Source organism: Aedes aegypti, chromosome 2, assembly GCF_002204515.2.
Source record: "Aedes aegypti strain LVP_AGWG chromosome 2, AaegL5.0 Primary Assembly, whole genome shotgun sequence".
Classification (NCBI taxonomy): Eukaryota; Metazoa; Arthropoda; class Insecta; order Diptera; family Culicidae; genus Aedes; species Aedes aegypti.
This window is the reverse complement of record NC_035108.1, coordinates 141,110,046-141,182,134: the sequence shown is the minus strand read 5'-3', so window position 1 is coordinate 141,182,134 and position 72,089 is coordinate 141,110,046. Positions and strand designations below refer to the sequence as shown.

Genomic DNA, 72,089 nt, shown 5'->3' with positions numbered 1-72,089 from the left:
AATTTGCTAACTTAGCACACACGCGGCGAAATGGCAGACTACAGCGGACTTCAAAACAGGACAAACTGCAGTATCGTTCATCATGGTTCATCGGTTGAAAGTCGACCCTTTCAACGGGGGCCGGCATATGTTAAGGCATTATCGAATTGTAAAATGTATCAAATTATGCGCAATTATTAGTTCCCACCCTGTAACCCACATGTACGTAAGATAGATAGATAGATTTTGCTTCTCTATCACTAGCCTTCGGCTAGTGAGTGAAACAACCGACCGAACAAAGACAAAGTTTCGATTTTCGAGTAAACAGATTTTTACTTTTAAGTATCATTATTATTGTATATACTAAAAATAAATAAATTTGAGAATATTATATAGTTTGGAAGCAATTGGGAGAAAACCATTCGTGTACGTATGAAGTAAATATGTGCAAACAACAACAACTTGAAAAATCCTGGCAATAAAACCAAACACAAAACACTTGTGAATTCTACATTTACATGAGCTCAAATGATTGAAAAGCTTCGTGTAAAGTAAAAATAGGTCAATTTTCAAAATTAACTGCTTTGCAGTTTAAAAAAACTTCAAAGAATATAAAATTCGAGCACTAAATTATTTTGAGATCATGAATCAAAATATGCTTGAAAAAAAACAAGCGAGTTCCTTTCTCTTCATATTCATACTAGGCTATTTCACCTTTGTTTTAAGTCTCAATTCTGAAAAAAAAAATACAAACTGTTTTGTAATCTATTAAAGATGACAAGCATAATAAACCTTTACGATTTAACAGAGAACATGTAACTATTCTAACAATAATGTATGTAGGAAAATTTAAATGTTTTAATTTTACAATCCAATCTTCATGCCAAAAACTGTTCAATGATTCTTCTTAGTCTAAAAAAGCAAAACTTGCGGATTCGTTGAAACGAATCAAATTATTACGTAAAAGTTAATGAATTATAGGATGTCAGATATGGCAAAAAATGATTTTTCGTTAATGAATCGTCATTTTGTTTACTAATAGAGGAAGCAATATGATTTGACGATAGCTAGAAGCTTCAGCAGGATTTCATTCCGGTTTGTACAACCTTGGCATTTTTCGTCCTGTAGGAAAATATACCAACTGAAAACATGTTAGGGTGCCGGTAGCACCGGCCCGGTACCAATGGTTGTTTTTTTTTGGTGGATAGATCGCTTCTAGTTTAGTCGATTTGCCAAATTTAGGCTTTTTATTCTATCAAAAAGTCATATAAATAACCAGTAGTTGCCGTCATGTTCCAGTAGTAAAAATGAAAAAATGTCCCTTAGATGATCTTTATGCTTCATTCAAAAGAAGCATGCTGCTACGAGGGAAAAATGTTGAATCTGTGTAAAAATCAACTATTTTGTTTAAAACTCCTTATATTATTCCCCAACGTCTACTACTAGAGCACTGACGCAGCTACTGGCACACGTGTACTAATAGTGGCTCAAGCGATTTTATGCTTCAAAATTTAGTTTCAGAAATTTTGTTTCTTATCTTTATTAACGAGATGTTCAACCCTGGGCAACTAGCCCGGAGAAGTTCTGTGATTTGTATCAACAAATTTATTTCCAATCAGTTTTCCTAACGCACTCGTTGCTACAAGAATCGCAACTATTTAAAAATAAATTAAATTGCAAAACCTATTGCCTACGGATGACTGAAAATTAGAATTCGAATCGTAAACAACTCATAATTTATGTAACACATGGCCTATTTCAGACACTACCGCAGCTGCTGTTGTCGTTGGGTAATATAGTCCAAAAGGGAAGCTCGTTCGCTCCTTCGCTCGAAACCCTCGAAACCGATCACACGGATGGTAGGTATTCTTACAGGATAGTCACAATCGTTCCTACCATAACACGATACGCATGAGTAATTTTCCAACCTCTTTTTTCCGAGTTCACATAGAGTCGCATATCTCTCCTTTTCTGGACAGCCTCTTTTCTGTTGGTTTATCCGTACATTGTCGCACAAAACCGCACCCGCACCGCACCCGATACCGATAGGACATCCTATAAGTACAAATCCCGATCATGAAGGCATAACAAAATTGAAACATAATTATATCAACTATTGATATTTACAACACTCCTTTAAGTTTGGGCCCCTCATCTAAATATAACTACTTACATATCTGCTACTTAATTCAAATATTTTTCTTATTGATTCCTAGTTTTGTAAATGAATATTTTGAGCTCATGCAATTCAAATAAAAACATTTTGAAACTGTCAGCTGAGTATTCGGTACTTTTCAATACCGATTCTTGGTACTCATTTTACAAAGATTTTGGCATTCTAAATTTTTACCGAGATCTCGGCAAACGCTACCGAGATTCAGAAAGCGCGTATCGAGATCTCTTTAAAAATTTTACCAAGGTTCGGCAAATAGTTTCCTAGATATCCGAATCCGTTTTACAAGGCCGATTTCCGAATTTAAGTGTGAAGCACACAATTTTTTGAGAAAATCGAGCTGAAGTGTCTTAAGTCTGATATATCCTGTTTTGGCGTTTCTGTAACTTGTCAAACTTGATAGAGAAGTTTAGTTTTTCAATACCCCATGTGTCCTTAACACCCCATTTTACGGTTCACCAAAAAAGAGTTAAAAGTTACATACATAAGTTACATACATAAGTTACATACATAAGTTAGATACATACATAAGTAAGTAACTCAAAATTCTACTTGTAATTTTGAAATAATCGTGCCAATATTTTTTTTTTATTTTGTTACAGTCAGCGGTGCGGATTTTTTTTCAAAAGTTCTCAAAACGAAAAATTTGTGTGCTCTTCTGAATTTAAAAAGAGAAATCTCAAGTTTTGAGTCAAAAATATAAGATTTAGAGGTGGCGCTAGCATCTTGAAAGTGAATTTTCAAGTTGTATAAATGACCTTCAGTAAAATCACCATTACGTCGTTATTTTCCAAACTTGAATGCTTTTGAAGCTAATATAGTTGTTTTTAACTTTGTGCACAACACATTTAACTAAAAAATGGTTTTGACTCAGTTATTAAAATAACTACCCAGAAACATGGTTTTTAGTCAAAAATATCAAATCTTGTTTATGTTTTTTCACCGAATATTACATTTTTACCATAAAACTTAAGTTTATAAAGCATTTTTGAAACAAGAGTTTCAAAATGCATATATTTTTTAACACATACAAATATATGTTTATAATAAAATTATTTTAAAATTGTTTCAAAGACCTTTCAGAAGGTTAAACAAATTCAAAAAAATAGTTTCGGCTTAAGAGACAACGCTAGCAATTTTAGCTGACAACAATTTGATAATTTTTTTTCGTTAAAAAATCATGTTTTCGTGCAGTTGTTTTTTAAATTTATTTTGAAGTTATTTAGTTAACATCTAAACAGATAACACTGAATCAACAATTTCATGCCACAATACTCGGTTCGTGGCCGCATCTCTCCATCCTCGGTTCTGCCACACGCTCGCCAAATCGATACGCACACGCAAAGAAAACAATTTTGTTTTCAAATATATTCTAAATCATTACAACAAAATTCCTGTATGATTTTCCGGCTTATAATTGCTTTTTATTATTTCAATAACTAATTATTATTAATTATTATTAGTCATTTGATATAACAAATTTTATTGTTGAGTTTGACAGTTGGGTGTGATGCGGTTAAAAATAATAATTTTTGTTTTCATAATGTATTTTATTGAAACAACAATATTGTTGCATTAAAATGAAACTTTTCGTTTTTGAAACAAAGTCGTGTTGTTTTTTGATTTTATAATATTTTTATTCGAAATAATAACACCTGTTTATTGACCTCATGATTCTCACATTTTATTCAACTTTCATTTGACATAAATGATAACAAAAAATATTTACAATTTTCATGTGTTATAATTACACATAACCCCTTTAGATGAAAAACAGCCATATGCCCCTGCGTCACTTTCCGAACATCTGATAATTTAATGAATCCCGCTTTGCAAGCGACTGGAAAGTACTCATCAGTACGATTGCCTTCTGATGAAAGATTCAGTGCTTTGTGTAGGTGTTTACTGCAATAATGAAAATAAATAATTGAAATCGAAATTCGAGAAAAGAGAAGTTTTAACTTACCGAGGATCATGGTTTTAGATATTCCTCCACATCCAGTACTACAAAAATTTCTGCGCGTCGAACATTTTCTCTTCTTCACCGTTTACAGCTTTAAGGTGATTATAAAACGAAGCCAAACTTTGAATTTTCGTTGCGTTGAAAACCAATGCTTGCTTGCTGGTGGTGACCAATGGGATAGATTTTCAACGCGGAGCGCTATTTGGTTCTCAAGTCTTGTGCTCTTGAAAATTTGAGGTGTGGCTTCGTTCTATAATCACCTTAAACAAAATGGCAGATGAGGTCTTTATCACACTGACTTGAACTTGTCAGAATCAAAAATATAAGAAACTGGAACTAACAAATCTTCAAATTAAAATGAAGTTTGTTTTTGCTGATTTAAAAATTAATCTAATTGAAATGCTGTCAGAAAATTCAAAAATATTTTATGAGAATCATTGCTATTTCAACACAATTTATTTAATTACACTACAACCTCTTTTTACGACGGTTCTTTTCACGACCACTTTTTTACGACCGAAATTCAGATTAACGATCGTTTTTATAAATGATCAATATCTTGATTCAAAAAATTTAGTTCAAGCACTATCATTATAAAAGCTATGAGAGTCAAAATTTTGCCACCAGGCAGCGCCAGTGAGCATAAATCTTTTGTTTTTCGGATATCTCAAGATCCTGACTTAGAAAGAGGGTGTCTCCGGAAAACTTGTTGAGTAGCTCTACTTTGCCCAAGACCCCATGTTTCTACGTGGTCAGGATCCTGAGATATCCGCAAAACAAAAATTCTATGCGCTAAAATAATAGTTAGGCCTAAATGTTTTGTTTTGTTCTAATTTTGAGGTTTCTCTTTTAATGCGATATGAATCCAAAAGAGCATACGAATTTTTGATTTTGAGAACTTTTGAAAAATAAGCCGCACCCTAACATACATTGTTATATTTTTGTAATTTTAACAGCTAAGCAGCTTCTTTTATAACACACTCTGTTAACTACAAAAAAAAACTAAAATAGGTAAATATCATCAGTTCATATAATTCTGTGTTGCTCTTCTAATCGGGATGTTCCTTCAGTGGATATCGTGTATGCGTGACGGCACAGAGATACACCGCATGCACCGGCTGTGATACCAACATAAAAGCAAGCCAGGCAACAGCGAGACACACAACCTAAAAAGCGTGAACGATACACCCTGTTATCTCTTCTTGTTGTGTATTCATTATGGAAAATCGTTTATAGGATATCATGTTTTTCTAGGCCGCTTGATCGAAATTGGTCCTTGCCACGTAGCGTGTTCCAAACACTTACCCCCGAGTTACAGATTATCTGCACCAAACAGCCCTCCCATGTCGCAAGAAAAACGCCAAATACGCTTAGCCAGCACTACTGGGGTCATGCACAAATTGCGTTATGGGTGGCGAAGGGAACGGTGAATACTTTTGCAAACTATTCGCAAACCTCATACACGGAGACATATGTTTACCTAATTTTTGAGTTTACTTTACCCAAAATTAAGTACCGTAAAACGGGGTAACTTTGATAATGCGGGTAACTTTGATAGTGCGAGACCCACAACATATTAAACGAAATAACGAAGTTTCTGTTAATCAGTTAAGCAAAACGAATGTAAAAGTAAAGAGTATTAGTATGACACTTCATGTCAAAGCTATTTTCATTGGAATCAAGTGCATTTGAGGCTTTTTATACGAATATTAAAAATTGACACAATTTTAGCATTTTCGAAACGCTTACAAACAATCTGTTCTACGATAACTATTTGATGTAGTTTTGAATAGTTAGCCACTTATCTTTGACAGCCTAGTTATCATAGAACTTGAATACGGTCATAAATCTCTTAGCGAATAGCATTTTCACAAACTGGGACCATTTTTGTAATCTAAGTCAGAAATTTCCATATAACGTTAAACGCCTAGAGGTATGCAATGCCCTACAAATGTTCGTTATTCATTCAATTTTGTTCGATTTATACTCCATTATCAAAGTTACCCCAAAACAGAAAACCAACTTTCGCTTATATGAAAAATTATATATCCATTCATAATAAATCTTTTGGAATTCTATCGACTGCAATCGATAGCTAGGATGCCAGTACTTGTTTTAAAAATATAAATTATTATTCTTTGAAACAGCTTTCATAAATATTCAAGTTTTCTTCGAAAAAAACTATCAAAGTTACCCCGTTTTACGGTATATCGATTAATCAAGTATATCGACTGTATACAAAAAGGAGACCAAATGGCGAGAAGAAATTCAAATCCTCAACCTTTGACGTGCCATAATTTGTGCATGGGCCCTACTAAAGGGGTTTCTTTTTCCTCTTCGGAAAATATCTAAATGATTCCCGGTACGAAACCGGCATTTCCGGCCTACAGCCTCTATTCTATGGAATGCGACACAATCGTGCATATATATCAAGCAGATAGTTATACGTTCCGTTACGTTTTGCCGTTGTCAGTAGGAAAGCCGGGGTCAGAATCTTGTCCTTGGTTCTCTGGGTGTCACTTGCGTTTGGAATACCAACGTCGCACCGCATCGCATAATCAACTCTCCATACCGAAAGCAATTGATTGGAACGAGTTTTACCTTATTCCGTTAAATTTTTCTTCATCCTCCGAGACTTTCCCCCTGTTTGGTTGTATCTGCCAGTGGAGCCAATAATAATCCTTATGCGGGCGGATTGGTTTGAACGGGTTGAACGCCACTTGATTGGCTAGAAAGCCCCCTTTTTTCCTTATCGGCTGCAAGTTTTATGAGAGCTTTCTGACACGCATTCCGATTCGTTCACCGTATAACGTAAAATTTAGACCAAACGCATACTAGGTATATCAGGGTCGTATAAAAGTCGACCAGTAAATGCCATCTTAAATTCTTAATTCAGAGAGAAAATCGGCACACTACTTATCAAAATATGACAAAATAAACGAAGATTAAAAATATCTTCTAGAAGAGATTTTAAATAAAATTTTTGACGTAAAACTCAACCGCCCTTTTCGATGCATCTTATGATAAGTATGAACATCAATAAACTAAACTATGACCACTCATTATTAAGGAAAGAGTTTTAAAAGGTAGTTGCTGTTTGAAATAATACTAATAAAGGAAATAATAAAAAGTGATAAGTACTTTTGAAAATAAAGAAAACAAATCTCTTGTAAGCTAGTGAAAACCTTACCTGTAAAAATTCTCAACTGCTACGGCAAATGAAATATTGTTAACAAAATGTAAATAAAAGCCCAATTTTACCAAATTAGGATCTAACACAGAACACCTAGATAGAAAAATGAATTTGTATAGATAGATAGAAAAATGTGATATGTATAGTTTGAAATGATACTAATGAAGGATAAAAAAAAAGAATGAGTAGTTTTTTTATGAAAAGATTAAATCGCCTAATCTGTAAAAAGCCTTTGTATTCCCCATCGCTGTTGACTGATTTCAACCCTGTCGGGATTATAGTCAGCTTCAGCATCAAGAATGGAAAAGGGTTGATTCCATGTTTATTCAATTTTGATTCCTAATCCTCGAGTAACGCTTCCCAGCGATCAAAACACGTTCCAATTCTGTTAGTACTACTTTCATGGTTGGATGGAAGAGCGAATTATGACAAATATGAATTTCTGATATGTTTGCATTTATGACGGCAAATAGAAATGAATAACCTTTTCCCGTGATAAACAGCCCCATCCCGGTAGGTAAAAGGTCAACCAAGAGGCAAAAATATTCAGCATAGAAACCGTTAATAGTGCGTGTGCATCAAGTGCTTTACGCTATAGAAAACGGTATTCTCAAACAAATCTAACCTTTGAACCGATAGCTTAAAGAATTCTGCAAGATTTTTAAATTTATTTATGAATGCTTTGTTGCTTTTGATGTTGAAATTAAGTTCTTAATTTAAAATGTTTTCTTAAGCTATTCATCGTCCCAAATCGACCATATGGATCTTTTATCAGATCCATAGTCAATTGGGATATCTGCGATAGTGCGTATAGTTACAAATATAAAATTACAAAGAAAATGTGATTTTTTATGAATTTTTACAATTAACAAGACATGTAAACCTGCTATAATATTCTGTAATAACCTATTAACGGTTCCGGTTGGAATTTAAAAACTGCATAACATAACCAAGTCAAGTAGTTGTCCAGTCAATTTTCGGTTGCACCATAACTTGAATTTGTAATGTCCAAAGTTATCGATGGTATGAGTGGTCAACCAAACTGGAAGCGGAATTCGAATTTATCATGATCTGTAAAGACCTATGGCCAATTCTGTCATAACTGCTAAGTAAGTCCACATCTCGAGATACACTAGGTACAGCACACGAAAAGTAAGCTGAGGATTGATTAAAATTAGGAATTTTCAATAGACAACAGGTGAATGCACCACTTGCACAGTTGTGTGAGATCTTTGCTCTGTTTTGCACCAAAAATGAACTTCAAATTTTGTATGTAATACCTATGGAAAAACTAGCAATTCGTCCAATCGGTCATAGTCTTTGATCATGTGCTTGAGGTTCAGTATTGTACTGATACTGATAGATACATTGTGCAAATGAGCTCCAACTTAGGGAGGACACTCAAAATTTGATCTAGAATCAGATGAGTGATGTGGAGCAAAAGCAATTTTTTTGAATCACCTTAGTATACAGTTGACTCTCCACATCTTGATATCGAAGGAACCATCAAAATAGAAAGAGCTCGTGCTAGAGTTACTGCGCACGTGCTTTAGCCTTAGGTGCAGGAGCCTCATTGCTTGCAAGCGCACGGGCGCGCTGTACATTGTGAGACCCTTTTTGGTGCGCCTCATTTTTCTTGAGATGTGTCTCACTGCGGTCTCATGCGCTCCGTCACATGTGCTGTTTAAAAGTCAAACAAAGTCAAACAAAAGTTTTCAAAGAGGATCGAAATTGGAACTCTTGGATCGTGATTCTAAGGCCATATCATGCAGGCCATCTAGACACCTGCATAATGAGGCGAAAATAGTTGTAGAGGCTCTTCGTTACTAAGCAGTTGTTTCACAACTTGGATACCGATGGCGAGCCGTAGCGCCGAGACGTATCTCCCCAAGAACACATCGCCTTGCGCGCGCTTTTAGAATTTTGGTGAGCCTCCGGATAGCGCAGCACACTAGGATTACGATGAGCTGAGAGACGGTTTGGTTGGAGGCTCGTCAGTACATTTATGTGCTCCTGAGAAATATGTAACTCTACTCGTGACATAGATTACCTTTTTAATGAACACTAGATTGAAAATCACTCCGTTACCAGGAAAATTAAAAACAAACAGAAGTCATTCCGCCTTCGCAATTTGTTTTGAATCAAGTCTAGTAACCATTGATAATGGGCATATCGACATTCAGAGAGAAAATTGGGAATGAAAATCACGCCGAGATAAAGAGAATATCGCGATATGCCCAAGAAACAAATTTGGACGATTAATAAACATGTCTGCTTAACTAATCGCATTCTCGGACAATCGCTCAACCAATACGGACGTAGATACTCGTTTGCTCCCGAAGAATATTGTTGAACAATAGTCCTCTTTGGCTATTGTTCTATTTTTTTGTGTTTTTTTTTTTTCATTAGCGGAATCTTTCCCTGAGGGAAGAGTTAATCGGAAACATGGCCAACAGTGTAAGGAAGAATACCGTAAAACTCGTTTTCGAACCAACGTTCTCTGCCTTCATCGCGGACTCAGAAGAAAATTACAGTTTTAGTTATGACGACGGTTCAGTGACCGAGGTACAAGTGGATCAAGCGTGCCGTATCTTCCGATACGTGCGAATCTTTAACCTGCCGCCCGAAATCGAGGACCGTGAAATCCAATATGTGTTAGGTCAATACGGTACAATACGGCAACACGTGCGCGAACGTTTCCCCAGTGAAGTGAATGTTAACATTTTTACGGGTGTGCGTGGCGTCCACATGGAGGTCTCTAGAGAGATTCCAGCTCACCTCTATGTCGGACATATCCGAGCTCGTATTTTTTATGACGGGCTTAAAAACAAGTGCTTCTACTGCAAAAGTGAAGGTCACGAAAAATCTAACTGTCCGAAGCTAGCTGCGGCGGCAACACGTGGCGGTGGTCCTGGAGGGTCAACCTCTAAAGCACCAGGTGCGTCGTTGCTGGGGAGGCCCACTCGGCCTGTCATCGATACAGCTGCACCAGATGTCGCTGTTATGACGACATTGACTCCAAAACCGAAATCCGAAAACAACAACAGCAACAATGGAACGCTACCACCACCGGCGGCGACAACCTCAGAAGCTTCCGTGAAAGACACCAGCAACAAGCAAGCCAACGTAAGTAAAGCTGTCCACGGGGCTGATCGAGTCGAGCACATGGCCGACGAGACCAGCGAGAGGGACAGAGCGATGTACAAACGCTCGATGAACACTTCTTCCGAAGGTTCAGATATGGATGAGACACACGTCACCAGTAAAAACAATGGAGCCCCATCAACGACAGAAATACAACCAAAAGCAGTCAGTTCTACTGGGAAGCACGGAGGTAAACCAAAACGTAACAAAAAGTGAAGCAGCATCAAGCGTGCTCACAGAAAGTTTTAAATTCTAGAGCATCCATGTTTTCAAGAAAGATAGCATCTATTAACATAAATGCAATCAGCAGCACACTGAAGAAAAATTTGCTGAGGGACTTCATTAAAAATAATGATGTTGACGTCATTTTCTTACAAGAAGTCGCCTTTGAAAATTTTAATTTCATTTCGAGCCACGTAGCATTTGTAAATATTAGCGATGATAATAAGGGAACAGCGGTTCTAGTGCGCAAAAATGTGGATTTCTCCAACATTTTGTTGAATCCGAACGGTAGAATTACTTCCATAAGCGTCGGAGGAATTAATTTTGTTAATATCTATGCCCATTCCGGATCTGGTTACCGTAAGGAACGAGATGTATTATTTACCCAAGATATAATCCCTCATTTGTCGAGCAACGAGAGTAATGTAGTTTTAGGTGATTTTAATTGTATTTTACTCAAAAAAGATTCAAACGGATCGGTAAAGAACATAAGTCAAGGTCTCAAACAGTTAGTTGAAAATCTCAATCTTAAAGATATCGGAAACACTACTCAAGGAAAAACCCATTACACTTTCTTTAGAGGTGGAACAATGTCCAGATTGGACAGGGTTTATGGTCCTGATTCCTTCTTGAAACAAGTTCGTAGCTTTGAAAGCTTAGCAACAGCGTTTTCTGATCATCATGCTTTGATTGTTAAGTATGAAATTCATTCAAACGATGATGTTACAGTATTCGGTAGAGGGTACTGGAAAATTAACCCCTCCTTGCTACGGGATGAAGACCTCAAAAATGAATTTACAAACGTTATCCGAGAAACTCGAAGGAGAGTAACGTACAATGAAAATTTTTGCGCATGGTGGAATAATCACTTGAAAACAAAGACAAAGTCTTTTTTTAAATCTAAAGCGTTTGAGTTGAACAATCAAGTGACTAGTTCGAAAAGTTTCCTGTATGGATGTTTAAGAGAAGTTACAGCTAAACAAAATGAAGGTAGCGATGTTGCAAAAGAATTAGGTTTTATTAAATCAAAACTTATGGCTATTGAACAGTCAAGGTTGGAAAATTTTAAACTAAAAGTTCAAAGTAACAATGTTCTAGAAGATGAAAAATTAAGCCTTTTTCAAATTTCGAAACACATAGCAAATAGGAAAAAGGGACCTTTGAAGTTAAATGTAAATGGAACTGTAACAACTGAAGCAAGAAAAGTGAAGTTAGCGCTAGAGAATCACTTCAAGTCACTATTCGAAAAGGATAACGTCTTCCATCCTGGATCAGGCAACTTTCTCAATGCCATTGATAAACATCTCACTGCAGACGACCGCGAACGTCTTAATGCTCCTATTACAATTAAAGAAATCGAAATAGTACTAAAACAAGCAACAAAAAAGAAAAGCCCAGGACCGGACGGTCTTACGTATGAATTCTATTCAGTTTTCTTTGATTTGGTCAAATTGTTCAACTGTTTTTTATCTGGAACAGAACCAGATCCTTCATTTACTGAAGGTATAATTACTTTAATACCAAAAAAAGAAGAATCATGCTCAATTAACGATAAACGACCAATTAGTATGTTGAATTGTGATTACAAAATATTTACAAAAGTTTTGTACAATCGCATGCAACCTACCATCGAATCTCTTATCGGCCCTGGTCAATCGGCTTGTATGCCCAATAAATCATGTACTACAAATCTAATGCAAATCAGAAACATAACTATCAAAGCTTCAAACTCAAAACGATTCAAAGGGTCCATAGTAAGTCTCGATCTTGAAAAAGCTTTCGATCGTGTAAATCACGATTTTCTTTGGTTGGTTTTGGAGAAATTTGGATTTCCAATAGAATTTATAACCTGCTTGAAGAACTTGTATGGAAAAGCCTCATCAAAAATTTTATTCAACGGATTTCTAACCAATGAAATTCCAATCAGATCATCAGTCCGACAAGGATGCCCTCTGAGTATGGCTCTGTTTATTTTGTACGTCGAACCACTGATTCTAAAAATAAGTATTAGTATTAGAGGTTGTCTCATAGGCAATATCTTTTACAAAGTTATCGCTTATGCAGATGACATCATCATCTTCGTCCGTGATGATGAAGAGTTTGACACAATTTTAGATATCATCAATCAATTTAGCGATTTCGCTAAAATTAAATTGAATGTCAAGAAATCTTTTTTCATGAGATTAAATAATTGTCGCACTGGACCGCATCTTTTGACAGAAGTCAAATCGCTCAATATCCTTGGAGTTGAATTTTTTCAAAATTTCGGAGAAACGGTAAATTTTAACTATTCAAAACTGATACAGACCATGAAATATTTAATTAATATCCATCAAAAAAGAAACCTCAACATTTTCCAAAAAACTTGGATTTTAAATTATTTGATTCTTTCAAAATTGTGGTACTTATCACAAGTTTTTCCTCCAAATAATTCTCATTTAGCAGAAATCAAAACGGCTTGTAGGAACTTTTTATTTAAAGGAATTGGAATATTTAGAGTAAGTCTTAATCAGCTGTATCTCGATGTAGATAAGGGTGGACTAGGGTTCATTGACGTTGAAAGCAAAACTAAATCGTTGTTTATAAAAAATCTATTGAATTCTGGCCAAAATAATGGAAAAGACTGTTTTATGATTTTACAAGAATTTAGTCAATCGATAACCAGAAACACGCGTGAATGGATTCGTGAGGCTCAAATTTTAGAGAATTAGATTAATATTACAACTTGTAGAACAATCTATAATTTCTGTCTAAGTAAACAGTGTATTACACCTAAAATTACAACGAAATTTCCAAATAGACCATGGGATCAATTATGGCAAAACTTAAACAAAAATTTTATCAGTTCTGAAGTTAAACACTTTGTATTTTTAGTTTTAAACGATATAGTTCCTACCAAAGAAAAACTATTAGATAAAAAAGTGAAAGGTACCAGTAATAATTTATGCAATATTTGCGGAAAAACAGATACCATTGAATATAGTAGCATTATTTGGAATTGGATATCAAATACCATAACAAATAAATTAAAAATAGTGATTAATGATCCTATAGACATGCTTGGTAGAATAATAGAAAATAATCAACTTCAGAGCAAAGTTGCATTATGGCTTACTACTCTAGGAATCGCATACAGTTTGAGAAAAACAAAACGGGATTTGTCAGATTTCATTGAAATGATTCGTGAACAACGATGGAATAAAAAAAAAAAAAAAAAAAAAAAAAAAAAAAAAAAAAAAAAAAAAAAAAAAAAAAAAAAAAACTAGTGGTTAACAACGAACACTAAAGAAATTTCCATCGACCATACTAAAAAAAAAAAAAAAAAAAAAAAACTAGTGGTTAACAACGAACACTAAAGAAATTTCCATCGACCATACATTTAACGAATATTTCAAATTTGCTATGTTTCAAAACTCACACCCAGAGGCGCGTGCATTGTTTTTCTTCGTGTTTGACGTTTCACACTACCTCCATCTGCAGGTCTTGTTGTACAAAACTGTGTTTTATGCAACATGCTCACCAGACGATGACGGTGTAAACTGGGCGATGGATATAAATGAAATTTGTTCTAATTGTTACGTCTGTTTGTCTGTGATTATAAGTAAACTCTACAATGATTATTCAACATTTAAATCACCAGTTATCCATCGAACAACCAGAAATGCTTGTTCAGAGTTGTTTTTGTAATAGGGTTTTATAACGAGTAATGACAAAATTGTGGAAGAAAAATTGTACAAGTCTTTATTACCTATTGTCACCGTCGTTCACAATAAAAGCCTTCGTACAGTATTAATTCAAACAACAGTTTTCATAACGTGATTATTCGTCTATTGTGAAACTGTAATAAAGCTGATAGCTCAGACAAACAGACGTAACACTGACGAAATTTTCATCGACCACTCATTTAACGATCATTTCAAATTCGGTACGTTTTAAACCTCACAACCAGAGGCGCGTGCATCGTTTTTCTTCGTGTTTTATGTTTACCAGCGGTTTTAATAACGTGCTCCACGAGGTTTATGCAGGTGCTCCGCGACCATTTTGAAAACATGTACGAATGCCTTGAAATATATCAACCAGGGTTGGGAAAAATCTTGAAATTCACTCTACAGTAGCCAAGCAAAGCCAATCACAGTCAGCGAAGCCAGTGAAACTCACGCCCATCGCTGCTGTAGGCAAAATCCTTGAAAATAGCAAAACACCCGTTGCTAAGGGCAACCCAGAATTACTGTAGAAAAATGTTCTATTTCCTGCTGCATTTCCCGCATTTAGAGCCTTCAATGACACTCATGATTTAGAAAATTCGTGCACCCAACATAGGCTACTTGATGAGATTCACGTTTTTGAACTACTGTACTGGAGAGCCACGTGATTTTCGCGAAAATTCAAGCCTACTACTATTACCATTCCCAGCACTGATATCAACCCTTTGCTTTAAAATACGCTTTTGATTAAACCAAATCAAGTCATACTTAAACACAGACAAACAGACGTAACACTCTAATTACTTTCATCGCACAGCAGAATAGCACCCAATTCTAATGTTTGGTAGTTGGCCGACGACCCACTCTGGCGCTCGCATCACTTTTGTTGTAGTTTGACGTTTGCTCACTACCGCCACCTAGTTCGTGGTTGGCCAAATGCATTAATTGTCGGGAGTGCTGATGGTTTATCGTGCAACAAGACCGGCAGATGGCGGTAGTGTGAAACGTCAAACGCGAAGAAAAACGATGCGCGCGCCTCTGGGTGTGAGATTTGTAACATAGTGAATTTGAAATGATTGTTAAATGAGTGGTCGATGGAAATTTCGTCAGTGTTACGTCTGTTTGTCTGTGGTTGTAAGTAATCTAATAAAACGATTTATCTTTTTATCATCAAATTTTTATGTGAGATAATAGAAAACCCCTTCTTTCTATCGTGATTTGTTTGAATTCAAAATTCAAGCGATGTTCACGGCGAAAAAATGTAAAAAATCATGTAACAGCAGTTTTAGCAAACAGGTAGTGATTTTATTTTAATTAATTTTCTCAAAAGAGTATGAAAGTTACTTATGTAACTACAAAATAACGTCGATTTGAAAAAGTAATCGAGAAATATTTCGCTACATAAATATCGTCGGTTGTTCGGTATAATAGCAAAAGTCTGGAAATTCAGTAACCGAAGCAATTATGCCGTTTTCAAATCACGAGTATTGAAATATTTGATGAAAACTCAAATATAGTTTCATTTAGATGTAAAATTATAACAGATTAAGCGGGAGATAAAATATCTCGACCAATAAATAAATATAATTCTTTTAAGATTAAAATTAAGAGAGGAGAACTAAACAACCGTTTGAAGTGAAAACTTGATCGACTACCAGCAATTGATCGATCGATCCAATGACTTTGATTTATCTTCACCGAAAGATTGATCAATATAAATCTCACTTCAAGAGGAACAGGTTCGTAGATAAATTCAGATTTCAAATGGAATGGTGATGAACAACAGGTGCTCCGCGCAACAACTTTATTTCAAAAGGTGCTCCGCGAAGCAAAAAGGCTGAAAACCCCTGGTTTATACTACCGCCATCTGCAGGTCTTGTTGCACACAACAGTGTTTCTTGCAATTTGCTCACCAGATGATGATAGTGTAAACTAGGCGATGGATTTTGAAGAAAATTGTTCTGAGTATTACGTCTGTTTGTCTGTGCTGATAGCTTTGATAAGTCTTGCTTGTGATTGTTCAGAAATGTGAGTGGTTTTCTTGAAAAATCGTTATAAAAAGTCTAGTGTTCGAAATATGGGACAAAATGGTGTTTTAAAAAAGTCTTCAATGACAGTAAACTAGTATCCCAAGTAGACATGCTGCTAAAGCAGCTGACTTAGGGTGAAGATGCATCGAAGCCAGAACTCGAATTTCCAAGAGAACAAATCTAGAGAACCTGGCGTTGAGCGGATCAATGATTGGTTTTGGAGATTAGGCCGCATAGATTGATGTGATATTAGATTTAAGCTTTTCTTTTCTGTCTTTTTCCTAAGTAAATTTGAAGCTTTTGTTTTTGTTCTTTTCCTTCCTTGTCCAAATATTTGCTTGTCGTTCATTAATACAAAATGTGCTCTTTGTTCTATGTAATTGATGTAAGGAATCCTATATATCGATAGTTATATAGTCTGTTTGTCTGTGGTTATACTAAGGATTACGGTTCTAATGTCACTTCTTCTTCTTCTTGGCTAAGGAAGACCCCATGCCTAATGTCACATTGTTTTGAAATTTAGGTCGATCCAAAGCTGAGAAAATAAATCATGTTATTTTAGTGTAATTTTTGTAAAATGTTACAATTTCAAGTAAAACTTTAGTGAACAATGTTCAAAAAATGTCTTCCTTAAAGTAACTACGAAGTAAGATTCACTCATTTCCATTCGAATAAGCCTTAACAGACAAACAGAAGTAACACTGAAAAAATTTCCATCGACCACTTGTTTAACGATCATTTTAAATTTGCTATGTTTCAAATCTCACACTCAGTGGCGAATGACGATGGATTTGAATGGAATTTCCATCGACCACTTGTTTAACGATCATTTTAAATTTGCTATGTTTCAAATCTCACACTCAGTGGCGAATGACGATGGATTTGAATGGAATTTGTTCTGAGTGTTACATCTATTTGTCTGTGGCCGTAATATAATCAGATATTGACCCAGGAGCAGGCTTGATAATTCTCCTCAACATCATCAGAGTTCGGTGACATACTCTAGAGCAGCGTGCTGCCAGTGCCTCTTTGCGAGGGAGCCAAAAAATGCTAAGCAGCAAGGCAACGAAAAATGAGCGAGGAAGATGCAGCACAAAAAAAAGGAGTTAAATTCCATCAAAAAAGGGTGCTCTCACAACTCCCCTCTGTTCGGGCGGCAGACTCGAGAGTTCGTTTGAAGTGTGAGTGATGGTGAGCATCACAACGAGAGAGAGAGAAAGTGTCTGAAAAAATCCTCGCATTTTTCTGCACTCTCCCTCGAATCGCTTGAGGATCTGTGTTGAAAATTTTGAGTTTATTTTTTTCTTCTCAGAAAAACGGCAAAATCGCCTCCTCTTAGCATCGCAGAGGAGTTTCTATCAAGCCTGCCCAGGAGAGGACCTTCCTTAGCCGAGTGGTTAGAGTCCGCGGCTGCAAAGCAAAGCCATGTTGAAGGCACAAAAAAAAGACGTAACACTTAGAACAAATTTATTGAAAATATATCGCCTAACTCACACCATCAACATCTGGTGAGCATGTTGCACGAAGCACTGTTTTGTGCAACAAGGCCACTAGGGTAAATTATGTATTTTGGACAGGCTAAGGATATGTCTGGAAACGGCGTTCGATTAACTGCATTAGATACTAATATTTTATTACGTTATGTTACTTATATGCTTGATGTCTCATTGTACTTTGAGTTTCTGAAGAGAAAAAGTTTACAAACTGTAGCATTAGCTTCCAAAATAGCGTTTTTAAGCGGCCTGTCTGTTATACATTTCGGACATCAAATATACATTTTGGACACCCTCATGCAAATATAATTTGGACAGGGGCGTATCTCAATATCCTTACAATTGTTTCTTAAAAAGACGGTCATATCATGAAGTTTTAAAAGTTTACATGTGACTTATGCATTTTTTCGCTTATTGGATGTGTTAATTAGAGATAATCAATAATTTCATTTAATGCAAGCGAATATCATCAGATCCACGAAAAACGCCTGCAAGTATGCATGCATGCGGCATTCCAGTGTGTTTCATCAGATGACCAAATTATATCAACTGAACAAAAACCGTAATCTATTTTGGACATCACCTAATTTATACCTTATATACTCATGTTAAGATTTTAGATGAACTTAGCTTCAATTTCAGACATATTTTATCATATTGCCACTTTTAAACTTTTTATGTATGCCTATTCTGAGCGCTATTATTGCATTTAATGTATGTTCATGAAATGTACATCCTCTTGCATTCGTAGGTTTCACAGATGTTCTGTTGGTACAATTTACAATTTTGATATTTTTGAATCCAATTTAGAATTGATATGAAAATGATCATCATTGATAAGTAGCATAGTGTATTGATAATGCAATGCATGACTTCCCATACATATATTCCTCACCATCTCAATGGAAATGAGCATAGAACAACCAGCCTGTGAAAATTATATGCATGTCCAAGTTATATACGTTCCCCTATGAGGCGCAAATGTAAAACGTCAATAGAAATAATAAACCATAGAAGAATAATGTCGCTGGTGTTCCCTTTGTTCGCGTTCAGAAACATGATGGGTACATAAGTGTCAAACTGCATATACATTTTCGCGTTGACATTTATAGCCCCGCCTATCTCCGCCAGCAAAATATGATTCTACTGCGACGCCAGCGACATTCTTCTTCTATGGTTTATTACTTCGCTTCGAAAGTCCAACCGGCGAACTCCAGATTGGTGCTACGAAGTCAATACACCACGCGCCTATCGACGCCTTGATGAGGAGTGATGCTAAAACGATACGTAAAGCGTTCGTATTGCAATAATCGTTCCACCTTTCATAAGGCAAAATGTATGAAATTCGATAGTCCAGTTCGCTGCGTGTATATAATTGTATTGTTACGATACTTAACCATACATAGATTATATTGCCAAAATCTAATATACAATACTGTTAAAAACTGTTAAAAACAATATAGTGTGTAATTGTATTGTCATTGTACAATATACTGTATTGTATTTCCAATATATTGAATGGTACTGTTACAATACGCTATATTGTTTTTGTATTGTATTTTTTATACTGGTGGGCATAAAGTATCATCGTACCAGCCACACGATATTGTGTATTTCTTTAACTACTGGACTGCGAAGTGCGGCTTCATAAGTGCGAAAATGCAAATAAAAGTGCGGGATTGCATCGAATCATGTTGGTGTCTTCAGAGCACTTATTCGTTGGACTGTGAGGAATAACCTCGCTGAAGACACCGACTCGATTTGATGCAATCGCGCACTTTTATTAGCATTTCCGCACTTGTAAAAACTTCTGCGATAGTCCAGTGGTGAAAGAAATGCGCAATATATGAATGAAAAAGAATGCCGCAGACCGCAGACAAACAGACGTAACACTGACGAAATTTCCATCGACCTCTCATTTAACGATCATTTCAAATTCACTGTGTTACAAATCTCACAACCAGAGGCGCGCGTATTGTTTTTCTTCTAATTTGACGTTTCACACTACAGCCATCTGCAGGTCTTGTTGCACGAAACAGTATTTCGTGCAACATGCTCAACAGATGATGATGGTGTAAACTGGGCGATGGATTTTGAAGAGTTCTAAGTGTTATGTCTGTTTGTCTGTGATGGAACTGTAGAAGTAGTGCTCATTGAACACTATGCTGAGAAGCAGGCTTTGTTCCAGTGAGGACGTATTGCCAAGAAAAAGAAGAGATTGTCCCTTGAATCGATTCCTCTAAAAACTAGATACATACAAGAAAAGCAGATATAATTCTTGAATTGTTAATTAATTTTCTTATTGAATTCTTTTCTGCAGACTATCTCTGCAGGGATCCCATTGGAAATTTCTGAGAGGTTCTGCTTTCTGATTCCACCACGATTTCTATAGCAGAAATTCCTTGAAAGATTGAAGTACTTCGGAGAGAGGTAATGATAAAAATATATCTGACCCTAAGTTACTAAAGTTGCTAAATAGTTTTTGATAGAATTTTCTTGAAAGTTTTCCTAGTGAAGCCCCATCTTTATCTCAAATCATGGAAACATTACAGTAAAGGCTGAAATTGAGCCTAAAGACAACTAACGATCGACTCAACCATGAACCACACAAACAAAACACGCGCGCAATCGCAAAAATAAGGGTGGCTCTTTAAATTATTTCTTCATTGTTTCGTTGATTTATTTTTAGTATTCAATCATAAACGTCCTTTATCATTACCTTAAGTAAATTTACCGTGAACTCTTGCAAATGCTGCCGTCATTAATAGTCCAATACCTGCAGTCTTATAAGAGGAAACAGATCAAGATATAGGCTGTGGTTAGGAAGCGAAATGCAAGCTAGAAGTAGAATTTAAATTTAATTAATTACTTGGAGACACCCTAACTCTAAGATAAACGTCAATCGTGTAGTCGAAGGAAAACAAAACAAAATTGCAAAACGTTGGGTGCTTTCGTTCGTGCGCGTTCCTTATTCAGCTTTACGCTACCGAAAATCTGAAATGGTTTGATTAGTAATTTGATTCTTCTACAAACTAAGCGGGATACATTTCCGAATAACAATGACTGACTCCTCCGCGCCGACATCGATGGATTTTTGTGCTTTCGTTAGGGATCTGAATCAATCGCCTCACATCGACTATGCCAGCAGCGGAAGTCGGAATCGCTGCCCGGCAGAATCGAGACTATCACAGGAGTTTGAGAACAAAATGCAGCAACTGCTGTCGAATTTCGATCTAGGCGAACAAAACCAGTGCGATTCGTTGGATCCAAACGACGTATCAATGACGGGAATCCCAGCCAACTCGACGGCTCATTGCGACATGGAATCGTTGAGTGCAGGTGGGTAATTAAAGCTAGAATAAAAGTAATAGGGCAAAAGGACCATTAGTGGTGCACTAAAGGAAAACAGCTCAAATATGCTGTTGAAATTATGAAATATGCGATTTTAACGTATTGGTCAATAGATTTCAAATTATTCTATGATTCAAATATATGAAAATCACGATTCATTCAAAATTTACCTGCAAAAATCCTTGCCCCATTCCAATAAAAGCAACACTATTGCTTTGGTGGAGGTATGTCTTAGCATGATTTCTTTAATAGCGCATTTTTAGACAAAGTAATTGTTATAAATTGTGTTATGATTAAACTTCATTCAATTTGCATCGTACATCGGGGGTCATGCACAAATTACTTCACGCTCCAATGAGGGGGGGTCAAGCCAAGCGTGACAAGTCTTACAACATTTTCGAAGGACTCATACAAAAAACGTAAATTCTTTATGCGAAACATTTCAAAACACAACATCTCCACTATGAAAGCTACCGCCACGTTTTCCCAAGCGAAAACCTTAAGCGATTTATTCTCTGGCTTTGTCCAAAGCTTATCAAACTCATCAATTTAGCATAATGATGCTAGTTTCCCTTCTTATCAAAAGCACTGTGGTATTTAAAATAAATATAAAGGAGTTTGGGCAAATCTACGCCCAAAATGTACATAAATGACTCATATATCATTGAATGATCAAATTTTGAAAGATCTAAATGAGGCAAGAAAATCAACTTTTTCTTGCCTTGTTTAGATCTTTCAAAATTTGATCATTCAATGATAATGATCAAATCAATATATCATATATGAGTCATTTATGTGCATTTTGGGCCCAGATTTGGGGTCAAAAATATCTGTCTTGAGAGAAAAAAGTTATTTCGCCTAAATAGAAATGGATTTTCGAAGTATTTGTTTTTTTTTTTGCTATATTTGTATTTGATTAACAATGAAAATATATATTTTGCTACACCTATATAATGATGAAAGCTCTATGCTTAAAGCAAGTGAATTAAGAATTTGATTTAAAGATGAAAAGGTGTTAGACGACAATACATTGAAGAATCGTAAAAAATACATATGTATATTCAATGAACCATTGAATATACATATGTATTATGTATATATATTATGTATTATGTATATATATATATATATTTTATGTATTAGGGGCCTTCCTTAGCCGAGTGGTTAGAGTCCGCGGCTACAAAGCAAAGCCATGCTGAAGGTGTCTGGGTTCGAATCCCGGTCGGTCCAGGATCTTTTCGTAAAGAAAATTTCCTTGACTTCCCTGGGCATAGAGTATAATCGTACCTGCCACACGATATATGAATGCGAAAATGGCAACTTTGGTAAAGAAAGCTCTCAGTTAATAACTGTGGAAGTGCTCATAAGAACACTACGCTGAGAAGCAGGCTCTGTCCCAGTGAGGACGTTAATGCCAAGAAGGAGATTCAATGAACCAAACCCTGCGACTCACATTGCACCAATTATAATTTCTCAACTGTTCTGTAACCGATTTATGGGATATTTTTTTTGTGGGCAATTAGCATATATTATGACTTAACTTCAAATAAAAAATATCAGCTTCATTCCATAAAAAAACAACTGGGAAACTGATTTGGGAGAAAAATGGGTGGTAAATATACGAGAACTGGCCGTTATTGATTTAAATAAAGTACAAATTACTACAGAGGAGATTTTGCAAACAGTTCAATAGAACCATCAGCTCAATCTCTATGAACAAAATTATAAATACCGTTAAAAACATAAAATGGAAATTAAAATGATCTTTTGAGCTTTTAAGTTACATATACTTTGTTTTAAGGTTTCATGTGTTTAAAGTGAAGATAAATCGAAGCCAAAGTTCAAATTTTCAAGAGCATGTAGCCTTTTTTCCATATTTGGTCGGCGTTAAGTCAGAGTGGACTAAGTGACATTTCTCGATTACTTTTTCAAATCGACGTAAGTAACTTTCATACGATTTTGAGAAAACTAATTGAGAAGAATCATAACCTGTCTTCTAAAACTGTTTTAAAATGAATCACCTTTTTAACATTTTTTCGCCGTGTACATCGCTCAAATTTTGCATACAATCAGATTGCGTTCAAAAACTAAGTAGTTTCTATTATTTTCAACAAAAATAATTATAACAAAATGATAAGCCGTTTCACACAGTTACTTTCGACGTTTTTCTACCAGTGTAAAATCGGCTCAAGTAGTGTTTTGTTTTGATTCGTGGTTAAGTCACTTTGTCTCTCCATACAGCGGGGCGGCGAAAGTAGTGGTTAGGTTGCGAAAGTTGAAAATCTTACTTTCGTCGTTTTGTAAATCCGAAAATTAAACGTTCTAAAAGAGAATAATCGAGTTATTTCAGAGCGAAACGTGTAGAATTTCGTCTGCGAAACACGTAGGATCGATAAAGTAAGTTTGTACACTTTTTTGACTTGAGTCTATATGAATAAGTTTTCGAGATTTGTCATATTTTAAGAAAAATGGGTTTAACGTCTAAAGCTCTGTAATTTTTAAATTCGTTTAAATTTTGGTTCAATATTTCTGCACATCTTTGAGTTACTTTCAAACACTATAATGTGAAGTGATAATCATGAAAAATCATAATCCAAACCTCTGATAGAACGATTATGTGTACTTGGTCCACTCTGACTGAACTAAAAATGATCGTTCAGTGAGTTGGTTCACTCTGACTGAACAATTTCTAGTAAAATAATAATCATTTAATGCTTTAATGGTCAAACTGGGTGCATATCTCTAAGATAAATTATTTTTGTTATGGCTATAGCGGTCATGCGGCTCAAAGGTAAAAGGGAGTCTATAGAAGTTTTTTTTTACAAATTATTGAAATGAATAGGTGGGTAGGCCTCGCCTCTTGTCGTTCCCTTATAAGATTAAAATTTTCTTAGGTGGTGAAAATTGAGCAAGCCATTTTAAAGTCAGTAAGCATCGAGGCGTCCTGTATTCTACCTAGCTTCTCTACTGGAGAAGGGTTGGCTTAAGGTGAAGATGAATCGAAGCCAAACCTCAAATATTCAAAAGCACGGATCTGGAGAACCAAACATCCGTTTAAGCTGAAAACTTAATCGATTGGTAACTCGCTGGTGGTGTGCTCTTGAAAATTTGAAGTTTGGCTTCGATTCATCTTCACTTTAAAGCTTACGCTTTGCTACCAACACAGGCCATATCGCCAATACGATAGCTTGAACATTAAGATATTGCAGGGGCATTACATTGAAGACCAGAAATATCCAAATATGTGTTCAGTCAGAGTGAACCAAGTGAAAATCTTGAATCGACCAAAATATACTGATTCAATAAGCGGGTTCTAGCACATTCCATACATACACCATAGAACTACCATAAACTTCTATCGAACTCTGAAATTGACTTAAAAAATGCAATAATCAATCAATTTAGTGCTTTTCAACACTTGGTCCGCTCTGTCTGCACAGAAATTTTTGCAATTTCTGACCACCCATCCAAATATTGTAAATAGTCGAAAATCAGAATCAAATGCATCGAATTAAGTAATATCTATAAATTTGTATTGATAGATAAGTAGAAGAATCATTCGATGTAGAAAAATCTGACAAATGTCTTGAAATGTTTTTCATTAGCTCGTATTTCTCAGCGCGCTGATCAATTGACTGCATACTTTTATCGATTTTTATTGATCATCCAAAGTAAATGTGTTACATATTTCTCGCAGTTTACAGCATTAATCAAATCTGGTCAAAGTGAAATGGAGGTAAGGTAATTTCGCATCTAATGAGAGAATCATCCAATTTTCCCAAGTTTAGTATTTGGTCCCCTCTGACTTAACGCCGACCATTTGTCCGGAAAGATCGAAGGTAACAAATGAAAACCTTTAGGGAGTGCGAATTAGATTTGACAGCAGCCTGTGTCAAGCCTAAATTTTCATCAAAACGATTCGAGTTTGACTAGCAGTGTGTGGTCATTACTTCGCCGCACTAAAATAATTATAGATTTTATGTGACCAAAAACTATCAACTGTTAAAAGTGTTGAAGGAACGTTCTATTTGGTCATATTGATGCGTATGTTTTTGTTCTCAGATTTGTTGTGAAATATATTCTGAATTAACATACGGTCAGAAACTAACCGAGTCAGCTGATTTATTGGATTTCTTGACTGCATCAAACTGTAAAAGCTTTGTGTGAAGTATTTCAAGTGTGCACATTGGAAATGGTTTTCTGCGAGACTAGCAAACAAACAACGGTTAGCACTGGTGGAAAAAATGTGTTCAAATTGAAAGACCAAAATGTTCGAGACCGCACCCCTTAGATGAAAACTAGCGATTTTCATCAAGTGTGTCTTGATTGTCGTTGGCAAACTTGAGTTACCGTAAAACGGGGTGAATAGAAAAAGTGGGGCGAATAGAAACAAAGCGACCTTTAGTTAAAAATGCGACTATTATGTAATGATAAACTTTAAAAACCTACTGAAATATATTTTTTTTCATTAGTTCAATATCAACAGAGTATCGCTAGATTACTTCAAATTAAAAATTTTGCTACATTTCTCATTAAAAAATATTGAAATCTCAATCATTTTTGATAGCTTAAAACATCCGCCATTTTGGCTGATTTAAAAAATGATCGAAAATTGAACTTAGTTTTAAAAATTTTAATTTTTTTTTTTTCATTAAGTAAATACATGTTGATATTTCTACAAGATGCACTTAAAAATGTGTTTATTTTTCCATTATAATGTAAAAAGTATTGATATTTACTGAACAGTGTTTCTATTCGCCCCATTTTAGGGTATCTTGCAGTTTGGAAAACCTTGTATAATATTTCGTGTGTGATATCTCTGTCTCCCTCCCAGACCGCTGCCAGTCTCGTGTTTCGCAAATAAAGGTGTGGAGATGTTATAATTTTATGGTGATTTTTTTTGTTCCTAAGAGTTCTTAAATCATAAAAACAAGCTGAAAAGCAAACCAATTATGACAAATTTACTCAAATGGGACAACTGCACTTAGGCCCTTTGCGCTACCTCATACCCAGACATCGCCCGCGTCGGACGTTCTTATTGCCTCATGCTTTCGTTCGCAGTTTGTGGAAAATGGCCGGTGCGCGGAAAAACACTTGAGACCGATTTTAGTGTTCTCCTAGTTCTCCCAAATGTGGCTAAAGTGCAGCAGTTCTTGGAGCATGAAATATAGCTCCAATATACGGACATTAAGGGCATACAGTTGCACCACTCACGTAACTGTGTGCTCATAGAGATGAAATCGAAAGAGATCGTCGCACGCTACCAATCTAACCATAATTCTCGCATAACCTGTGATCTCGCCCTAAAAGTCATTGGTAACTGAGTGTGTAGCTCCTTGTTTCTAAGCAACTGAATGGCCCAGGATAAAAACTATCACCACTGGGAGATAGAGAAGGATCTTCTTTTCATCGTAACATTGTTGAATAACGTGTAAATCCATTCGTTTGCTCGGTAACAACAAGTTACACACTCGTTTACCAATGGCTTTTAGGGCGAGATCACAGGTTATGCGAGAATTGGAAGCAGTGCTGTGTAATAACACAAAATTTAGGATTCCGGTCTATGCGGATTGTGACGCAGTGACGGTCCGGGTTCACGACCTCCCACCGTCGATGAGTCACGCAACCGTCGCCGACCGCATGCTTAAGTATGAAGAGGTTAGGAATGAGCAGGGAGTGAAATTATCGGTCACGGCGATAATCATAAGCCTATCGCTCAAGCCGATTTTCCGGAGGAAAGAGACGTGCGATAATATCCTACCCGTCTAGTACTGCGAGAGTGCAGCAGCGAATTTATATTATCCTCCGCTTCCGCATGTAGCTTTTATATACCAAGTTCCTCTCCCCCTTCGTTCAGCTGGCGTGGTCGATTGGTTATGGTGCGCGCTCGCTGTGTAAACGTTTTTGTTCATGGACATGGGTTCGAATACCGTCGGTGGCACCTTGTGATAATTATCGCGATAATTTTAGAGCCGATAAAGTTGGATCAGTGCATATGATCGGATCGATCTTGGCTTTTCGTCAGTACATTGATCAACAATTATAGCAGTTTCCGAAATCTGTTTCTCGCAGATCAAGGCGGCAACTAATTGTCGGGGAGCTTAAAAAATGCCTATTTTCGTCTCATTTCCGCGATAATTTTATTCACTGGGAATGAGAAGGGGAAGCACTACTTTCCGGGCATTTCTAACGGAGTGCGAGTCCTTAGAATGAATCTATTAAGGCAAATTCCATCGTTTATTACTATGGAAAATGAGATCACTATGATCTCGTATTCGACCAGCCTAAATCATGCAAAAATCTCTATCTCCCGTTCGTGAAGAAGCGGAGCAACAGAACAACGACGACGACTGGACTGATGACGACAATGCATCGAACTTTTCCACTGAGCACAATGGGGCTACAAACAAGCGACGGCGATCGAGGTAGGTTAACCAAAAGAGTGGAATAAAAAAGACTTGCTCTGATCAGCGATCCCCAAACACGGATCGCACGGAAATCTATGTATTAACAAATGATACAAAATGTATATCGAAAAATAAAATTGTAGAGGGGACGAATTGTTTTATGCATAATAGAAAATTAATATCGGCTCTGTAAAGCTTGATACGGCGTGTGAGCCTTTAAATAAACAATTTGATAAAAAAAGATGTCTATTTGGAACCGATGATTATTTTCCACTTTGTAAATTTAATTTTGACTACGATAGATTTTGGGAAATAAGCTCCATTCTAATCTATATAAATAAAAATGGAGTGGTGTTTGTATGTCACGAAATGGCTCACGAACGCAGCAACGGATTTAGATGATTATTTTTGCATTTTGTTCGACAAGGGTTCCGACGTGTTTGTGTGCATAAACAATCCAGGATGTTCACCGGGAAAGTCGGAAAAACGAGAGCGAACGGAACTGTCATTTTGTATGGGACGATTCATAGCGGTTTTCAACAGCCTACTTGATGGCAAGACGAAGTTTGCCGGGACCACTAGTGTACTATAAATTTGAAAAGGCTGTTTATAATTTATTTTATACTATGCTATGTAGAGTGTCCATTCCCCGGCCATTTTGTTCGTTCCGGGATTCGGGACAAAAATCTTAGCTTGTCCCGGGAAATCCCGGGATTTAAAAAAAATTTCAATAAAACAAGTATTTTGGTAGAAATGGAAGTACAAATTCAACAATGCAATGTTTTTAAATGAAATAAAAAGATAATATTTATTTATTTTATTTAGTTGGTGTTACATCAATTAATTTGATAAAACCTCGTTAACGATGTTACGCCAATTTACTCGGTCCATGGCTGTGTCTCTCCAACTTCGATTTTGGCCCACGTTCTCCAGATCTTGTTGCACCTGATCAAGCCACCTCGCTCGCTGTGCTCCTCGCCTTCTTGTGCCAACCGGATTCGACGCGAACGCCATCTTTGCAGGATTGTTGTCCGGTAGTCTTGCAACATGTCCTGCCCAGCGCACCCTTCCGGCTTTCGCAACCTTCTGGATACTGGGTTCGCCGTAGAGCCTAGCAAGCTCATGGTTCATTCTACGCCGCCACACACCGTTTTCCTGTACTCCGCCAAAGATCGTCCTAAGCACCCTTCGTTCGAACACTCCAAGTGCTTGCAGGTCCTCTTCCAGCATGGTCCATGCTTCATGTCCATAGAGGACCACCGGTCTTATAAGCGTTTTGTACATGGTACATTTGGTGCGAGGGTGAATCTTTCTCGACCGCAGCTTCTTCTGGAGCCCATAGTAGGCGCGACTTCCACTGATGATGCGTCTCCGTATTTCACGACTAACGTTGTTATCAGCCGTTAACAAGGATCCGAGGTAGACGAACTCATCAACCACCTCAAAAGTATCCCCGTCTATCGTAACACTGCTTCCCAGGCGGGCTCTGTCGCGCTCGGTTCCGCCTATCAGCATGTACTTTGTTTTTGACGCATTCACCACCAGGCCGACTTTTGTCGCTTCACGTTTCAGGCGGGTGTACAGGTCTGCCACCGTTCCAAATGTTCTGCCGACAATATCCATATCATCCGCGAAGCAAACAAATTGGCTGGATCTTGTGAAAATCGTACCTCGGTTATTGAACCCGGCTCTCCGCATGACACCTTCTAGCGCGATGTTGAACAGCAGGCACGAAAGTCCATCACCCTGTCGAAGTCCCCGGCGGGATTCGAACGAACTGGAATGTTCGCCCGAAATCTTTACGCTATTCTGCACACCGTCCATCGTTGCTCTTATTAGTCTTGTGAGCTTCCCGGGAAAGCTGTACTCGTCCATGATTTTCCATAGCTCTTCGGAAAAAAAAAGATAATATAGCTTTCCAATAATTATAACAAATCATATTTCATATATGGTTTTTGTATTCTGTAGAAGCAACTTAACAAAAATCAAAACTTAGCTTGACTAATTATGGATTTAATAGGGATTTTTTTCATGAATGGAAGTATGGTAATAAATAAAATCATAATATTAAAGCGAGTTGCTTCAGACATTTGAAAACTCATAAAAACTTTATAACAAAAGAAACAATTAAAGATAATTGAAGGTATTGTAGAATATCATGCTAAAAGTTAATAACTGAAATTGACTGAAGTTTAGATGTATGTACTTTCAAATTTGATTTCTCAGAATTAGCTTATAAAAATAGCTAATGTTGAAGAGAGAAGCATTAAGGCTAAGTAGCCCGCCATTCGTTTTGGCAGTCATGTTGATTTTGCAGCTCGTAATTTCAAAGGGATAAAACTCAGTCAACATAAGTAATATTGATTCGAAAAAGTAGGGGAACTTACGTATTCTTGGCAGTCTAAGCCAATGTCGCGCTTCTCTTGTAATTTTCTCGGACATCAGCAGCCAAATTACGTGCTTATTTGTTTACATTCATGCGCTGCTCTATCGATTCACACCGTCAGACTTGTGAAAATGCATTTGGAAACGCTTGAACAACGCTGCGAACATCTCTTATCAGTGAGACTATTGTCGGCAGCCTCATTCTCTTCGGCAACTTTCCCATAAGCGCTACAGGCGAATCTGTTCGGCAGCTCCAATTCAGTCGCATTTTGAGGCGTGGTCATTTGAATTGATTACATCTCTGGCAAAATTGTTTGTTCCGTCTCGGAAATCTCGTCAGCGGGAAGCTGACAGAGCAAAGAATCATCTGAATATTTTCATTGGTGTGTTTTGATAGAAATATACTGTGTATTTAGCTTTTGAAATTTGGTTGCCGATAATAGTCGAATGGTGCCGAAGCCGTAAGTCTCCCTATTACTAATTGCGCTTACATGCAGAAAGTATGCTGATACTGTTTCAGTTATGACAGTGCAAAACCAAGCTATTTTCTTTAATTCGCAATCGTGAGATGAATTAGCGACAATCGTTGATGTCCAGTAAGGTACAGTGGGGGAAGTGTATCAGTGGGGTAAGTGGATCATTTGTCCATATCAAGCTTAAATACTTAAATATGTTGAATGTTTTTGAACCATTGCTTCGTTTTAGGTTATATTCTTACGTCCACACTAATACTTTTGCAAAACTGTTGCTACACGTACACTAACACAAGCAAACTTGTTAGCCGCAAAAATTGATTTATTTTAAAATTGTTTTCTATCAATCAAAAATCCATTGTATCTCTGTCTAAAATCGAATACTATTAGTTTTTTCAACACATGGTGAGCATTTCAGTTCTAGTTGAATGAATCACAATGAAAAATATGAGATTTTTAAAAATAAATACAAATATATTGGACATGGTACACTTACCCCTAGTTTTGAATGGGGTAGGGTAAGTGGATCAAGTATTATTATCATTTATTGACACACTGTTTACAAGAATTTGAATAAGTTTTAATATCCGCAAATGTTGTTTTCCTTTAACTTTTCTCATTCCTAGCTTAAATTTGTCAAACTGACTATAAAAAAAATTGAATTAATCCATCTAACAGTTTATTTTTAATCTCTCTGGTATAAAACATATAAAAGAATGAATATTGCAATATTTAAACCAAAACTTTACGTGGTTTATCTAAGCTGAGTGGCAAAAGACCAAAATATTTGTTTCTTTCAATTGAATGCCTAATGTCGTACCTTATTTGACCATATAAATTGTTCTAGACATATGATACAATTATATTCATCAATAGAATAAAAAGATTTCAGTTTTTTAATAAAAAATAAATGTAACTTATGTTTTTAAACAAAAAGTGTTTTTCGAAAACATCATTTGGAATACCCCTGCAATACTTCTGTATAGTTTATGTGTATAAATGGATGAATTTCCTCCAAATTATACTAGCCACAATGTTTTTTTGTTCGAATTAGTGTGAACTAATGTAAAATATTTTTAATATTATTTTGATAAAATAAAGATATTTTTTTAATTTTTAAACTATCAAAATGTAATATTACTAGCACTATTAAAAAGAACGAAAGTAATATCATTCATACTATACATAATTATACCATACTAGTTTTGAGAATAGATTTTTTTGTTTGGTGATCCACTTACCCCTCCATGGTGGGGTAAGTGGATCATTTGGTGCAAATTTTCAAGTCGCTCATACTCAATACATAACAATCAGAAAAATCGAAACAAGAAACGATTTGAAGCACATTAGTCCCTCATTTGTTACCCACAGAAAAAAGTTTGATTTACATTATTCACGTTAGCTGTACATAACAATGAAGTTGACTGTTGATTTTTCTGTATCCACTTACCCCACGGTACCTTATTCCTTTGTAACTAGACAAAAAAAGACATAGATATTAAGAACACAATGTAATTTAGAATGGTCTACAAAATGCTTGACGTCAAATAAATAAATAAATAAATAAAAATATGTGTTTCTTGGTCTTATCTTGAAAATAACTACTCTTAGAAAAATGTCATTGTTTTTCATTGAAATTTAGTGAATATTTGAAAACGTAAAGCTATTTATATCATATTTTGTACGTTGTATTCAGAACTAGCAGGGAACATATTGTAAAACTAAAAGAGAAAATATATTTCTTTGGTGGTTTTAAAAATTAAGAATGTCTTACTTGTCTCAATGGTACACTTGCCCAAAATTCCGCTAATTTGTATTATTATCTTAATCAACTTTTCAGACCAATCAGAGAAAGATAGTGCCTTGCTAGTGGACAACATCAACCACAATGAATCTCTAGAAACTACGTTGGACAACGAAGACGATCCGTTGGAATTGACTGGTGATGACGATAGCGAAGACGCTGGCGACGGTGGAAGTTCCGATGAGCAGCAGCAGTCACGCTCGCTTTCCCTGTCCTATTCGCTGTCCATTTCACATGCCCAGGAAAACTTTTCCCAATACTCACAGAGCACCGATAAGGGTCTTTCAAAGCGGTATGATTCGCCTTGCTCCTACGAAGACGATCGAGAGTCAGAGTGTACCAATTTCGACAAGCTAGATGATTGGAATGATTTCATCGCCGATATACAGAACAACAATAATGGAGATGCTGCTAATCGAGAGTTTCGGGAGTACTACGACGAATATCTGTTATCGAAAACACTGAAAGGAAGCGAAGATGCAGAGGATTCATCGGAAGAGTACAATATCAAAGGCTCAACCTCGGAGACGACTGGCACTTCACTTGATTCCGCAAAGGATGATAAACTGGGTAAGTGAAAAAAAAAGGTTTTAGGCGAAAACCTAAAACACCAACTATGTGACGGACAAGAGCATTAACATTATTATTATTGATATTTATTAGAGTGATTTTTCGCTCTAATCGAGATTTTGATTCCGTTGCATTTTGTGCCATTTAGTATTACACATTGCATTGCTAACTGGACCCCCTTTAAGTGCCAAATCTTACACTTTTTTTTGCTGTGACGATGAAAATCAACGTGTGCACTCTCATCGGGAAACGCGCTGCCTTGTATCGTACACGCAATTCGGAATAATATAGGGGTGATCGGGGCAATATGGGCCGCCTAAGCAAAACGTCATGAAACGCATAGAAAAACAGCAAAAAATATGGTTTAGGGAGGTCCGTAGCCTTGAGGTAACGCTTTCGCTTCATAAGCGGAAGGTCATGGATTCAATTCCCAGCCCCTCCAAAAAATAACCCGTCCAGCCACCAGAAGACGCCGCACGGAGGACCGTGCTTAGGGGAACACATCTGATGGCAGCCCTGCGCCATTCAGCATCGCGCGCCAATCGAGTGTAAAAGGAGCTGACTGAATGAAGCTCAAAAGGGAATGGAAAGGAGGAAATGAATAAAGCTCATTCAAGTGTTTTGCCTCGACCTGTAAAGACGTGTTTTACTGTTCTCTCTGCTAATTTACCCCTCCAATAGGTTATGGGCCTGTGAAGTAGCCATTTTGTTTTTGTGCAAAGTGAACACGTTCAGACAAGTCGTGGCGCGTTTGTTGGAATTTTTCCGGAAGTGTTAAATTCAACAAAAATGGAGAAAATTGGTATCGCGAAGTTAACGAACGATAATTACGATTCGTGGAAATTGGAAGTCGAGTTTTTGTTAGTGAGAGAAGGACTTTGGAAGTATGTCTCGCCGGGAGTGAAGCCGGAAGTGGCTGCTTCGGGTTCGAACGTCGCGGAACTGGCTGCCTGGGACGAGGGAGACCAGAGAGCGCGCGCGACGATCGGTTTATTGCTGACAAAAAGTCAACACGGGCATATCCGGAATACGAATTCCGCGAAAGCAGTGTGGGACAATTTGGAAAAGCAGCACCAGAAGAAGACGCTTACGACCAAAGTGCATTTGCTCAAGCGAATCTGCGACATGGAGTACCACGACGGGGACAACATCGAAGAACACCTGATGGAGTTTGAGGATTTGTTCGAGAAGCTGGCTAATGCTGGCACAAAACTAGACGAAGATCTCCAGGTGGTTTTAGTGTTTCGAAGTTTGCCTGGTTCGTTCGATGCCTTGACGACGACGCTAGAAAACCGAGCCGATGATGAGCTAACGATGCATCTTGTGAAAGGGAAGATCATAAACGAAGTGCACAAGCGTCGTGATCCGTCGGTAGTGGATTCGGTTGTTCTCAAAGCGGAAGACAAGAAGAAAAACTCAGTGTGTTTTTTCTGCGAGAAGCCCGGTCATAAGAAAGCAAACTGCAGCTTGTGGCTGAGGCAGAAGAAAGAAGAAGGTGACAGTAGCTCAGCAGTGAGCAGGCACAGCGAAGTGAGAAAAGTGTCGAAAAAGCTCGCGAAGGCGAAGCTTGCGACGTCGCGATCGGAAGAATTTACTTTTCTTGCCAGAGAGTGTGTGACGAATGGTTGTGTCGTCAATTCCGATGTGAACGTAGAACCGAGAAATAATGCGTTTGTTGCCAGTGAGTGCGCGGCGAAAGACTGGATCGTCGATTCCGGTGCGAGTTCGCATATGTGCGCAAATCGGAAGTTTTTCGTGTCGTTCAATGAACCGCGGATGGACACTCCGAAATCGGTTACGGTTGCCGATGGTAAACACGCAGCGGTGAAAGGCGTCGGATTGTGCCAGATTTTTTGCATCGGAGGTGGTGGCGCAGAAACGCGAATTTTGTTGAGTGAAGTGCTTTTCGTTCCTGATCTCGACATGAATCTCGTGTCCGTTGGCAGGCTCGTTCAGAAGGGAGCGAGCGTAATCTTCGACAAGAACGGATGTAGGATTGCGAACGGTGATAAGATTGCTGCTATTGCGCCGTCAAGCAAGGGTCTGTTCCATCTTCAAATGGTTGAACGTGCTAGTGCAGTTTCGGATCAGTGTCATACGAAGAACTGCATACACGAGTGGCACAGGAAGCTGGGACATCGTGATACTCAAGCTATCCTGGATCTGGAGCGGAAAGCTTTGGCAACAGGCATCAAGGTACGTAACTGCTCTGTTCGTTATTCTTGTGAACCCTGTTTGGAGGGAAAGATGGCAAGGCGACCATTTCCTAAGAAAGTGAGGCGTAAGTCGAAAGCGGTGTTGGATTTGATCCACAGTGACTTGTGTGGGCCGATGAAAACGGCCACACCTGGAGGTCGTCGGTATTTTCTTTCGCTGATCGACGACTACAGCCGCTTTACCACTCTATACATTCTTAGGAAGAAGTCGGATACCGTGGACGTTATCCGAGATTTCGTAAGTTTGATGAAAACGCAGTTTGGTAGACCCCCGAAGATCATCAGATCGGATCAAGGAGGAGAGTACCGCAGCGCAGAGTTGGTCAAGTTTTTCATGCAGGAAGGAATTCAGCAGCAGTTTACGACAGCATACACGCCACAGCAGAACGGAGTTGCGGAGCGCAAAAAATCGTTCGCTGGTAGAGATGGCACGGTGTATGATCATCGATTCTGGGTTGCATTATCGTTACTGGGCTGAGGCGGTTAACACGGCCAATCATCTGCAGAATATGTTGCCAACGAAACCGGTGCAGCAGACGCCCTACGAGATTTGGCACGGTACGAAGCCAGACATGAGCATGATCCAGATTTTTGGTTCGGAAGCTTATGTGCACATCCCGAAGGAAAAACGGACGAAGCTGCAATCGAAGGCGACAAAATTGACGTTTGTTGGGTACTCCCAGCAGCATAAAGCGTGGCGTTTCATCGACTTGAAGACAAACGAAATCGTTTTCAGTCGTGATGCTCGTTTCTTGCCGTCAAGTGATCGAGAGATTCCGGATGCAGTCGATGACGAAATTTTCGTGGTGCCTCCGGTGAAACCGTCCAGCAACATGGAGCATGAAGAGTCGGACGAGTCCGATGAAGATTCCGAAGATGAGCCGTACGCAGATAGTGACGATGAGGAAGAATTCCGTGGTTTTGAAGAAGAATCTTGCGACAATTTGGATATTGGTTTTGAAAATCCAGCAGATCGGAGTGTATATGAAGATGCCAATGGCAGTGTTGTCTCTCGACAGGACGACGAACTAGTTTCGATCCAGAGGCATTTGCAGGAGGAGCAATTCGCCGTTACACCTCGTCGGTCTGGAAGGTCAACGAAAGGTATTCCACCTGAACGTTACGTGGCGGATGGTAAACTGGCTCGGAGTCAGCAGTGTGAACCCCGAAGCTACCAAGAGGCAGTGAGTGATCCTGAGAATGGCCATTGGAAGGCCGCCATGAACGACGAGCTGAAGTCATTGCGGGAGTGCAAGGCCTGGGACTTGACGTCGTTGCCGCCAGGAAGCAAGACCATCGGATGCCGCTGGATCTATAAGAAGAAGCAGGATGAGCAAGGTAAACTAATACGATATAAAGCGAGATTAGTAGCGCAAGGTTTCACGCAACGATATGGCCTGGACTACGACGAGGTATTCGCCCCAGTCGCGAAGCAAGTGACGCTTCGTACACTGCTGACCATCGCTGGACGAGATGAGATGCAGGTCAGGCACGTTGACGTGAAAACTGCATATTTGAATGGCGATCTCAAGGAGACCATTTATATGCGGGTACCACCCGGACTACGAGTGGAAAAAGGACAGGTGTGTCGTTTGCGCAAGAGCCTATATGGTTTGAAGCAATCAGCCAGGGTTTGGAACCAAAAGCTGAATGATGTTATGAAGCGACTGGGATTCCGGCAGGCGGATGCTGACCCGTGCTTATATGTGCGGAAGACGAGCGGCGGCACAGTGTATATCCTGGTGTATGTGGATGATATGCTAATCGCTACATCACGTGATGAAGACTACGAAGGAGTTGTGAAGGCTTTAGCTAGCGAGTTCCAGATTACAACACTTGGTGAAGTGAAACATTTTTTGGGAATAAGAGTGACGCGGAAGAACAACGCCTACTGCTTGGACCAAAAGGCTTATATCGACAAGTTGGTTGCACAGTTCGGACTTGCGGATGCTAAGGGATCAAGGATTCCTATGGACGTCGGATACCTACAGCAAAAGGAGGAGCTGGAGAGTCTACCGAACAATGAGAAGTTCCAGAGCCTCGTCGGTGGTTTGCTGTATCTATCAGTAAATACCCGGCCAGACATCGCTATTAGTACATCCATTCTTGGAAGGCAGGTAAGCAAGCCAACGAATGCGGATTGGACGGAAGCAAAACGGGTTCTGCGCTACCTGAAGTCTACGAGTGATTTGAAGTTGGAATTGGCTGTAAACAGACAAGAACTTCGAGGATACGCGGACGCAGACTGGGCCGGAAATGTTAAGGACCGAAAATCGAATTCGGGCTACCTGTTTCAACTGGGTGGTGGCCCGATTTCATGGTGTGCCAGAAAGCAATCGTGTGTGGCACTTTCATCGACGGAAGCGGAGTACATTTCGTTAGCTGAAAGTTGTCGGGAGCTGCTTTGGCTGAAAAAACTATTGAAGGACTTCGGGGAGCCTGTACAGGAACCAGTACAGATCTTCGAAGACAACCAAAGTTGCATCAAGATGTTGGAGCAGAATGCAGGACTGAAGCGTTCGAAGCACGTGGACACCAAATATCACTTCGTGAAGGATTTGGCTGAAAACGACAACGTAAATGTAACTTATTGCCCATCGGCGGATATGTTGGCGGACATTTTTACGAAACCGCTGAACAGGGTAAAATTGGAGGACATACGCGAGAGGATTGGATTGCGATCTCTGCGCGATGAGGAGGAGTGATGGCAGCCCTGCGCCATTCAGCATCGCGCGCCAATCGAGTGTAAAAGGAGCTGACTGAATGAAGCTCAAAAGGGAATGGAAAGGAGGAAATGAATAAAGCTCATTCAAGTGTTTTGCCTCGACCTGTAAAGACGTGTTTTACTGTTCTCTCTGCTAATTTACCCCTCCAATAACATCCATCCTCCGTCAGTATCAGATGGTGACTGAGACAAACTGACCCACTTCGCAGGCAGCTAGCCTCAAACGACTCAGGAACACGGCAAAACGAACCACCGCAAGAGCAATTGACTATGGCTTATGGAAATCGATTGGACCAACAGCAGAGCACTCTCCTACCTGCTCGGTGTGAGAGCAAAAGAGCAGAAGAGAGTGAAAGCAGATGTAAATATAGATTAGCTAAAAATAGAACTGTTATCGGTAAGGAAGATACAGATAAACTGATTCCGGCACAGCAGTGGCCACGAGCACGGAGTGCCCTTAAAAAAAAAAAAAAAAAAAAAAAAAAAAAAAAAAAAAAAAAAAAAAAAAAAATGGTTTGAATGCAAGTGACTTGTACTATAAAATATTATCTTCCATGTTCCATGGCAGTATGAGCCATCTCATTCAATCGAATGATATTTATTTAAAACTGTCAAGAGAAGAGTTAGTGGTGAAGAGTACATTATTGGAAAGGAAATTGTATTAGCTTTGCTTGAAATTATTGATTCTAGCGGCTTATTTTTTAAAGACACATAATACATAGTAAACAGACCATGTTCTACTAGTACTAAATTGCGATACTTAGTTCAACGTGTTTTCTAGCAAAGTGTTCCACTTGTAATGGGGCATAAAGATGACTATGCAGTAAAAAAATAATCTGGTATGTTTAGGCAATGCATTTTTATGTTCAAAACATCGTTTGTTTTGCTTAAATCTAGGTGGCTCATTTTGCCTCACCCCTTCATCTTGAAAATAATATATTGTTTTTCAATAATTTTGTTTACGAACAAATCTGATTTCGCTCAAAAACTGTTCGTTATGATCTGAAGTTTGAATGGATTGGTAAAATTTACCAGAATTATAAATATAATTGTCTTATAGGCTTTATTAAATACTGCCAAAATTATAAGCTTTTCATGACGAAGGATATTTTTTTTTGTATGGTGTTCAGTTGGAGCTGCCTGACAGCTTAACTTGTCAAGGCTGAACCCTCGGTCTGGCTATTGCCAAGTTTCCCCTCTACCAGGACCAATACTCAGACGGACTAGGCTATGGTGCCCACATGAACACTGTTTTTTATTAGTAGTGTGACGTGGTAGTTTTTAAAAAATACCCATAATCCCTTGCTTCTGAGGAAGCATTGTGAAAAACCGCAGCTTCATCAGAATTTTTTGAAATAGTAGTGTAGTAGTGTCATTACTAATACTGTCTAGTCGAAATGGTTTTGAATAATTTGTCATTTAAGTGCTATTCTGATTACTCCGGTCTTTTACGTAAGATTAGACTCTTAAATGTCAATTGTCGTCAAGTCTTAACAAAATTAGGCTGTTTAGTAGTAGTTCTAGTTAATTTCAGGTCTTTACGTTCATATATCCTTAAAGAAAAAAGTCACTTTCCTTGCCTGTTCAACAATTTCTCGAAACTAGCAAGTGTACCCCAGTGATCGATCTCAGCATCTTACTTTCCATAGTCATTTTATAGTGAATATTTAAGAATAAAGTTACCTTAGGCTTCTATTACAGTCTCCTACAAGATTCACTTTTCGGTGGCAAATGCAATGCTTCACAACGCCTACTTTCTACTTGTAAATTTTGCGAAAATGAAGCTGGAATCAGATTATTTATACCGTTGTTACAAAAGAGGTATTACTTATTATTGCAATGTAAAAACCATATTAAAATAAGATTGTCGCCACTTATTTCTACTCAGTGAATCTACTATTAATTTTCCTCAGAGTAATATTCCCTACTTCGAATATGATAACGATGTGTCTAGCTAGCTAATAGTAAGCGTGGCTACGGATCATTCAGGTTAGCAAAAGGCAAACTGATCGTCACCAATAGTATTAATGTCCACTTCGAATAGATTAATTCTCGCGTTGAGTATCATACAGGCGTATCTGCAGTGATCGATTTCTCTTCGTCGATTTTTTCTTTGGCTTAGTACACGAAACTCAATCAATTTTCGGAACATTTTATGAAGCTGCATGACGGAAGACAATGACTAATTTCTATGAAATCAAAAACAGCTGTCGAAACCATTCGTCCGAATAAGTAATTTCCAAAAGAGAAAATCGATGAAGAGAAATCGATCACTGCAGATACGCCCTTATGATACTGAACGCGAGAATTATTTAAAATGGGCATCAATTCTATCAATGACGCAGAATGTCCGTTGGATCACATCCGAGATATTATTGCGTCTATGCCATATGAATTATGACGCGGCTTTAAGCAAAAAATGCCAAAATGTGATACCACCACTACAGGTTACTCCTTTGGTTTCCATCATATGGGCTAATGGATTATGCCCTCCCATCGTGGCAAGGTCGCATAACCAAGGGGAGGGGATACTTTTCATGACGAAGGATAAATTTGTACATTTTTGTACATATCTTGAGTGTTCAAACGAATGTTCTTACGGTTTTTATTGTGGTGGCTATTTGCGGCCAATGTGATGGATTTAAAATCCATCACATTGATTTGAGGCATCCTTTAGTTTAGTTTAGCAGATTATGACACTAGACATTAAAACACCGTTTTTGAAATCAAAACCGGGGTGGCTCATATTGCCCCGTATGTTTATATTGCCCCCATTGCCTACCACATAGTATGTGATAGAAAGTATTTATAACTAGAAATGCCAGTACGTAAGTAGCCAAAGTGTCAACTCAAGCCGGTACACATTCATGCTAGGTACATCACCAATTTGATCAGTGCGATCGTGCAGATGAGAGAGGCTAGAGAGAAATTAATCAACGAGGGAGATCCATTTTCCTCGCTCTTTTTTGAAAACGTCCATTCACAAATTTCATAACGCTGAAGAGGGTGGGTAGGTGTCCTCGTAATGTTACGACGCATACAAAATTAAAAAAATATTCATACAACAAGCGTTACGCAGCGGTGGGTAGATGTCGAAAATTACCATTTTGGCGTTATGAAATTTGTGAATAAACCCAAAGTTGGCACTCAGTACTCGCACTGTTATTTTTTGTACAAGACAGGGGAGACATATTGAATGAATTTTATTAAAATATCGTTATACTCCGATAAATTGAAATTCATCCAACTACTATTCTTGATAAAAGTTATTAAAAATAACATAAACTTGAAAATATGAGTAAATTATCATAACTTATGAGAACATTGATTTTTCTTATAACAAATGACCAAAACAAAATAAGGCTTTTGTCGTCTAACAACATTTTGACCAAATTTAAATTCTTAGTCAACACATCAATCCTTTTGGAGAGACTTTTAAAAAATAATCAACAAATTTACTGTACTTTGCTTCATTTATCATTTTTTACAATTCGGGGCAAGATGAGCACCCCTTATGGAAATGAGATTTTTTTCTCGAAATCATTCAAGCACGCTTAGCAATGCTTGTATTTACTAGATGCTTTAGCTTCATTACATCTGTTGTTTAGATTGCATCGTTAGGGTGCTCATCTTGCCCCGTCCTACCCTACAGTATTGGCGCGGTGGAACTTGCAACGGTCAATCGTATGACAACCAGAAATTTCACTCAAAAGCGGTAGCGCTCTCCATCATCTCCAGCATCTTCACGCTTGTGGTGGTTTAAAAGTGAGCATTTGTTTGTTGTGCGTGCACTAAGTACACGATGCGACCGATCTTGTATTAATTATATGTAAAGATGTGTGAGCATGATCACAGCCCTGTAGTGCAATATTAGCTAGAATCCAGTATTATATAAATCGTCTCTAAAGACCCGCATAATTAGATTTTTTCATATTCAATTTTACAATTATTCGCTCATCTTCTTCTTCTTTCTGGCGTTACGTCCTCACTGGGACAGAGCCTGCTTCTCAGCTTAGTGTTCTTATGAGCACTTCCACAGTTATTAACTGAGAGCTTACTATGCCAATGACCATTTTTGCATGTGTTTATCGTGTGGCAAATACGAAGATACTCTATGCCCTGGGAAGTCGAGAAAATTTCCAACCCGGAAAGATCCTCGACCGGTGGGATTCGAACCCACGACCCTCAGCTTGGTCATGCTGAATAGCTGCGCGTTTACCGCTACGGCTATCTGGGCCCATCATGATATTCGCTCATAAATGGTTGAATTAACAAATTGAATTAAACAACCCGATCAGCATCTGAAATCTGAAATGTTCTAAATCAACTGAAAGACTAGAAAAAAAATATATTTGAAAACGAATGTTTGGGGGAAATCCTCTATGCCCGGACACTTTTTGTTTTTTGGTGATATTTAAAAATCTACTATAGTTTTGCCGTTTATTTTTGTACAGTCTAAAAGATTAGCAATATTTTAAGCAAAAAACAACATGAGAAACATAATAAACCATTACATTTATTTTTTATGGTGGGTTACATTATGTACCAAAACTCGTATGCACTGAAATGTGTCCTGTATGGCCGGACACTATGTCCTCTATGCTCGGACACTATGATTTGCATAATCAAAGTTTACACCAAACCCACAAAAAGGCCAAGGGGTGCTTCGTATGTTAGCACATGCCTTGTGGGTTCAATCTTTGCATAATGTATAGCGTATGAAGCATGTTAGCGAGAGCATAGGTAAGTGCCATAAGCTCCTTCTTGATCAGCATCATACAACGATTCGTAATATCAGTCGTATGTTGCTTTAACGATTGCTCGTATTTAGGTGAAAATATCTTCAAGAATCCAACGCGGTTGTAGTTTTTGAGATGTTCTTTGTCAGCTCGAAGGTTTTTTTATGCGGTCTTGAAGTTTGCTCTCAGGTACAGTCAACTTTCTCTTACTCCGAATCCCAATATCGAGTTGGAGAATCATAGTAAAATTTAGTGTTCATGGCTACCTCGATGGTCCCTTGAATCGCATTTGCATTGGTTTAGTTTTCCGAAACTCGATAGTGTCTTCATTATTGAGTTATGGAGAGATGACTGTACATCATATCTTGTGGCTGCTTCTCGTACCCATCATTTTACAAGCATCATGTTCACAGCACTTTTCAAAAGGCCTCGAAGGAAAGAAAGTTTTGTTGGTTATGCTCCATTTTTGACGCTGTTCGTTTTTGTATCCTAAATTAATGAAAAAAGCGAATTATCAATTAGATCCCAGTTCTTAGGTTAACATTTTCACTGCCCGGTCATAGAGGACAAAAGGTGTCTGGCCATAGAGGACTTGCAATGGTTTCAAAAAAGGTTGCTATTTTTTGAAATTCTACATTTTCAAATAAATTTTGCATTGTGATTAATGCAAAACTTACTGAAGTCAACGTACGGAAACAATTCAGGTTAAATTGTAAAAAACATTTGTTGCTACACTTGTATGAAATTTTCTCGTTTCACATTTTTTCAATAGATCGAATCAGGGTGAAACTTTTGACAAATACTGTTTGTTTACGTTTGGACATGAAAACGTCATAGTTTGTGTACACTACAAAAATACGTTGTAGTATAATCCTGGGATACTGAAATCTTAATATCATTAGGGGTCGTCCATAAATGACGTAGCATTTTAGGGGGGAGGGGGGTCTTCACGAATTTGTGACGATGTGTGACGAGGGGGAGGGAGGGGTCCCAACTCGTGGACGTAGCATTTTAAATAATTTCGGTAAAAAAGTAGCGCTGAAAAAAAAAATTATAAACAGTTTTTTTATCAAACTTCTTAAACTGAGCTATTAAAATTAAGTTATAAAATAACGATTCAGCTTCAAATCCTTAATCCCTTAATCATTTAATTCCTGACAGCTAAACAGATTTTATGAAGCTTTAAATAGTTATGTGAGTTTTATATTATATTCGTGTCCAAACTATTTAATTTATGAATAAATAAATTAAAAGCTCAATTAAGTAAAAATCAATGCTTTATCGACTTCGAAACTATTATTTTTCCATTTGTTAACAAGACATACAATCAACCATTTTAGTTTAATTAATTTTTTCTGTTAGAGATTTATTTCCTCAAATATATTATTTTATAATATGCTCATTTAGACAAATATTAACGTTATTTTAATAAAACAAGATATTTATTCAGTGCGTTTAATGTTGCATGAGATCTCCACATAGTCTTGATGGAACAGCCCTGAAAGTGATCAGCATTTTTTTTTTTTTTTATCTGTATTAACGAGATTTTTAGCCCTGGGCTAGTTCATCTCGGGACCAACGGCTTTACTTCCCTTCCGAAGGAAGTCGTCACTGAAATTTTTAGTGGCTATCTCGGGGATGGGATTCGATCCCAGGTCCTCGGCGTGAGAGGCGTGTGTTCTAACCACTACACCAGGTCCGTCCCCTTGATCAGCATTTGAAACATTCCAAATATTACAATTTTTATTTTTTCTCTATCTGGCCACTATTTGCTGAATGGATTTGAACTAATAGAATAATGACGGAGAACCTTTCTAATTTAAGGTATTTTGTTGACCATATTCACTGAAACCTGTTTCTTAACCCCAAATAATAAAAAAAACTCACTTATTGCTGTTCGTTTTATCACTCTGAACAAGAATTTTATCTTTTTTTCTACATATTTTGCTGTAAACTGCTTTTAGGTTTTAACAATAGCAAAAGTACTACAATTTAAATTTAACCTAAATATAACAGAATAAATATAAACTGGGAAGCAACATTATGTAACTTCAACAGAAAATAAATTAGTTTAAATTGTTTCCCAAATGTTTTTTGAGCTCTACAGTATATCAAACAGATTATCCTGACGTTTTGAGTCAGTAATTAAGTATCAATTAATATAAAACTTTGTTTTTAATTTCTGGATTTTAATGTTTTGTTTTAGCTCAATTGTTGAGGAAAACAAATGAAAAAATTAAGGGGGGGGGGCTGCTTGATATGCTACGTATTTTCCAAGGGGGGTATCAGCATTTGTGACTAAATGCTACGAGGGGGGGAGGGGGTATTAAAAATCAGTGAAAAAATGCTACGTCATTTATGGACGGTCCCTTATTCGTTTTTGGAAAATTCAAACTGTCCGGGCATAGAGGCTGTCCGGCCATAGAGGGCTACCCCTACCTAGTTACTTACTGATTACACATTTTTATTAATTATTAATATTTTTATTATTAACTGTCTGTTTTTTGGGGTCAATATGACCCCAGAGAACATTGAAGGGCTAAAACTTTTTTGTTAGTAAATCGATTTGTGAGTTTTTTTTTGACACATTGGTGCGTATCCACGAGTTGTTTCGCACATGAAAGTTTCTCAAATGTTTTGTAAAATAGTTTTATAAAATTATAAAATTATAGGGATCATAAAATAATGTTTTCTGTGATAGTTCCGTCATGCGGTAAAATTCTCAACTAACCAATGTGCAACACAGTAGTCCTATCCTTGTTGCAAATCTTAACCGAAGAAAGTGTAGTTTTATGTAAAACTGTTTCTGAGATATAGGCGTCCAAAGTTTCCAAATTTCACGTTCTTATTTCTTCCTTAATCCCTCCCCGCCAAAGCCCCCATCTTTTGAATTTTCTTATATTTTTAAGTAAAACAGAATTAAATGTTATTTTCAAAACAGCAGAAAAATCGAAAATCGATTGAAATTTCATGAAGTTATTACGATTTGAAATTTGAGGTCAATTTTACCCCCCGCACAGACAAAGGGTTAACTTAAAAATTGTATGAAACCAATGTATACCTAATCTGCCAACACTCGCATATCACTCCCATGTTTTTTTTTCTCTGTTCGGATGCGCCACTGCGCCCATGATTGTTATCCTGGCTTCAAGTGTAGTCTCGGGACTGACCTACTCCGAGTCTTTAACCATCTGCTAGGTAAAATAGGATAATTTTCAGAAACTGTTGCCAGTAACAAGGACTTTACCGCGAATCCTTGAATTACCAGAACATATTACCCAAGCCCGACAGACAAGATGAGACTAGGGTTCAAATTGATAGATCTTACCCCGTAGCGCATCACGAAAAGGTGATCTACCCGCGTTACGGGCCACAAACTCCCATGTTATATGGGATTACCTATTTAAAAGGGACTGTTATGCGAGTATGTGCAGTAATAACGTGAACAATAAAATGACACTAAATTAGAAGTACACATCTTGATGATTAGGCCACGTTACGCCCCTGGATCCCAGGACCGCCTCTTTCATCGTACGTTGTAGTTGTATCTTTTACTTGCTTCTATCTTCCACAGTTAATTTATCAAAGTTCATAGCATTTCCTAGAATCAGAGACGGACTAAAAATCGTTTCCCAACGCTTCCATCAAGGTGTGTGCATTGTACTCTGTAGCCAGAGTAAGGTGTTATCACTTGGCGTGGCTAGGAGACCATCTTTAACTTGCTAGGCATTACTGCCTGGCCTGGATGATGCTGAAACTGAAACTAACTTTGCTACCATCAATGTGGACGAAATTGTCAAAAGAGAATGGAAAGAGTAAAGCACACAAGGAGCAGGGGCGACCAGATTAGAATAATTCTTGACAACACTGTTTGTCCAACGAACAAGTCAACCTCTCTACTACCTGTCTCAGATGTTTGTAAACAAAACGACCAGCCCTTCCTCACCTACCCGGTCTGGTTTTCTCCACAAAGTGAGCATAATGGGAAATCTTAGACAATCGAGAACCCGCCTTGGCTTCCATTGAGCTCTCGCCGAGCGGCGTCACGAACACATGCGCAAATTTGCTGGTTGAAAATACTGCTATTTGTTTTTGCTGGGAACAGCTGATCTTTGTTTATATTTTCCACCACCAATTATTAAGTAGGGTTGGTGACATGTACCGTGTATGTACACGAGCGCAGAAACCACTATAAAGCAATCTGACGTTCAAACGCCTTTCTCTTTCTTGTACACGCGCGCATATGGTTTATTTTTTACGGAAACCGTTTCCGTATGAAAACAACAAACAAAAAATCACATTTCATCTTGTTGCTGAAAAGAGAAGGGTGCGAGAGCCTTATTCTTCCATCATTATTGCACGCCTTTTCTTACGCCTAACCAAACAGCAAGACTCTCTGCCATCAAAATTACCACCCCTGCACCTTCTAATCTAATCTAATCTAAGCGCTTGCACAGCCAATATTGAAAAGCATCCTGGAAATACCTAAATATATTCAGGTATTTTCTTGTCAGTATTAATATTTGCAGAATATTAGTGATATGATACAAACATTAAAATGGCCAGGCCCACTGTGCAGACTTTGGGGTAGAAGAAAATTGAAAAGTTATGACTATTAGGTTATTCACGCATGAATGAACTAATGGACAAAAAAATTTCAATTCAAGGAAGGAAGAAACGGGGACAACCGTACCAACCGTTTCAATTCAGGGTTATAGTTAAAATCGTTGGGAGTGGCGGTGCTAGAAAAATGAATGCACACTCCATTGCTGTTCTACTGGGATGGGACATAGGCATTTCTTCCTCATTTCCTGGCTCTAGAGCCTAGGTTTAAGCGCCTTTGCTCGCTCTCTGAAACGAGATGAAAAGTTATTTTGCCCCTTGTTCGCTATAGAAGAACTGAAACAGTTTCCCATAGGTTCAAACACATTTGTGCAGAAGAATAAACAATTATCACAAATAATAGTATATAAGGTCGATACAAACATAAATTAGAAACAAACATATTCTTTTTCTATGATGTATCTCACAAAATATGAGACCATATGTACAATTTTATCAAAAATGAATATTGAGTATTAAAAACGATCTCACCAGAATTCAGAAGTGTACCAACGTTTGTTGTTTTTGTACACCTGGATAATGGACCCCGCTGTTACCGCTAATGATAACATGTTGCGCTTGAAGCAACTGGTAGATTTTCGGTAGTCAGCAAAGACAACATTGGCGTTGGTGCATTGTTCCGAACTCCAGTACATTGTACTTCTTTTTCGTCTATTCACAATCCAAAGTCACTTCCTCCGGCTGAACTCACACATTGTCAAGAAGTTCACCGTTTTTGGAAACAGCAGTAACTTGCGCTCGTAAAACCTTCACAACAACAACAACTAAAGCAACTGCTTGATACATACACTTAAATATTCAACTTTGAACGTAATTAATGCAGCAAATAATCAAATCACTAAATATTATAAAACTGAGAGTTCTAGAATTTGACGGAAGAATTCGGTTCGCTTCGGTCGCCAAATTACCACCCCTGCACCTTCCCACATGAACTGGCGTAGACGCAGTGATATATATCTAAGATAGAAGAGACAGCTGGATTAGATCGCGAGCTCCCAAAAGTCAAAGGAACCTGCCATCAACTGTCACTGGAAAACCGCACATTCGAATGCCAGAGCGTGAAAAACCGTCAAAATTCATGTAAACGTAATTGAAATTACTAGGTATTTTTCGATGATTTCACATTTTAAAAAGTTGAATTCCTAAATATACCTGTGTGTTGGCAAACTGCTATTGATTTTTTTTTTATTCATATCCTTTTTATAGTGAACACTTCTTGTGAATATGATTTTGACCAAGATAAAATCATCTGACCTTTGTGCAGAACCCAAGAATTAAAGAAAAGAAAGGCAAGAAAACATGCCAGCTGTCAGTGAGCTGTCTTCTCTCTCTTAAATATACCAGGTACCCCCGTTGGTTTGACCACATTTAATCTGAACACTTTTTAATTTGTACCCCGCTAATTTGCACATCGTTCAAATTAAAAATGGTTTAAACGTCATTCTGCTCATGGAACGGAGTAAAGCGAAATGGAACGCGGTGGAACGGAACGCAGAATCAAAACAAAACAGCCATAATAACGATTTTCTGTTGCACGTAGGGTGACTAGAAGTTCAAATTAAAAATAAGTTTGCATGAAGTACCGTTCAAATTAGCGGGGGTACACGGTATACGGTCTACTGTGGGCCAGTTTCAAATGCATCATCAAAATGTTCAATATAACTTTAGTAATGGTAAAAGAACAAATATTTGTTTGGTGTTGTATTAATCAGATATTCAACAAGTCTCTTTGAATAAGGAGCAATTGGCTCCAGAAAAGCACATGAGCTTTAGTCTCGGCCAACCAACAACTTCCGTCCAGAACTAGCTATCTAATATATCTTCCCCAAGACTTGATTCATTGCCTTAAATTTTTCATGTTCCAGATATTGACAACAGTTGGGAAGAACTATGCACACTTAGACAAGCTTTAAATAACATTATCTTTTGCCATAATATAGGCCAGGGTGTCCCAGAAAGTATGGGCATGACTTTAGCAAACTGCCATTTCAGTTTTGCACAAATCGCGTTTTATTTGAGCGACTTTGTTGTACGAAATGTGTGCTAGATCTTAAAGTACGTGCAATAAAAATTTAAAAAAATAACATTGACGATACAATAAGTGATCAAACTATCACATATTTTATTGGAAATTATAAACTTAAGTATGCATATGCAATTTTAATAGAATTTCAGCTGTGGTCGATTTTTTAATTGGTCAAGTCCTTGTAAATCCGTTAAAACCTGTAAAAATCTATTTTTTTGTCTATCCAAAAGTATAAATATTTGACACAAGTAAATTTGAAATAAATTACAGTTGTGTTCAGTATAATAGTAGTGAAAGCCGATTTTCATACAAAATCCTCAACTTTGGCATGCTGTAACTTTGTTTCCATATGAGCAATCGGCATGAAATTTTGTCAGTGAACTACAAATATACTCAATTTCATTAGCACAAAATTTTCACACTACCGGTTAAAAAGTTAAGCACCAGCTGAAATCGCTCAAAATAAAAGTAGTTTTAATAATTTAAATATCTGCTGTATTTTGAGTTTTTGAATTTTTCTTCATTCATCGTTTCAACCATTTCCACCCAAGCTATGAATGTATAAACAAGCCAATGTTTTACAAAATTGTTGCTTAACAAAAAATTACAAAAGAAAGCCTACTATTATTTTGAGCGATTTCAGCTGGTGCTTAACATTTTAGCCGGTAGTGTGAAAATTTTCAAATCTTGTGATAATTAAATTGAGTATATTTGTGATTCACTGTCAAAATTTTATGTCGATTGCTCATATGGAAACAAAGTTACAGCATGCCAAAGTTGAGCATTTTGTATGAAAATCGGCTTTCACTACTATTATTCTGAACACAACTGTATTTTTATTTCAATACCTGAAAATCTATGATTTTGTAAAGTTATCTTATTTTGTCAAATGTTGTCTAGCAAAGCCAAATAAAATTTTAAATAAAAATTCTTATGGAACACAACCTTAGATACAATGTACTTGAACTCATCACATCGTAGGATTTTGATAAAAACATTGATTACTAGTTAAGTTCCAACAAACCAAACAATCAAACAAAGTTTCCACAGGCAGTATTCAAAATGGCTCTAGAAAAATTACAAAAATATAAAAAATATTTATTTGTTTGAAAAAATATTGTTGTTCTCGTTATTAAAGTTGTACCCACACTTTCTAGTACACCCTATATCTCTGTAAGAAATCGTATAAGATTTGCATTTTAATGTATGTAAAAATGTATGAATGTAAAAATAATTCATTAAATAATTGTGTTTCACTTTTTTTAACTTTTCGGGCCCCCTTGATCGGGGGGTCCACTTGACACCCCACAAATTCGGGCCTGATCACAGCTCTTTTACACTGAGGATGTCTGAGTCCCAAGCAGTCATCTGGTTGATTCCTTGTGTAAGTGCAGCTGATCTGCGATACTGGAGTAGCAATAAATCGCATTGAAATCTGATTATGAAAATATAGACAAAATACTGATCCCTAGCTAGAAAAAATCCAGTGTACATTCGATTTTTATAATTGTCTGGTTCAGACAAAGTCACACAGAGCCAGTTTTTTTAAGGAAATCTTCCAAAATCTTCAAACCGTGTTTAAACGGGAAACTCATAATGTAACAATAGGGTGAAGAACTACTTCGACACATATATGATGCGCTTTGTCATTTTTGCTGAAATTTTGTTGTTAGCAGTATTTGAGTACGACGCACATTATGGCCAAATATGGGCCCATTGGAACAACCTCTACCGAAGTGAATCAAAGGTGTCAAGAACATGATAAACGTATGATACGGCTTCCTTTATGGCCGTTCGGATAACTCAGCGTGAAAAATAGCTCGTGGACTGTATATTATTAACGAAAAAACGCGTCTGTAGCTCGCGATAGCTTTATTAGAACTGAAAAAAGTGTATCTGATTTCTGACGTGACAATGTAGTATTCTCAAGATTGTGTTGCAGGGGTGGTTAAAAAATGATACACTGACAAAAAAGTTATTTCAATAAACATTCACCCCCGGGTGAGGTGGATACCTCAATCTGCTTTCTCCGTCGTCAAACCAACATTATCGTCGATTGGTAATACCGCTATCTTCGTAGTGGCCCTACGGTAGGTACCGTTGCTGGTGCGAATCGTCACGACCCTTGTGATGCCATCCTTTCCAGGGTGTGTGTCGATTATTCTGCCTAGTCTCCAAGACTGCGGTGGCATATTATCCTCTTGCAGGATTACAAGTAGACCGCTTCGTAGAAGAACAGGTTCCTTAAACCATTTACTTCGTTTCTGGAGAGTGGTGATATACTCGTTAGACCAACGGTTCCAGAAAGATTGTTTTCGTTTCTGGATCAATTGGTATCGTGACAATGTTCCATCCTTCAGGTGTTCATAATTCGGTTCAGCAATAGATGTCAGCTCCCGACCTATCAAGAAATGACCGGGGCTGAGAGCTTCATAATCGAACGGATCGTCAGTCATGGGGACCAAAGGTCTTGAATTTAGTATTGCTTCGATCTGTATCAAAAGAGTATTCATTTCTTCGTAGGTCAAATAGCTTTCTGACAACGATTTAAAGAGATGATTCTTCATGCTCTTCACGTTGGATTCCCAAAGGCCTCCTTGGTGAGGGGCCCTTGGAGCGATGAAATGCCAATTGGTACCTCGTTGTTGACAAAATTCATTCACTCTTTGTTGCAGAGCTTGAGATTTCAAGAGGTTCTTCAGCTCAATCAACTCTTTGGATGCTCCGGTAAAATTGGTGCCATTATCTGAGTACAGATCGGATACGTTTCCACGTCGTCCGACAAATCTATGCAGGGTGGCTATAAACCCATCCGTCGTCAGTGATGTCACCAATTCTAGGTGAATAGCCTTTGTGCTCATGCACACGAATAAACACACGTACGCCTTAATTGGATGTCTCCCACGACCTTGTTTAAGTAAAAACGGTCCCGCATAGTCTACACCGCTGCGAGAAAATGGGTGAGCAGCAGTTACCCTAGCACTAGGTAAATCACCCATATACTGCTCAATCACCTTCGGTTTCATTCTGAAGCATGTAACACACTTCCGCAAAACTCGGTGGATGGTTCGTTTAGCGTTAACAGGCCAAAATTTGGCACGCACCGCCGCTAGCAGTCCGTTCAATCCTAGATGAAGATGTTCACGATGAATCGTCTCGATCAAAATCTCCGTAAAATGATTCTTCTCTGGCAAAATGTAAGGATGTTTCTGATCCTTCGGAAGGTCAGAGTGTCGTATGCGACCTCCAACTCGCAGCATGTTGTCATCTAACACTGGATTCAAGTTTCTCAGCTTTCCTTTGATTGGTTTATTTTTCACTATACATTTAAATTCTTCAGCATACACTTCGTGTTGCACACATTTTACCATCAGTTTTAGTCCATTGTCCAACTCATCAAATGTTAATCGTCGATTGAAACGTTTTTCACTGAAGTTCTTTGTTTGGCAGTTAAAAATGAAACGTCCAACATAGCCAAAAACTCGTTGCAATCGTCGAAAATTACTGCTAGCTAGAATCACTTCATACGGACGATTGTCTAGCACTGTCACAGTCATCACAATATCACAATCTTCTTCCTTTTCTGCACCATCTTCTAACTCTGCATCTGGCGCTTCTTCGTGGAACTCGTTCAATCGTAGAAAACGTGGCCCATTCCACCATAGGTCATTAATCATTAACTCCTTCGGGAACAAGCCTCTAGACACCACATCAGCAGGGTTCGATTTGGACGAAACGTGCTTCCAGGTAGCCTCCGGTTGAAGCTGATGTATCTTCGTGACACGATTTCGAACAAATACCGACGTTTCAGGCTTCACACGATTTAACCAGCAAAGTACGATGCTAGAGTCAGACCACAATATCACCTGATTTGGCTGCATATCCAACGCTTCACTTACTGCCTTCATTTGCCGTGCCAACAACAGAGCAGCACATAATTCAAGACGAGGAATAGTCATCTCAGCAGGTTTTGCTTCCGGGTTGACATTTCGCTGAAGTTCCTTTATTGGAGCTACTCTTGATTTTCCACAAATTAGCTTCATATCCGCAGCTCCGTCTTCCCTTACACTTCGCATGTAAACGCAGCAACCATATGCTGTGCCAGATGCATCTGCGAAACCATGGAGTTCAATTCTGACAGCTTGATCAATCGTCACCCGGCGGTCGATTTTTTCAGACCCGATTTCAGAAAGCTCGGTTCTGAATCGATTCCACATTTTTAGGTACTCATTTGGAATTTGTTCATCCCAATCCTGTTTATCTCTCCACAGATGCTGCATAAGCAATTTTGAAATTACCACGGCCGGAGCAAGCAATCCCAATGGATCGAAAATTCTCGCGGTCTCCGAAAGGACCTGGCGCTTCGTGGGGTTCATTAAACATTCGTTCATTGGCGAGACTCGAAACATAAACTGATCATCGTCTGGATTCCAGTATAAGCCAAGTGTTTTAATCACACCATTGGCATCACAATCATCGAAGTGCATTTGTCTTTCCTGCGCTGCAAGGGGAATCTCATCTCAATGTGATCTATGAGAGGTGAGGAGAAAGTCATTGTGTGATTGTATTAGTACAATAAAAATCAAAACAAACATTGAGGGGAAAATGAGTGACGTCATACCGTTTCAACGAAATGCTGTGAGTGGATGTAAAACACTCCATATCGTGGAACAAATCAAGATCACACCGTAAAATCTGCAAAACCTAGATGGAAGAGTCGAATGGGTAGATTCCAGGAATTATGTTTTTTCACTATATTCACGGATGAAAGAAAGCACTTTTCTTACTTTTTTCTAATTATATTCAATTTGAGCACTACATTTATGGATGAATTACGCAAAATATCCTTTGGAAGAAAGAACAATTTCAGTCTATTCCAGCACATTATCAGTTTTGATGATGTTTGGGTTGCCTTCCGTTGTTATATTTCCTCTGTTTTATAAAAGATTTCAACCTAAAATAAAGCAAAACTTAGCATGAAGCAAACAACGCATGAATTACCTGAAATGCCATCTTTCTGCGACGAATTTTTTCATGTTATTGTTTGAACAACAGCACACAGGACAACCTTGGTAACGATAGGGTTGCTAGTAACGATACCTCGAAATAAATCGATAACAAACTGTATGACGTCACGCAGCGGTGGAATGCAATGGGTTGCTGTGTGAAAATTTAAGCGACTCACTAACACATGCAAGCAGTTGTGTATTACACAAAATCATCTCCTCACCTCTAATAAAGCACATTGATCTCATCTAACAACTTCGGATGGTTGGCGCACCATTTATGAAGCCCAAAGCCGCCCTTGCTAAGCAGAGCGATTAAATCCCTCTGAAGCGCAATAGCTTCCTCCAACGAATTGGCTCCAGTCAAAACATCATCAATATAGAAAGATTTTTTCACCGACGCGCTAGCTGCTGGAAAATGTTCACTCTCATCGTCAGCTAGCTGGTTCAACGATCGAGTTGCCAAAAAAGGTGCAGCAGCCGTTCCATATGTAACCGTCTTGAGTTCGATCTCCCTCAGAGGTTCATATTCACATTTTCGGAAAAGGATCCTTTGGAATTTTCTGTCCTGTTCATGTACCAAGATTTGGCGGTACATTTTTGGTACATCTGCTGAAAACGTATACTTGAACGTTCTGAATCGCAGAATGATGTCGAAGAGACTGCTTTGCACCGTAGGTCCAACCTTCATGACATCGTTTAACGAAAGCCCTGATTCACTCTTAGCCGAAGCGTCAAAAACAACTCTGAGTTTTGTAGAAGAGCTGTCCGGTTTTACGACACAATGATGAGGAAGGTAATACACAAATTCAGAATCGTTTTTATCACTGCTGTCGATTTCCACGCCATGTCCCAACGCCAGGTATTCATCGATAAATGCATCGTACATTTGCTTGATCTCCGGATTCTTAATTAACCTTCGTTCCAGCATCATGAATCGTTTTTCCGCCTGCATTCGGGACTCCCCCAGGTCATTAACATTGTCTCGGAACGGCAACTTGACAACGTACCTTCCTTCCATATTACGAGCATGGGTCTCAGCGAAGTGCGTTTCACAATCATCATCTGACGGAGTAGATTCAACATCGAACACTTGCTCCTCGATGGTCCAGAATCGTTTCAGCAACTCTTGCAAGTTATCTTCAGGCTCAGTAACGGATGAAATTTGACAAACCCGCACAGTACTGACAGGCTCCTCTTCAACTACGGAACCAGCTACTAGCCAACCAAGAACACTTTCTTGGAGCATGGGAAGATCACGAGACATTCTTATTCTACCTGCTTGCAGCAAATCATAAAACACTTCCGCACCGATGAGCATGTCGATACGGCTCGGTTCGTTGAACTTACTGTCAGCCAGCTGCAGATCATTAGGAATTGGCCAACTTGAGACGTCGATTCGCTTCGCTGGGAGAGTGCTCGTCACACGAGGCACTATCAAGTAGTCCAGAGTGAACTGAACATCATTCACCATGGATTCTACCGCAGCTTGGATCCGAAACTTTACTTTAGACTTCATTCCGTTTACACCGACCACTGGGATGTCAATACTTCTCTTTGGGAGGCACAGCAAATCTGCTACTCGTTCCGAAAGGAAATTAGCCATTGCCCCGGAGTCAAGCAGAGCACGACATTGATGAGCAACACCGCACGCGTCAATTACTCCAACCATGGCGGTCGCCAAAAGGACTTGCTTCGAAGGTTCACGAGGTTGTTTCGGAATCACACACTTTGCTGCCGTCAATGGTGGTCCAGTGGAGCGTGTTTCTTCCTTATTGGCTGGCGCTTGTGATGGATTTGGTGATACGATTTTACGTTCCTCCGGATGCATTAAGCTGTGATGCTTTTTTGAACAAGAAGCACATGCTAGATTCATCCTGCAATTCGCCGTTCGATGCCCCTTTTTCAAGCAAGAGAAGCATAGGCCTATTTGTTTTGCCTTATTGTAACGCCCATCGACATTCAATTTTTTGAACGCATCGCACTTTTCAACAGCATGACTCAATTCGCAAACTGGACATGTGTCGTCGGGTTTCTGTACCACCACTGAATGCGTCTTGCTCGTCATCACAGGGTTCTTGGATTTTTCGCTCACTGCTCTAGTCTTCAGCGCAACAGACATCTGTTCACAGCGTTCAAGCACGTAACTCCGTTTACGTAGAAAAGCGATCGTGTCTTTGTAGGTAGGCATTTGTCCATGCTCAATAGTTGATTCCCAACACTTTCTGGTTTCAGGGTCCAACTTCGTGGTCAACAACGTGATGACGATAACTTCCGACATGCCATCCATTTTGAGCTTGTGGAATTCAAGTGAGCCAACACGCATCTCACAATCATCAATTAATGTCTTCAATTCGTGAGATGATTCCTTAGACATTTGCTTTAGATTCAAAAGCTTCATCACATGACCATGCAGTACCATCGGAAGATTTTCAAATCGTTCAGTTAAGATCTTCCAGGCTCCTTGATAATTATTATCATTAATTGTCTGCTGGTCTATCGCACCTTGCGCTTTTCCTACCAGTGCTTTGTCCAAATAATGCAGCTTCGTAGCAGGAGAGTCTGCGACACATTTGTCAACTATATCGCAAAACATCGATTTAAATTTAAACCAATTTTCATAACGCCCGTCGAATGTTGGCAGAGGAGTATTCTGCAACAAAAGGGACGGAATTCGCGACGGGACATTAACAGCACTGCTACTGCTGGCTTCAATCGATGATAATTTCAGAGCTTGCAATTTTTGTTGTGCATCGACCGCAAAAGCAGCATCGTTCGCCTGCTGATCTTTCTCATACTTCGAAAGCATCTCGCACAATGATATGCGGACGAACTCGTAAAGTTCCTCGAAATCGATGAACTGTGGCTCATATTCCTCTCTATTGGATGGATCCGCCATATATATACGATTTTGAAAATCGTTATATTCCGTATACGCTGTATCTACGGTTTTCAAGTATAATTCCAAAGCATGGATGTTAAACTTACCGTAGTCATGGTCAGCCAGCTGGATCGCTTGTCTAATCCGGTCAATTTTGCCCTTGGTTGAAAGGCAGCACTGGACTAGAGCATCAATAGTCGCCGCCATTTTGGCATCTGCTTCTCGAATCAACTGTTGCTCCTTCTGTTCTTTCACGGTTAACGTAGGTGTGTGCACCACTTTTGCCGTTAGCGAAGCAGTAGCAGGTGAAACAGCAAACAGCGACTTCTTCGCACCTGCAGACCGTAACAGCATTCCACTTTCGTTTTCGAAATATTTTCACACTAATTTTTGCTTTTGCATCACTTTTTAATATTTCCAATATGGCCGACTCAATCGATATTACAACTGCTCAGAAGACGCCATTTGTAATATTTGCAATCACTCGTCAATATGGCCGCCGTTTCCTTTTCCAACGCCGGTCACGGCAATCTTCCGGAAACAGATTATTCGACCGGAATCACAGCTTCCGGGATTCACTTTTTTCGCCACACTACGAGCAACGATCAAAATAACTTTTGCTACTTGAGCAAGCTTCGTCGGCAATAGGATATTCTATCCGGGCTATCCCCGGATTCACGCATTCACTTATTTCGCAACACTTCGTGATGCGATCAATCACTTTGTCACTAAGGACAATCTTCTCCGATAACCGGATCTTCTATCCGGGCTATGCCCTCCGGATTCACTTATTTCGCAACACCTCGTGATGCGATCAAATCACTTTGTCACTCAGGACAATCTTTTCCGGTGGTCGCGAACACCGAAAATCAATTTTCTTCCCGTTCCGCGCACGAACCGGGAGCAGTAACGCGATTCTTCAACACTAAATCGATATCCGGATCGACATGGACCAAAATGGCCGTTCGGATAACTCAGCGTGAAAAATAGCTCGTGGACTGTATATTATTAACGAAAAAACGCGTCTGTAGCTCGCGATAGCTTTATTAGAACTGAAAAAAGTGTATCTGATTTCTGACGTGACAATGTAGTATTCTCAAGATTGTGTTGCAGGGGTGGTTAAAAAATGATACACTGACAAAAAAGTTATTTCAATAAACACTTTACATGCATACTATAAATTGTATAGGAACGATAATATTGTACTTCTCGCTAAACTATTATTCGCACAGTTGAAAACTAGAATTTTTGACACGCAAAAACCGGATTTTCTTTAAATCCATGCGTCGGAGCTTACGTCTGGCAAGCTTCACTGTGTAGCACACCAGATCCACTGCCCAGCGCACTATGCCCGACTTTAGGTTCGACGTATAGATTTAGACAAAAATCGGGTTTCGCGTGTCGATGATTCCGGCCTTCTACTGGAGACGCAATATTTATCGCAATTCGATTCAGTCTGGTTTTATTCTAAAACGACCACACTTGACACACCACTACCTGACACTACAGTAGTATGTATTACTCTTACTGCACAAAGGAAGGAAACTATTCGCGATGACGGAGGCAATTACCACAGTTGACCCTATGCGTGAAGCTCCGATTTCTTTACATGCTTTCAAATGCTTCTAAAAAAATCAAAACTAAATGTAATTAAATTCTGTAAAGTGTACGGGGTTAGATTTATGATAAGCTATAGAATCCGCAGAAGATTGAGAAAAAATATAAAAATCAAAATAATATGTCTATAATGTAGAATAGTCTATCAATATGTACTGAAAAGAATTTAAATAGCTATTGTAATTAATTTTTATACCTTGCGGGGTTATATTTTCGACGCTTCACGTATAGAGTAAACTTTTCCCAGATGGTAGCACCGTACCTGCGTTAGAGCAAATAATTAACGTGTGTTTTATCATAGCACAATTTATTAACGCTTTCTCTTCACTCTTGCAGATAATCGTTCCACTCCGGCCGTATCAGCTGACATGGATCAAAAATCCATTTCATTTCTGGAGTATCGCAATCCATCCATCGACATGGAAGACGATCCGATGAACACTGAAGGCGATTCATGTGTGAGCACGGGAGATCCAATCCAACGGGTATTATCAGGCAAACGCAAATTTCGTTACGATGATGTTGAAGACATTGAATACGAGGTCACTCAGGTCATCACAGAGAAATTTCGGAAAACGGACAATGTGCCATTCCATGGCTGCCACGATCCGATTTCACTCATCGATGATGAACTGTTCGCTCGAATGGTTCGCATAGAATCTTCCAGCAAAACTCCTATTCCAGAGGATAACGGTGAGGACGCATCAAACAATAGCGAGTTTCCTCTATGTGTTGAACATGTTGATGACGAAGGGAACCTAGAAGAAGGTGAATCAAACATCGCGACCACTCCCACAAATGCCAAGAATTTGGAACAGATGTTCCAATCTTTCGAAGGTGATGCTCACGGAGGCTCTGTGAAAAAAGTCAACAATCCAAGACTCCAGCACAAGATGCTGCCCCAAAGGAGTGCAATCAAACCAAGTTCTTCCTTTTTTCATCATTTTGATAGTTCGTTCATATCAAAGATTGTTGACCCAGATACCGATTGAGCGATCGTGTAAGACTTTTTTTTTATTTCTGATACATATATGATCTCTATTTGCTAGTGTCTTAATTTAAAGGATTTTTCTTTGCATGTAGATATCAGTATTTTACTACATGAAGTTGTAACTAGTCAGTAAATAAGCGACATCTATAATTTAATCAGACATCAAAAATCGCTGTACACTGATATCACCAAAGAACAAAACTCCATATAGATAATAGAAGAAAATAGAGAAGAGTTTGAAGTTTTGCTCAAACGTTTTTTGCCTAGTGTAATCTAGTATTGATTTGTTGTTTTTTTTTTTTAAATTGATAAGCGTTTCTGAAAATCGTTATTATTTTCCCTACTTTCACGACGTTTGAAGTTCGCGAGAACAAATTTGAGTTAGTTTGACTGATCGATAGTCGTAAGCAATTTTCACGTGTACCTACTAAAACCTGTTAGCCCAGTCAATAATTATAGCCAGATACCTAATGAAGTTGCAGCGTAAAAATCCAAAAAATGAAAGAGAAATAAACTAATAGACTTATTACGATTTACCTTGAAGACTTAGTGAAATATATTTGCTATGTGAATGGTATACAGAAAAAGATATTATTAATTGTATTTATTAATTACTCATTACGAAATCCCATCCACCCATAAAACATTCGTTACTGTCACGAGGCTGTTGTCATTGTGAAGTTAGTGTGAGATCTCAAATCATTCAACTTAAAAAAAAAACAATTCATTTTTTTTTAATTTCTTATCGTAATATGCTGTTTTATATCACGTCAATCTGTCATGAAACGGCCTACTTTCCTGCACTGAATTTTGCTGTGTCGTCGTAATAGTAGTTTTTGCAATTTCTCATCGTAATAGGCTGTTTTTCATCACGCCAATCTGTCATGAAACGGCCTACTTTCCTGCACTGAAGTATGCAGTGCGGGAAAAGGCATTACACAATTGAAACCAGTGCTTTAATGATTCATTACGCAACACTTTCTCATTAAGCATCTGTTTTGAGTTGCGTAATGAATCATAACACAATTTTTCAGAAATTGTAAAATAATGGTGAATGCCTTCCGATTCTGATACCCTCAAGTGGTGTTCTACGACATTGCACATTGGGCCAGACCGAAATATTAAAAGGAAAAAAATATTTTGACTATGAAGATATTTTTTTAGAACAAAAGTGTCTTTGGCAAAAATGTTACATATACACTCAAAACAATCCACACGTCGTTGTTACGTGAAAACATACGTAGTTTTTTTTCCATCGCACTTTTCACGTAGCACTTACGTGGATCATAGGCAACACCGAATGAACGCATGAACTAATGAACCTCATCAGTTCCACCGAGGTTTTACGTAACAGCTACATGGACTTTCACGTAGCATTTACGAAGCGTTTTAATTGATCCCAGGACATTGAATGTTATCGGAATCAATTCATAGAAATCAATCCTGTTATGCATAAGCTTCCTTTTTATTTTCAAATTGAAAGAACGACAAAAAACTAAAGTATTGAACTCTTATACTCCATTAAAGCTTTCAAAGCACTGAATGGCCACCATCGTGGTATCCTTGGTCCGAACGGTTCATGAAACGCACGTTCCTAGCAAATTTGTCCAGTACCAGTTCTGTTCAAAAGGATCAACGTTCTGTAAAAAGTATTAATTAATTAGCGATTCTACGAATATTAACAAATATTTACCTTGAAATTGTTCATCAAATTAGTTTGAAGTCCAGCAGCAGCAGCTTTTTGAAACAATATTGGCCACCATTTTGACATTTGAGTTCAACATGGAATGAACGGGATGACCAAATGAATTCTTGTCTTTACGTGATTTTCACGTAAGTGCGATTGGTAGCTTCAGTAACAATCACCGGGTCTCCATTTAGTCTTCATATATGCTCTCCTGATAATTACCTTAGTCAGGTGAATAGAAGGCAAAATGAATGCGGAATGATCTGCATGTTTTTCCACTTAGCAATGACGTTTGGATTATTTTGAGTGTAATGAAGACTACATTTTGACATTAAGCGATATTAGGGTGGTCCAACGATATACGGAAATATTTTTACCAACTTCTACTAACTTCTACCAACCGTCTACTGTTGCCCTTGCTAAGGCGTTTTCAATTATGCAGGGTAGGGTGGTCCATGAAAAATTAATATTTCGACCATAACTTTTTTTTTATTTCAAATTCTATTAAAACTACGTATTCTACAAAGTTTTAGAGCTAGTTGAAACGCACATTTTGGTGAATGAATTAAGTGATTCTATTAATTTGTTTTTGAAATATGACCATTTTTGTTAAAAAAAAATCATATTTTTCGAACGTCAATATCTCGAAAAAGGGGAAAAACAGGGATGCAATTAGCGCAGGATGTGAAAGGTATAACTTAGAGGTTCAAATGGTATATTGCATCTCTCGGGGGTATTGGAGAATTTTTAGTATAAATTTGATGTGAAAACGAAGCTTTTTTACTGAAAGTTCATGATTTTAGTTCAAATATTGAGCATTACGGCAAAGTTCTAAACATAATTTATTTGAAAACTATTCAACTGAATATTTTCCAGCATGTTATACTCATTATTGTAATGTTTAGATACATATTCCGAACACTTGCGGCTTACGCTGAAATGCAAATAGTAGACAAAAATCAGTCGATATTTATGAAATATTAAATTTCTTTGCATAATTTAACCGTGAACCGAAAACCGTGCAATTTAACCTGAATTGATGATAAAAACATTAATATATCTCCTTTTATTGTAAGTTTTTCACAAAAGTATGGAACAACATTTTGTTTCCGTTGCCGAACACTGTGATTATTCTGGCACATGTTCCGATCATTGTTATTCGAATTCCGAACAGCACGCATAAATCTTATTCATATAAATAATTTCGCATATAAATTAATCTAAGCTGGTTTATCTGACATCGAGCTAGAAAGTCATTACTTCTCCAGAGTATAAAATAGGTTCAAGCACATTAAATTTGAGTTGCAATTGACTGCCACTTTGTCCTTTGGTTCAGAAAGGGTATAGGCGCGTTCTGCAAACTCGGTCGAGGCAGATTTCTTGTTGAACAAGTTTCAGCATGGACGTTCTAAAGTGCCAGAATGAAGTGTTGTGCTTGTGGTGAGCACTTGAAGATGGGATGGAAGGTCATTACTTCACGTTCACGCTTTGCGTTTACTTCTGTAGAAAATTAAATACAATAATCGAGCCTGAGCTTAACTATCTATATTATCAGTTGCAAATACAATAGTCGTTCTTAGCTTACTAACATGCCGTCGCGTTAATTTTATCATAATGATCTTTTATCTACATCCGTCGAACCATTCTGAATGGCCGTTGTGAGAATATCACCAAGAACTTCTCACATGCAATAAAGCTGGACACTCCTACATTGAAACACTAAGAAGAAGTTTGCTCTTTCGGATAAATTTTATGTGGTTCATAATCAGTTTCAAGGATTGTTATCGTGGGAATCCAAAGAGCGAATTTTTTATGAATTCAGTGTAGGCCAATACTGCAATAAAGCATGTTACAATCACTAACATTTCTTCTCTCCCTATCCTTGTTTTCATATTTAACCCGCCACTACCATGAGCAACAATTCATCGCAGAGGAAGAATATCCCTTATCTTAGCAGCGTAATGGCCGAGGAAACGCGGATACGGGAACGACCGTCGGAACCTACGGATCAACGAAGGATCGCAGCAACTTCCAGCTAAATAGGACAAGTATCGATATAACAGTATAATTTGGTTCAGACTATAATAACAATTTAACATTGACATTTAAGACTTTAATCTCACGTAAAAGACAAGGGTAATCACAGTACCATGACTAAAAAGTACACTTGAATGACAAATTGTTTTAAATTATTTCGAGTAGACAGTAATAATACAATAACGACACTACTTTTTCAAACAAATTCGGGATGGCTTATTTTCACAATGTTTCCTTTTCAAAAAAGCAAGGGAATATGAGTAAAAAAAACTTTAAGGCCGCACAGGACGTCATCATAATCACCCTATCCATTTGAAGAGAGTATACCCCATTAGGCATAAAGACGTTAGGCATAATGGACGTTTGGCATAAAATCACTTGCGCGTGTGCCATTTGAAACTCGTCTTATTCGTGTTCGGGCCCATTTACAAATTCCATTACGATGATGGGTGAGTGGGTATGCTTAAAGTGTAACAGCTCATAAAAAGTGCAAAGTTCATACAAAAAGCGTTACGAGGGGATGTATTGATTGGCTGGTATTAAATTCCTATTTTCGGTGTTATGAAATTTGACAATGAACCGAATGACAGATATGGAAGAAAATTGTTGTCATGGTCATTGTTATCGTTCAAAAACCCAGCTCAATCCATTTTTGTAAGAATCAATTTATATTTGCAATGTGCTATCAAAGTGTTAATTGTTTCTAAAGATGTTTACTTTAGTGAGTAATGACACTTTTTGTTTTTTTTTTTTTTCTTACATAATTGCGTTAATTCTAAAGAAGGAAAATCTTCCATATAAGTATTAGTATTTATTATTCAAATGATAACCTTGAAGACAACAATCGAGAGTCATGTCAAGAATTTATGTTATGATAGGTGACATTATCTTCAACAATAATTTTCTGGTAGTATGACAATCATCCTCTAGGCTTTAAGTTGCTACTTCGAGTCTGTTCATCAATTTAATGTAGTGAGAATTATTCCTTTGCCTCTTCTGCTAACAATTTTCGATAATTTTGAATCAATTTATTTGAAATTCGTCGTGTTTAAAAAGTTAAATTTGACTAAATATTTATTTTAGTTACAAAAGTCAAGTTCAAATTCAACATTACACAGTTCCAGCAATGAGCATGGCGTGCATTCAGGATCAAAATGATATTCCCGATTCTGTTGCATGTAGCTCCTACAACTTATCTGATTACCCAGTGTTCCACATAATCATTCAACAGCAAGTCGAAACGAAAATTTATGATTGAAATATTTTCATCTACAATTCCAATAAATATTAGAACAACAAGAATACAAATAACAACATATTCTTGGAAGAAGGTGATTTCTCAAACAGCCTTTACCACCAGTCATTAAATTAATCGTATAAGTATAAAGAAAAGCCTGTGATTCAAAGAAGGGAAAATATATAATAGAAATATTAAGAGCACTAATGACATTAATGTCTCGAAAGAACAGCTTATTTATAGAAGAAGGGACATTTTCTGATTGAGACATTAACAGCACTTACTCCAATAATTTTGTAGAAAGAACAGCCTTTAATTTAAAGTATGGATAATCTCTAATGAAAATTTGCCAGTTATATGTGTAGAACCAAATCCAAAAGATGAGCAGCAGGTCATGTACAGCATCGTTCTTATTTTTGACATTACTCCTCAACACAAATTCTTCGCTTAGTATTCTAGCACTTCCACAGTTTCAAGAGCAGCCATTTTGCTTTCTAATTTATGCACGATACACGATTATGCTTCATGGCCAAGAAAGTGAAGAAAACGAAAATATCCTGGACCGACTAGGATACGAACTAAGATACGTTCAGCATGGCTTTGCTCTATGGTCGCAGAAGCTGCCAGAAAGCTAATGAAGGCCCTTTACAGCATCATAATGATGATCGTTTAATCTAGTTTTGTTCAAGAAACTAGATCTTTTGATCTTTGAAGCCCTTAAAAGTTATGAAAAAAGTCAGTACACTTTTCCAATAAACGATTTCTTTTTTTGTTTTTGAAAATTATGCCTATCGTCCATTATGCCAAACCAGAGCGTTAATGATTAATCATAAATTTAATCATGATTAATGATTAATGATTATAATTAATCAAAAATGTTAATCATTAATCACAAAAAATCAAGAATTGATCATTAATCACTAATCATAATCATTGCAATATTGTGTTTTATTCATTAATCATTAATCATAATCATAAAGATCACTAATTTTATTCAGTAATCGTAATCTTAATCATAAGTCAAACATTTAATCAATCATCAATCAATCATTGAACAGAATTCAACAAATTTTATAACATTGCCTTCTAATGAATAAATAAACTATGCATTTCTTATATCGTGTGACAAGAACAATGATAGTTTATGCCCAAAGAATTTTCAAATCCAACCAAGTACAACATTGCTTTGCTTTGTATCCGCGGACGTTACCATAAGACTAAAAAAAACCCTTAAACATTTCCTCCATGTAAGACGGTTAATTTTCTCAGTTGTTTTTGATCCGAATCCGAAGACCCGGTTGGAAGATTGTGAAGGGTACCTTTCTACATGTAAAATTTCTGTTTATAGAGGCAGATCACCAAATTTTGACCGAGCACTAGTTTTTTGCCATTCTTAGACTTTTGTATACTTTGTATGAAAATCCGAAAATAGATACATAATTTTCGAGATCAAAAATCAGTCCTTCTTCCCTAGTAGGGGATATTTCTGTCCATAGTTCCTCGCTATTGTACACGTTTGATGTTTGCAATCTTACATCGCTTGCAGATATCCACTGAAGTATAGCAGAGTATTAAGTTAATCTTTTCAACATTTGATGATTATAAACAATAAACCATGCTTAAAACTTTTCAATTTGAATTGTTCTCTTCAATTCATTCATTTTTATGTTTATTGCTCATTCCTTTTATATGTCAAGGTGTGTAAGTCACATTCATTCATTACGTAGAGCTAGAAATTGAAATTTTTGAACCCCGGGGAAAGCCCTCCCCTATCTGTAATGCATTTTGTATGAAAATTTTGCAAAAGTGCATGAGCCTACCCCCTCCCTCTTCGAGGATTACGTGATTTGTGGACGGTGCCTCAGGGAGATGCCGTTTAATCATTATTTTTATTAATAATCATTGATTAATGTTTAATCATTCAAAGGCTAATGATTAAATGCCCGAAAGCAATAAATCTGATATAAAAATCGTTTGAACTTCGTTATAGCCAATTTGTAATCACAAACTGTATTCACTGATAACTAGATCCAAATTCTTTTAAAATGTTGTTTGAAATATATTTTATTTTATATATTTACCGCCTTACGAATTCTACACTGTTCTTTCTTTCATAAAGTGAAGTGTTGAAATTCAACTAGTTTTTTTACCAATATTTTGAATACTTACTACTCCCGGGAAAAAGACAAACTTTTCATACCGCCATATGTTCAAGTTTATCAATAATGCTTGAAACATCCGTTTAAAACTTGATAATTCATGAAGTTGGATGTGTGCAAGCTAGGCATCACAAAGCCAATATAATTGCCACATAGTTAATGAATGATTAATGATTAACCCCTCTACCGGCAGCTTCATTTTTTACCGCAAAATTCAAATTCAAATCGTTATAACTTTTTTGATTTTCAATATTTTTGCACCATTTTTTTACAAGCTCTCAAAAAACTCTTCTAGTTTTAGGATCTGTGTCGATATTGATCATTGGTCATCTGGTTTTGAAGATATTCCAAAATTCCTTGGGGGACCGACCCGTAACTAGAATCACCCGTTAATTTCTCAGGCTACAGAATTTTAATCGTATTCGGATATTCACTCTTCGGAACAATACATTAATGAGAGTATGTTGTGAAAAAATGAAGCAATTCGGTGCAGCCGTCTTTAAGTAATGACCATTTAGGTTTCTGGAACCACGCTGGCCAAATAAAGATCTTGAAAACTTCAAAAAACATCATATCGTAATTTTCAGATATCTCCAAGAATACTGAACCGATTTGTATGATTTTTTCACAAAAGCTCCTTATTACCTGGCATTATATAGCCCACATTTTATTTTTTGGATAAATTGATCAAAAACAAAATGGCCGCCAAAGGCATTTCATATGGAAAATGTCGGTCCCCCAAGGAACATCGGTATATCTTTTAAACCAGATCATCAATAATTAATATCGACACAGAAGAGTTGTTTAAGAACTAGTGAAAAAATGGTGCAAACATATTGAAAAACAAAAAATTTATAACAATTTGAATATTTATTTTGCGGTAAAAAATGAAGCTGCCGGTAGAGGGGTTAATCAAAGAGTAATGAAAAAATAACAATAATTAAATGATATGAGATGCCCTAAGTATGCAACGAATGCGTCACACTCTTGAAAATTTATTGGTACACTTATGATTTAAAAAATCTAAATCAAATAGCTCTCAGCATGATTTTTTGTTCAATCATCAATTTTTCAATCATGATAACTTAACGCTTTGCTCTTGAAAACCATCCATCTTTAAACTCAGTCTGCAAAACAATAAAGCTTGATAAATCGTTAATAACTTTTGGGACTCGATACGAAAATGGCTACTGAATCTTAGGGGGCTATTCCAGCACTCCAGGCAACCATCGTAATTTTCGAATCGATACCCGCAGTTCTAAAGACAAATAGCAAGACTGATATTTACGGAATTTCGTTAGAAGACGACTGAAAAGCATAATTTTGAACAACTACCGTAAAACTAAACATTACATATACTTCGCAAATGGATTGAATGGGAATATTGATGTGAAATTTGCGATTACATTACACGTCTTCTCGGTGAGAACCGAACTCACGACTCACTGTTCTCTACATAGGGCGCGTTACCCCTACAATAGGACTCATGGACTGAATTCGATTTCAACTCAGTAACCACGTGGTCCTCTTTCACGAAGTCAGGGACTGTCCATTAATTACGTAAGGGTTTATGGAGGGAGGGGGGGTCTGAGATTTCTTACGCGCCATACAATTTATTTTTAATTTTCATACAAAAAATCTTACCATGGGTGGAGGGGGGGTTGAAAAACCCCAAAAATGTCTTACGTAATTAATGGACCGCCCCTCATCTCTTTCGGAAAAATGAGATGCCCATCCTTCTTTTGAATGCCTAGGCGAGAGCGCGTTAGTTATTAGGTATAAAAAGAACACACACGTGCTGGACGAGATTTGTATAGTGCGGACTAACAGTGGGTAGATGATAATTAAAAAAAGTGTTATTTTAAAATTGAGAAATTTCGATCAAATTTCACATCAGGCAAGTAAGGGTTAATCATAATCATGAATCATAATCACTATTCATACTAAGTTTAATCATTAATCATAATCATAATCATTAATCATCCAAAATTGAAATTTAATCATTAATCATAATCACTAATCATACTTTGGCTTGAACACCAATCACATTCATTAATCATGACTTCACAAATTGTAATCATTAATCATTAGCAATAATCATGATGAAATTTAATTTAATCATTAATCACTTGATCAATCATTCTGATCCATTAAACATTAACGCTCTGTGCCTAACGTCTATTATGCCAAACATCTATTATGCCAAACGTCCATTATGCCTATCGTACTTAGGCCTAACGTCTTTATGCCTTACGTCGTGCACCCATTTGAAGAAGCAAATCTCAAGAACCACCCCGTATATCAATGCAAAAAATGTATCACTATGATTCTATAATATAACGCATTCCGATATAATTTCTGATACCCTCAAGTAGTTTTTTCTTCGAAATTGCAAAAAATGTTGTACGTAACTCGTTGCAGAACTCGATTTTTTCAGCACTCGTCGTGATTATCCATTTTATAAATTTACAACTCGTGCTGTAAAAATCATGATTCTGCAACTTGTTCCGTAAACTACTCGGGAAAGTGTACCAGTTATGGCCATAGTGGTTCCCTATTTGGACATATGTGAAATTTTGCTAACTTTCACATTTTGAATCTTGTTGAATGTTTTAACATTGAAATATATCTTAAATCTAACTACTACAACACATAAAAATTTTCAAAATTAGAAGACATTGAAATAATCACGTATGGCCAAATAGGGAACCACTATGTCCATAACTGGTACACCTACCCTATTACAGAACAAGCTGCAGAATGATGATTTTTACAGACGAGTGCTGTAAAAATCGAGTTTTGCAACGAGTTGCGTACAACATTTTTTTTCAATTTCGTAGAAGACCACTTGAGGGTATCAAAAATTATATTGGAATGCATTCACCATTCTTTTACAATTTCTGAAAATTTGTTGTGTTATGATTCATTACGCAACTCAAAACTGTTGCGTAATGAGAAAGCGTTGCCTAATGAATCATTACAGCACTGATTTCAGTCGCGTAATGACTATTCCCGTACTGCATACTTCAGTGCAGGCAAGTAGGCCGTTTCATGACAGATTGGCGTGATGAAAAACAACCTACAGTTAACTCTCTCTTACTCGATATTCCGTATCTCGATATCGAGTTAGAGATCCACATTAAAAGTTGGTTTTCATGGCTAACTCGATGGTCCCTAAGATTACAGTTGCACTGGTTTTGTGTTCTGTAACTCGATACCTCCCTAACTCGATGGTCCCTTCAATATCGAGTAAGGGAGAGATGACTGTATTACGATGAGAAATTGCAAAAAAGTCGTTACGAAACTGAAATCAGTTACGTTATAAGTATTACGCAAAGCTTTTTTTTATTACGCATCTGTTTTTTTAATTTTGTACTTACTTAAAGCATTACACAACAATTTTCAGAAATTACAAAATAATGGGGAATGCATTCTAATATGATTTCTGACACAAAATGTAATCTTAGATGATCAAACATTGTTATATGAAAAGTCGTTTGATCGTTTTTAGACCGGTAGCCAAGCTTCCATTTGAAAATCACGGTGTAAAAATATCATAAATCTTTCCGGCCACATAAGCTTAAAAAATTGTCGATTGCATGATACGTTTCTTTACAGATTTGTTGTAGTTCGATGTATTGGATTGTGCTGATTATCTACTTTCTTGTATGAATCAACATGAGATTTAGTAAAATTCAAGGATTTTCATTAGTATTTGGTAAATAGTCTTAAATGTTGAGCAAGTCTGGTCAATGTCAAAAAATACAAAGAAAAGGGATTTAAAATCATGTTGTATAGTAAAGAACTAGAATTTAAAACCGTTTCTGTTTCAGAAATCATTATTGTATGCATTTCTACTCATTCATAATATACAGCAAAAACTGTGGCCACTATAAAATATGTTGGAGTTTCGTAAGTTACGTTCACGTATCCATCCTTTTCAGCATCCCATACGAAGCGTAAGACTGATTTGAAGTCTTGAGAGTTTCTATCACCAACGGTCACTACTGCCAGAACCCGATACCGTTCAAAGCCGCACCGTTTCACTAGGTCGCGAAGATCTACGCTCAGATTTTCAGCCAGCCGTTTGGCACGTCTGGGGTTGTACTTGTGTTGTTCTACGAAAGCAGTCAGATATCTCTCAACAATTAGTTGAACTCGTTCACGAATGAAAGGATTCCGAGATTCTAGTCGATAATTGTTTTGAAATCGTGGAGACTTGTACTACAGACAATTAATTTGGTATTAGACTTTACCGGGGGATTGTAACGTACTGTTTAATCATTACCATTGTACTTCGACGGCTGGTCCACCGTCTAGATGCCATCGATGGGAAACCTGAGCTCATTAGGCTACCGAGTAAATTGCCAGTCGAAGATTGCCTACGAGACTACACGTCCTGGATTAATTGATAATTAAGGAAAGAGTGGAAGATCGTAAAAAGCTTACATTTAGCCCCAGATCCATACTTTCGCGAATTCCAGGGAAAACTGATTTACGCTATGAGAGTATAATATAAGCTTCAATGAATAAAAATAATATACGCTAATATAGCCTGCACTTACGTATACTTTTGTTTTGTCTGCTACAATATGTTCATTTGGTTCCATAATGACAATCTTCTTCTTTTTTGCCTTTTTGTCCGGCATGACCTTAGAATAAAAAAATGTATTTCATATAACAATAGACAATTATATTACCAAACCTGTAAAATAGAGCCAGAAGCCATTTTGTTTTCAAGTTTTAATTCCTCCGCCATGTTTCCCACATAGATGCTTCCAATGTATTTGTCAAACTTTGATGTAAGTCTACGACTACTAGATTGCCAAGTCAAAGGGTACTTACTTGACTAGCTTCGATTACGCTCGATAACGCTGAGGAATCATACAGAATGATTCATTTTGTATGCTCTATGCTGTGCTATACTTCCCTGAGGCCTTAAGTGTTCGTAATATGAATCAAAACGGTACGTACTCTTTGGTTGTCTGGGTCACAGTGCGTGCAATGCACGAACATTTGTGCAAGTTGCACGAATGTTTGCGCGAACTGTGTAATATATGCACGAACTACCTACCAAGCAAACATTTTGTAGGAACATAAATTTTCGTGCATTCAAACATGTTGGTTCGTCGAACTAGCGTTGCATAGTAACCGTAGAAAGTTGTGTAGTATGAAAGGAAAGCAAATCAAATTGATAATGAAAACATTGGTGTTTCATTTCTTCAAAGGCTTTCCCAGAGATTTCTCCAGGATT

General features: G+C 37.6%; 2 protein-coding genes across 2 annotated transcripts; one reads left to right on the top strand and one right to left on the bottom strand.

The window, feature by feature from the left end:
• The first annotated feature begins 20,803 nt into the window (after nt 1-20,803).
• Nucleotides 20,804-60,302, top strand: LOC5567866. Its single transcript, XM_021842573.1, has 3 exons — nt 20,804-21,240; nt 32,358-32,891; nt 59,061-60,302. The coding sequence occupies exons 1-3, from the start codon at nt 20,961-20,963 to the stop codon at nt 59,714-59,716; spliced, it is 1,470 nt and encodes a 489-aa protein (XP_021698265.1). The 5' UTR covers nt 20,804-20,960; the 3' UTR covers nt 59,717-60,302.
• Nucleotides 60,303-70,646: 10,344 nt separating this feature from the next.
• LOC110675339 (tctex1 domain-containing protein 1-A-like) lies at nt 70,647-71,682 on the bottom strand. Its single transcript, XM_021839935.1, has 5 exons — nt 71,541-71,682; nt 71,401-71,487; nt 71,285-71,335; nt 71,124-71,225; nt 70,647-71,059 (listed from the first exon to the last, which is right to left on the bottom strand). Exons 1-5 carry the CDS (start codon nt 71,592-71,594, stop codon nt 70,694-70,696), a joined length of 660 nt encoding a protein of 219 aa, XP_021695627.1. The 5' UTR covers nt 71,595-71,682; the 3' UTR covers nt 70,647-70,693.
• Nucleotides 71,683-72,089: the final 407 nt, after the last annotated feature.

Coding starts and splice junctions, on each gene's coding strand:
- LOC5567866 (XM_021842573.1), top strand. CDS start 20,961: ATGACTGACTCCTCCGCGCCGACATCGATGGATTTTTGTGCTTTCGTT. Junction 21,241..32,357: donor CATGGAATCGTTGAGTGCAG/GTGGGTAATTAA, acceptor TCAACTTTTCAG/ACCAATCAGAGAAAGATAGT. Junction 32,892..59,060: donor CGCAAAGGATGATAAACTGG/GTAAGTGAAAAA, acceptor TCACTCTTGCAG/ATAATCGTTCCACTCCGGCC.
- LOC110675339 (XM_021839935.1), bottom strand. CDS start 71,594: ATGGCGGAGGAATTAAAACTTGAAAACAAAATGGCTTCTGGCTCTATT. Junction 71,488..71,540: donor CTTCTGGCTCTATTTTACAG/GTTTGGTAATAT, acceptor TTTTATTCTAAG/GTCATGCCGGACAAAAAGGC. Junction 71,336..71,400: donor CAGACAAAACAAAAGTATAC/GTAAGTGCAGGC, acceptor ATACTCTCATAG/CGTAAATCAGTTTTCCCTGG.